Source organism: Magnolia sinica, chromosome 13 (genome assembly GCF_029962835.1).
Source record: "Magnolia sinica isolate HGM2019 chromosome 13, MsV1, whole genome shotgun sequence".
Classification (NCBI taxonomy): Eukaryota; Viridiplantae; Streptophyta; class Magnoliopsida; order Magnoliales; family Magnoliaceae; genus Magnolia; species Magnolia sinica.
Window position 1 is genome coordinate 28,212,555 of NC_080585.1, and position 72,089 is coordinate 28,284,643.

General features: G+C 38.5%; 3 protein-coding genes across 12 annotated transcripts; 2 read left to right on the forward strand and 1 right to left on the reverse strand.

Moving 5' to 3' along the window:
• The first annotated feature begins 7,016 nt into the window (after nucleotides 1-7,016).
• Nucleotides 7,017-24,595, forward strand: LOC131223368 (probable ADP-ribosylation factor GTPase-activating protein AGD14). Of its 6 annotated transcripts, none has more exons than XM_058218763.1 (14): nucleotides 7,017-7,134; nucleotides 7,296-7,397; nucleotides 11,835-11,896; nucleotides 12,208-12,295; nucleotides 12,396-12,457; nucleotides 12,536-12,626; nucleotides 12,779-13,267; nucleotides 14,845-15,399; nucleotides 15,804-15,968; nucleotides 16,044-16,148; nucleotides 16,265-16,348; nucleotides 21,664-21,805; nucleotides 21,886-21,931; nucleotides 23,985-24,595. In XM_058218763.1, exons 2-14 carry the CDS (start codon nucleotides 7,299-7,301, stop codon nucleotides 24,118-24,120), a joined length of 2,124 nt encoding a protein of 707 aa, XP_058074746.1. In that variant the 5' UTR covers nucleotides 7,017-7,134; nucleotides 7,296-7,298; the 3' UTR covers nucleotides 24,121-24,595. The 6 variants fall into 6 exon arrangements, 5 of the variants coding, with proteins under 5 accessions (XP_058074746.1, XP_058074747.1, XP_058074750.1 ...); XM_058218764.1 differs by having other exon boundaries at nucleotides 16,044-16,142; XR_009160399.1 differs by lacking the exon at nucleotides 23,985-24,595 and having other exon boundaries at nucleotides 16,084-16,142.
• Nucleotides 24,596-27,635: 3,040 nt separating this feature from the next.
• On the forward strand, nucleotides 27,636-36,811 carry LOC131223369 (pentatricopeptide repeat-containing protein At4g39530-like). 5 transcript variants are annotated; one of them, XM_058218770.1, is made up of 5 exons: nucleotides 27,636-31,130; nucleotides 31,764-31,823; nucleotides 31,954-32,068; nucleotides 32,151-32,313; nucleotides 36,671-36,807. In XM_058218770.1, the coding sequence occupies exon 1, from the start codon at nucleotides 27,826-27,828 to the stop codon at nucleotides 31,009-31,011; it is 3,186 nt and encodes a 1,061-aa protein (XP_058074753.1). In that variant the 5' UTR covers nucleotides 27,636-27,825; the 3' UTR covers nucleotides 31,012-31,130; nucleotides 31,764-31,823; nucleotides 31,954-32,068; nucleotides 32,151-32,313; nucleotides 36,671-36,807. The 5 variants fall into 5 exon arrangements, with proteins under 5 accessions (XP_058074753.1, XP_058074754.1, XP_058074752.1 ...); XM_058218771.1 differs by having other exon boundaries at nucleotides 31,954-32,055; XM_058218769.1 differs by having other exon boundaries at nucleotides 31,954-32,313; nucleotides 36,676-36,811.
• Nucleotides 36,812-41,280: 4,469 nt separating this feature from the next.
• Nucleotides 41,281-42,806, reverse strand: LOC131223371 (nuclear pore complex protein NUP50B-like). The gene has a single exon (XM_058218773.1). It carries the CDS (start codon nucleotides 42,723-42,725, stop codon nucleotides 41,478-41,480), a length of 1,248 nt encoding a protein of 415 aa, XP_058074756.1. The 5' UTR covers nucleotides 42,726-42,806; the 3' UTR covers nucleotides 41,281-41,477.
• Between the last annotated feature and the right edge of the window lie 29,283 nt (nucleotides 42,807-72,089).

Consider the following 72,089-nt stretch of genomic DNA (forward strand, 5'->3'; position numbering starts at 1 on the left):
TTCGAAGATAACCCAATGCAGAGCACTTTGATCTTTTTAGGAAAACCCAAGGCAGAACACATTTCATTTCATCCTCAATTCTCACTCTCCATGCTATGAATGCAATGTGCACAATTCACAATGTTTATCATCGATTCCACATAACTTAAGCATGTACACAATAATAATATCGGATCCAAACCTTAACTCACTATGATATATAAAACTCTAAAAAGTAAGGTATACATAAGGTTTAGTTATAATATTATCATACTAGCGTATCGTGAACGCTTGAACGAGGACGGCCATTGAAGGCGTTCATGCACATTCATAAACAAAATGATAAGAAAGGAGGCAAACCCGGCTTTTGAAAGCCTTTTTTTTTTTTGCAAAACCAAGCATTACACGACTTGTTTTTACAAAACCGGGTGAGTAGTTCAACATAAATCAATCAGCACATCACCAGTTTTGTACCTCCATTTATTAGACCCTTGCCGCATCAATTCTCTCCACCTCGCCGTTAAAGTGGATCATTTTTCAATGGTGGGGTGTCTACAAGTATAACCAAACTCTAATTAATCTTAACATTATATGAAAAATTGAAGATATATGTAATGTAATTGTGTAAACTTAGAATTTACGAAAATTAAGAGGATCGCCTCCTAATTTTGGTGAGATAGTTTGGTTACCGTTAAATCTTACGTCTACTTGAACTAGATTCAATTCACCCCCGAACTTGGTTTAACTCAGTTTGACTCGCTGTGACTCGATTGGGTTTCGACGAGATCTAGCAAGATTTTAGCATGAAATCACTCCCATTGGTTCCTCGACTCTTACTTCAGATTCTCTAATTTGTTGGACCAAAACCCGACTGAACACGACCCTCTGAGTCACTGAGTTGTCCCGGTTAGTTTATAAATTAAACTATAAAATAATACAATTCTAGGTTTATGAAAAAAGGTGAGATAGCATACCTTTTATAGTGTTACTGATTAGATCCAACTCAACACATATCTCGGTCTTAGCTTAACATAGCTCAGTGAGTTGACTCGACAAGTCAACTTAATTTGAGTTTCTTTCTTTTTCTCCTTCTCTTCCCTTCTCCTTTCCTTCTCTTCTTCTTCCTAGCCATGTCGAGTAAAGGCACTAGACTCGACAAGACCCAACAGTTAGTGACTCAACGACTCGTTTGCTCTCTCTCTTTCTATCTATGTTTCTCTCTTCCTCTATTTTCTCTCACTCGATCTCTCATTTGTTGTTATAGCCCTTCTCTCTGTCGAGGGAAGGTTTTTATAGTCTTTCATCCAGCTCTATAGCTCTTGACATCTAAGTTGAAGGAGGATTTTAGCATCGAATTTATGCACAAATTGTTTTAGCATAATATTTCTGCAAATGTTCGCTTCATGTATTGCAAATAAAGTTTGGTTTTAATCTTGGTTTTGAAAAATGGTATTGGACGCTAATCATGCGGTTTTAGACAATTTAGGTATATTATCACATTTCAGATAATTAATCTAAGTCGTACATTCAATGATCACTAATTATGTAAGTCTATGGTGGGGATCGAGGGTCAAATGAATGTTGATTGATCTCAGGCTTTACAGGTTCACTAAAGGTCTGGGTGACTCAAGATTGAATGGCTAGAATGAGTTAATTAGGTATCCAAGTGTGCAATCTTAATTGAGCAAATTTTTTATATAAGCATAATGTCATGATTAAATAGTTTTAGTATCACGGATCGTGATCGAATAGGTTTAAGGTAAGTTCAACGATTAGATTTAAGCTAGAGTAAGGGTGAACAGGTGGTCTTGTGAGTGTAGGTGGTTAGAGTGTCTGAGTATGCATGTGTGTGTGTGTGTGTACACATAATGATGGATGCATACATATATGTATGGATTATGCATATATGATTCAATGAATTCAAGTGTACACGCATGCATGTGTACGCATGCTCACTAAAATTATTCCACCCCCCCTCCCCCAAAGAGAATTTCTTCCTCAAAGTTAAAACGTACCTATCATTAAAATGAGTAAAGATATTCCTTTCTAGTCAATAGTGTGTTTAAGTGTCTTTTATGTTTTACGTGTGATAGGTTTGTGTGCGTACCATTGTGTATAATTTTCTACACAAATTCTACTTATTACACATTAATTATTAATATTTATTCTAATTCTATTGTATTAAATTACCTCATGCATGTAATTGAATGGAAGATGTGTGTATTTTGAGAAGATGAGAAGGAATGAGAAGAGCATTCCATGTATGTGAACACCAAACAACTCGAGGAATAAGATGGAAGGAGAGGTCTCAAGGGTGAGAATCCCTAGCCCTATTTGGTACAAATAGGGCCTCCGTCTCAGACTGTGGGTTGGGTGGAGAAGGAGTTTAACCAGCTTAGAATGAGTTATCCATTAATCGAGGTTAGGTGATTGCCCACCGTATGTGAGTGAGCTCCTATGCATGTTAGATATTGACTCGTGCAGGCCAAGTGTGTATTGGTAAGCCAAGGTGAAAGAGACTAGGCCCTAGTGGTTCAATATATTAATTGTACTGAAAATGCGGTGGAAGATTGCATGCATTCATCACAGCCATGCACCTATCTTTTTGTGTTACGTAATCTTAAAAAGTATACTTGATTCATGCCTGATTGTGATAGCATATACGTAAAGATTGTTTACTTAGCTTCATAGCTCTCCTTGTTAGGACTTAATATTTCAGCTTATAAGCAAAAGAAGCTACAGGAACATAACTTTTAATCTTTTTATTTTGTTTAAAAATAATTAGTTTAATTATTAGCTGAGGTTGGCTTAGAGAAAAAGCAAGAGAAAAAAAGAATAAATTCATTTCATATAATTTTTTTGTTAAATAATTGATTGAATAAATTAACATACCTAGAACCTCTCTACTTTTTTTTAAAATTTAGTGATATATATCTTTTTATTTTCTACACTTCGGTTGAATAGATGGAATAACTATTTGGATGGTAAGTAGTTCGTATGGTGAATCACACCACAACTGGGTGACTAAGCCGATCACAATCGAGTATCAAAATCTGGGATGTGATAGCTCAAGTGGATCACATAGTGTGGATAATGACGCCCACCATTGAAATCTTTCTAGGGCCCAATGTGATGTTAATTTGCTATCGAATTTGCTCATAAGGTCATACAAAACTAGATGAAGGGAAAACACCAAATAAGCTTGATCCAAAACTCCTACGGGACCAAGAAGTTTTCAATGACAGACATTCAATCCCCTTTGAAAAATGGATGAATGATGTAGATAAAATACATATATGAGATATTTTTAGCAAAATAACCCCAAGGTATAACCGATTTTAAGATAATAGCATCCATTTTCATTTCTTTTTTTATATAGTGTTTTTAGAATTACGGGACTGAAATGCCATTGCCTTTATGAGTTGTGCTTGTACCTGCTTATAGCCCTTATCCCAGTGCATCTTGTGGCCATCATGTGGTGATTAGGCCCACTTGAAGGGAGATCCAATCTGTTCGTTCTCTTCGTGGCCCATCATTTCGACCGAAATGTGAGCTAAGTGTGGCCTACAACAGCCAATAATGGTGGCATTTGCTCCCAATTATTTTCTTGTCGTGCGTTTCACCTTACCTGTGGATATGACTCATTATTTAGCCCATAATCTTAAATTAAATTCCGAATCTAATGAATTGAGTGGATTCGAAACATACACCACAGTAGGCTCCACAACCTTCAACATATGACAACCACAACTCTTAACACTTGACAACTGCTACCCTTAATGCATGAGGTTGTCATGCGTTAAGGGTCATGGTCATCATGTGTTAAGGGTTATAGGCCCATTGTGAGGTATGTGTCAAATACACTTCATTCATTTGATTTAGAATTTAATTTAAGGGCAGGGGCTAAAGAATTAGTTACATTTACAAATAAGGTGGATCCCACTATAATGAAACAGTTGGGAGTGAACAGTTACTGTTATGGGTTGTTATGGAATACACAAGGCTAATATCTAGCTAAATTTAGTGTTTTCCAACTGAAATGGTAAGCCACAAATAGAATAAATGAATTGGATCTCCCTCCAAGTGGGTTCAATTATCACATAATAGCCACATGATGCATTAGGATTGAGGTTACAAAGCTTCTCTGGCAACTAAAAGTAAGTACAAAGACAACTTATAAAAACAAGGACATTTTGGTCATCCAAAATTAAAAAGCTATTGGGAAGCCAAATAAAAAATAAAAAATACAAAATAAAAATGGAGACCATTCTCTTAAATGGGCATTCCTTGGGGCTATTTTAGTAGAAATCCCTAAAGTTAATAGGCTCGACCTATTATTTCCTCTAATGTGGTGCACTTGAATTTGGATTAGCCAGATTTTTAATCTCAAATCTTAGCATGAATTAAGGAAATGATGTACCCAAACTCGCGATGGGTCCCACAGAGCTTATTGTTGAATGGGCTCCCTACAATAAGGAAATTTTCGTACGTTCTAATCGGTCTATGATTTCGGGGCGTGGATTGCGTCCTACCCTGCACGAACGGTAATCCGTCCAAGCAGGGCTCTGGGAGGCCCAACGTGATGTAAGTATTTTATCCACACAGTTAATCATTTTTATATAATTATTTTAAGGTATGAGCCAAAAATTGAGGTAGTTACAGGGCTTAAGTGGACCACAAAGTGAGGATTGAACATCCACCATTAAAAACCTCTAGGGTGCTGGAGAAGTGTCCGATCAAGTTGAAATTTGTGTTTTCACTTCATCCCGGTCTGCATGACCTTATTAATAGGTTGGGTGGTAAAAAATACATCACGGTGGCCATTAGAAAGGTTTCAATGGTGGGTATCATCATCACTACAGCTTCCTTTGATGTGGTCCACTGGAGTTGTGTATCTACTTCATTTTTTTCATAATACCTTAAAATGATCTAGAAAAGCGAGGAACAGTGTGTATAAAATATTTACAGGGGTAGGACGCAATCCGCGTCTTGATTTCGGAAGCGGATGGCGTCCTACCCCCGCCCGTCTCCAGCTGGTAAGGGGCAGCGGCTTTGAGTGACCACCGTGATGTTTGAATGTTATCCACACTGCCTATACTTCTTCTTCTTCTTCTTCTTTTTTTTTTGTGTCATTTTAGGTTGTAAACTAAAAAATGAGGCAGATCCAAGGCTCAAGTGGACTACACAATGGGAATTAAACTCCTACTGTTGAAAACTTCTTGGGGGCCAAGGAAGTTTTGGATGGAGCTGATATTTGTGTTTTCTCTTCATCCTTAACTTTATTAATAGGTTGGATGGCAAATAAACATTACCCAGGGACCTAGAAAAGTTTCAACTGTGAAAATCATTATCATCGCTGCTTCCTTTGGTGTGGTCCACTTGAGATTTTGGATCTGCCTCATTTTTGGGCTTATCCTCTAAAATGATACAAAAAAAGTGGATAGACGGTGTGGATAAGACCATTACATCACGTGGCCACTCAAAGCTGCTGCCCGTTCCCAGCTGGAGAAGGGCGGGGTAGGACGCAATCCGCGTCCCATGATTCCGAGCAATTTCTATACTTTCTCCCCTAAAAAAGAGAAACGGATTGGCTACCCCACCATGATGTATGTGTGTCATCTATTCCGTTCATCCATTTTTAAGGATCATTTTAGATTTTAATTTAAAAAATGAGAGGGATATAAATCTCAGGTGGACCACACCACAGGAAAACAATAGCGATTGGATATCCACCATTAAAATCCTCCTAAGGCCACTGTACTATTTATTTAACATCCAATATGTTAATTAGGTCATACAGGCCCAGATGAAGGGAAATAATAAATATGAACTTGATCCAAAACTTTTATGGCCCAAAAAAGCTTTTAATTGTCGACGCTCATTAAACACTGTTTCTAGTAATGTGGTCCACTTGAGATCGGGATATACCTCATTTTTGGTATAATACCAGTAAATGATCTCTAAAAATAGATGGACAGTATGGACGAAACACATACATAATGGTGGGTCCCACAGATCACCGAGCTGGTGACAGGGGAGTAGCCAATCCGTTTCCCCTATAAACATTCCCATTTCCGTACCGGCAAAAAAAAAAACTGGTCGCCACCCGGCAAAACCGCCGAAGTTTACTGTGTTTGATGGACGCAGCTAAAAAGATAAAAACGAACCGAAAGAGGGCCCCTTTTTCCCGGACTCGAACTGCCTGTGCCACCGCGCCATCAGGAACTTCCCGTTCGTGGAAGCTACGTGGGGCCCACCACAACGGCCGCGAGAATCACCCCAGCCATTCATGTTAAGAGTATGGGCCCATCATAATGTTTATATACCATCCAAACCGTTCAGAAGGTTATTCCCATTTTGTGAACTGAAAACACAAATATTATTTTAATTCGAAATTTCTGTGGCGCCACGAAGGTTTCAGTGATGGACGGTCGATCCCATTGTTTCCCGTGGTGTGCCCCACCTGTATTTTGAATCTGCCTCATTTTTGGAAATATATCTTAACATGATCTACAAAAACTTATGGACGGAGTGGATTTCTCTCTGACTTCGCGGTGGGCACCACATAGCTTCCACCAACAGGAACTTAGTGTTGGCGGGGGCAACAAGCAATTCGCGTCCACTTTTACCTGCCGCGCTTGAGATCCATCGCAATTTGCCAATAAATCACGACCACGTAGCTACTCATTCAGATCATCCTGACCGTTCCTCTGGTTACCCTGCCAAGGATGTGTAACTTGTCAAAATCACACTGATAAGAATTTCTAACCTATCCTTATTTCCATTGAACTCAAGACCGTTGGCCATTTTCATTTCTAACCATTAGTTTTAAGACCACCTATCAGGCCAATAGAACTACTTGACAGACGCGAAATTTCTGCGGCCATCTATCCATATTGGGCGCACCAGATGGACCGTCTGGAACCCAGAATATCCGTCCAAGCAGACAATGCGACGGATTTCCACCGCGACGGACCAGACCAACCTTCAAATGAAAGATCCGTCTCTCCATTTTTAAGTAAAAAAGCGGAGCCTCCCCTATAACAGAAAAAGAATATCTTCATCTGCATTTGCAACCGCCATTGCACGATCTCTTCAGCTCCGGCCGAAATCTCAGCCGTACATTCCCTTCATCCGAATCTCAATCCCAATCAGGTCAGTCTCCTTTCTCCTCTCCTCAAAATTCCTCACAATTCGCCATTTCCGATCTCAATGCCTCACATCTAACTGTCGGATTTGAAATGAATGGCATGAAATTCATCGAATTTCTTCCCATGGTCGATGAACTTCATCCTAATTTCTGAATCGATGTCCAGAGAATGGCGAGCCGGATGAAGGAAGATGAGAAGAACGAGAAGATCATCCGTGGTCTTCTGAAGCTCTCTTCAAATAAGAGATGTATCAATTGCAATAGCCTGGTATGATACCGCCAACGATCGGAATTCTGTTTCCTTTTACAATATGATATCACCGGCATTCGTAATTCTGTTTCGTTTTAGAATGTGATCTCCAGCATTTGCAATTCTGTTTTTATTGAGAATGCATTTCATCGTTGAATTGTACAGACATATATTTTTGTTGTATTTTAGAGATAGAATTCAGTGCTGTGGAATTTGATTTTCAGAAAAAAAAAAAAAAAAACCCCCATTTTGAACAATGTGTTGGGATTCCCGCCCGCTGTCATTGGGAGGGAGGCATGTTTGGCAATATCTTTTCCATGAATTGTAAGCTTCGGTTGTATAATTGTGGATGAATTAATCTTCGGTTCAGACAATTGCTGATCAAAAGAGAGTTTGCACGTAACATCGTAACAAAATTCTCTGATGTATTTAAAAAATTCCCAAATCTGATATGGTAATTGTAAAAAGAATAAGGAAAAGTCTGAAAAAAAAAAAAAAAAAATCATTTGGTACAATGCTGGTTGCATGGCCATATTTTATATGAGTTCCGAAGGAAACATGTGGCAGACATGTATATGATCTGAACTGCTTGTCTGAAAGTTCCATTCATGGATGGGCCTTAAATCAGAGGTTATTGCTGCTTGGTGATAGCATGGATAGAAATGGCCTGCATCTTTATTTATTTTTTACATCTGTTTGAATATGAGAATTTATTATGTGTAAAGAAAGGAAGAAGAAACAAAATTACGAAGGAAGAAGAGATTGTGCCAGAAATAAAAACTCTGTATGAGCTTCCGCATTAGCCGACATTGCAGAACATTAGCTTCCCTCTTAATACAGACAAAGCAACATTTAACCCAAAAGCTATGTCCCGGATTTCATAAGAAATGAAAGCAAGCCTCCAGGTTCCTTCACAATTTTGAAGCCCAGGACATAGCCCTGGAAGGATCGCCTTCAATGACTATCCTTCCAAGGAATTGGCTAGGTATACAGAAACATAGTGACTGCCCTTTGTAATTTTGGATTATTTCCATGTACCATGAGACATGGTGACTTCGATTTGGGTGGCCACTGTCAATGGATTCAATCTTAAATTCTTCACCATTCTATCCCTCTATTCATTGTTCTACAGTTTTTGTTGTAGTAGTTCAACAAAAGAGACTATAAAACTGTTCCTTGTCAAACCTTCTAAAGTTTCACTTGTCTTAAAACTCAAGAGACTACATTGGGGAGATGTGAAAAGGAAGAAAAGAGAGGAGAATATTTTCTTCATTTCTGTCTCCCTCTATTAGCTCTTATTTATAGACTGTCTGTTGTAACTGATAAGGTCAAAATAAATGCAAATGAAATCTAAAAGATACCCCATTATCTCTAAGCATATGATGCACCACAAGACAAATAAATATCCGTACTCTCAAATTCATATACACTGCAAAGCATGTATATCGAAGACTATATGAAAGGATCTGATATTTGGTTTCTTGGCTTAGACTTGTTTGGATGTACCCCAAGTCATGCTTTGTTGCCCCATTTTCCACCCCAATCTTGGATGATTTTTGTGTAAATTGGGCGATCAATTACCATGTTACATGCAAAGTTATCCAAACAGGACCTCAACAGTTCATTATATCGTATAGATAAAAGGCTAATGAAATAGCTTCTAACATAGCCAAGGACGGAAATAATATTACTGGGAATATGTTTGCTTCATCCTTCCTGCATCTCTCTCCTCTGGGTACAGCTTCATTACCTATACAAAAAGAGGGGGGGGGGGGGGGGGGGGGGGGGTTGGAGAAAGAGAGAAAGAAAGTCTGCCAATCCATCTCCCATGTCGTGGGCTAAAACATATCGGTTAACATAACATGGTAGCATTTGCAATATATGTACTATATATGTATTGTTCCTATGACATTAGACTTCTTCATCCTGTCAGTTGCTAAATTATGACTAGTTTAGAAATGGGTGTTATTGTTTTGAAGCATTGAGGATTGCATGGGATTATTGGCTTGATGCTTGTTGGTTTTATAAGAATAAAGTAGACATATAGAATTGCAATAACTATCATGGGATTAAACTTATGAGCTATACTATGAAACTGTGGGAGATAATGATTGAGCAAAGAGTAAGGTATGAGACAAATGTATCAAAAAATCAATTTGGTTTCATGCCTAGGAGGTTCACCACTGAACCAATTTTCCTTCTTAGGCAATTGATGGAGATAAGGAGAGAAGGAAGGATCTCCACACAATCTTTATTGACTTATAGAAGATAGGGTCTCTAGAGATATAATTGTGTGTGTGTGTGTGTGTGTGTGTGTGTGTGTGTGTGTGTGTGGAGGGGGGTTGTAGGGGGTTGAGATGTTATATTAACATGATTAAGGATATGTGTGAGGTAGAAATGAAGAAAATGAAGGCTACTAATGGAGAGAAAAGTGAGTTCCCAATTAACGTATGCTTGCATTGGGAACCAGCATTGAGCCCGTACCTTTTCGCATTGGTTATAGACGAGTTAATCACAGGCATTTGGAGGAAGAGATCCCATGGTGTATGTTGTTTGCAAATGACATAGTTTTGATTGACAAGACAAGGGAGGGTATAAACACAAAGCTAGATTTATAGAGGTGTGCTCTTGAATCTAAAGGATTTAAAATTAATCAGACTAAAACAACGTATATTGAGTGCAATTTTAGTAACAATGCAAGTAAAAATGAGGAATTAGTTAAGATTGTTGGCCAAGAAATTTTGCAAAACAACCACTTTCTATACCTTGGGTTTCATGAGCGCAGGGAGATTGAGAATGATGTTGCCTATAGAATTCAAGCCGGGTGGAAGAAATGGAGATGTGCCTCTAAAGTTTTATGTGATTGTTGTGTACTGCTCAAACTAAAAGGGAAATTTTATAGGATAGCTATAAGACCATCCATGTTGTATGGGATAGAATGTTGGGTAGTTAAGCAACAAATTCATAGGATAAGCGTCGCTAAAATGAGGATGTTGAGATGGATGAGTCGCAAGACAAAGAATGACGGAGTTAGAAATGAATGCATTCAAGGGAACTTAGGAATAGCACCAATAGGTAATAAAATGAGGGGAAATAGAATTAGATGGTCCGGTCATGTGCAACGGAGACCAAGAACCACGCCAATTAGAAGTACTGAGTTGGTACAAGTTGAAGGCTCTAAAAGGGCAAGGGAAAGGCCCAAAAGGATATGGTTGGAGGCAGTGTTTGAAATATCGGTATCGCATTACATAGTGCATCATTGGGATACAGCCATACAAGTACATATCGGTTATCGCATGGGATATATCGTTTGTATCTAGTAATTTATTGCACTTTTTGGGAAACATGGGAAAACATTGGGAAAATGTTTGAATTTTTCAATGAAACTTGAGGGATTGTTAAAAAAGACCATAATACATACTTTTAAATCATAACATCTCCAAAAAGAAGTGCACATAATAGGTTTCTTTTGTATAGTGTCTTAAGCTATGCGTTGTCTGACTGAACTAATGCAACTATATTTGAATTAAATGCATAACATTTAGAGTGTATGTGATGATCATTTTATCAAAAACTCCTAAATACTTCAAAATTAGTCTCAATTGATAGTTGGTTGAAGGAAAATTTTGAAGAAAAAAACTTTTTATTATTTTTAATTAAAAATGATTTTTATTTTTGAAAATTGACAAGGACTTGATAAATCAGTAGATCAGCCCTCATACATGCTTGATTTCATGTTTGGAGTGCGACATTGCAAGCAATTTGAGAGAAATTGGGAAATTTTTTATTTTTTTCCCCAAATTTTCCCAAATCAGACCATCTACACTCAATCGAATTTCAAAATTAGAGCGTATTTGATGATCATTTCATCAAATACTCTTAAATACTTCGAAATTAGTCTCAATTGACAGCTGGTTGAAGGAAAATTTCGAAAAAATAAAACATGAAGAACCAATGGTTATCGAAATCAAAGCTCCAACTCCATGATTTTTCATACAAAACATAAAGAACTAATGGATTTGTAACCATTTGACACTGATTTAACATAATTTCAACAAAAAAAAAAATGAAAATGCTCACCGGATCAAACATGTAGGATACATCGGCACTACCGGTGCGTTTCGTATCGCACAGGCAAGACACAAGATATATCATGGGATATATCAGCCGAGATCGTCGATATGACCTATGCTCTAACTAAATGTATGGCCCTTGATAGAGTGGAATGGCCAAATAAGATTCATGCAGCCAACCTCAAGTAATTGGGATAAGGCTTAGATGATGATGAAGATGATCATGCTGGTTGGTTTTCTTTCAATGTTTCTTGTATCACATTGTGCTGTTGTTTTGAAGTGACCATAATCGATTGATGTGGAAAAGAGTTATTTAGATTTGGCACTCAAACAATGATTAACCAGACTAAGATTTTCTTTTCTTTTTCTTTCTCGCAAGCAGGGACCACAATATGTCTGCACGAACTTCTGGACATTTGTTTGCACGAACTGTGGTGGAATTCAGTAAGTGATAATGGGAGCCATTAATAACCTTCTGCTTCAGTGGGTTTTTTTTTCCTGTTTTCTTCACATATTAGTGGTCTTTCTGGCTTCCCCCATTCATTATACAATGCATGTAATGATATTTCATAGTGATGTTCTGTGCTGAAATTTTGAATGAGATTCCTGATTCTTTTGGATGACGTCCTCTAACAAAAAAGATCAATTTCATCACAATACCATCTCCTGGTGAATCGATATTGCACATTCTAATTTTTTATTGAAGATACTATCATTTGTGCTGACTTAAATTTCAACTATGAAATCATTTCTAGTCGGGAGTTCACCCACCGTGTGAAGTCAGTGTCCATGGCAAAATTTACTTCACAAGAAGTTAGTGCTCTTCAAGGAGGGGGAAACGAGGTATGCACGCGTGCACCTTTTTGGCATTGTTCTTTCTGCTAAATAACCATCTCGAACTTCTCTCTCACTTATTCAAGTGGTTCTTTACTCATTTTCAAAGTGTGCAAGGGAAATCTATTTCAAAGAATTAGACCCACAACGTCATTTTCTACCTGATAGAAGGTTATTACTGAACCTATGCCTTACTATGTCTTTGGAATCTTACAATGGCTGAAATTCAATGCACACGTTTGCTTCCAGTAATGTCGAGAAACTCAGGGACTTCATCAAGCATGTCTATGTGGAGAGAAGATATACCGGGGAGAGTACTGGGAGGCTTTCAAGGATGAAGGTTTGCTAAGCCGTTTTTAATTATGAACTTACAAAAGTTTTGCTACGCAGTTCTTTGCTAGTAATGCGCAAGCATTGTCTGAAGTTTCTTGGAACTTTTCCCAGCTGGAGCTAATTTCATTTATAAAACATGGTTCTTCTATGTAAATGCAGGGTGAGAGGGATGATGCAAGTGAAAACAGGAGGGTTGATACATTCCGTGGTAGTTCCCGGAGCCCACCATATGAGGATACATATGAAAGTCGTCGCCATGATTGGTCTAGTCCTGGTGGAAGGAACAGTGACAGAAATTTCAGATACAGCTATGATGAAAGAAAAAGTCCTCGATCCAATCTGGAAACTCGAAGGTATGGTAGTCAGAGGAGAAGTACTGCCCGGTTTGAAGTCGTAGATGATAGGGTTCGGGATGATAGATTTCGAAACAGAAACCAAAATAGGAAACCTGAAGACCGCAGTCTTTCTGAAGGAGCATCCAAGCCAGAAGGGAGGTCACCAAATCATCAGAAGGATGTGGATACGTCTAGTCCTCCAGTGGTGCGCCCTGTTAGAGATATCCTTGGAGAGGATGTTCCACCTCTTCAGATTGGTGACAGTCCCAAAGCAAATGGTAGCATGTCTGCTGATGCCTCTGCACGAACACAGGTGGAATTTCTTATGAACTATGAAATGAATTAGGGGTAGCAGTGGGCCAGGTGGCCCAGTCCTGTAGAGCCAAGGATTGGCCCCTAAACTTGGTCTGAGGGCCATGTTGGGGCCTGAAATTTAGCCCCAATGTTCGTGCTAGGTGAGGCCAGGGCCAATGATGAATGGGCTGGCCCAGTCTAATAGTCAAGTGGGTCACCATTATACAAAAGGAGTGGATGATTTAAAGATGCTAGTGAGCAGTTCCCATTTAACGAACATGTGGAGTTTAAAAGTACTCCTGGACAACGGCCATGTTTCTGCGATCATAATGAGACTCGTCGTGGATGGGGGTATATCTCAAAAAAAATCTTAAATTTTGACTATTTCAAACTTCCATAATTCACTCTTTTCCTAGAAGGACCGGCCAAGGAGTTTTTGGCCTAATTAGGGCCGGGGTCTTGGGCCGACCCCAGCCCAGCCCATTGCCATCCCTAAAATGAATTTTTTGTGCTTTTAATCAAATTCTTTAACAAAAAAAAAAATGTCTAAAGTGACCGAAATGTCAACAGTGAGGCAGTTGCATGGTTGGTGACAATATCAACATTATCATATAATCATTAATGTTAAAATCCCTTTTTGTTGAAAGGCTCATAGACAAACGGTAGAGTGATATGACGGGGCTATGCATGATTTCCATGTTCAATATAGCATTGGAACTTTTCAAATAAGATTAATGAAGACATTATTTTCTTTCAGTCATGCCAAGAGAAAAGTTCAGAGGTGCTACAAAAAGTATAATTACAGCAGAACTGTGTACTAATCTTCAGAAATAGGATTGTTGGTGCAAAGAGAAAAGAAGAGAAATGATGATAACAATAAGAGTGAAGAGATCGATGAATGTGGCCAACACAATTCACCTCACGTCTAGGCATGACGAAATTGAGTACACCTAGGTCTGCTGCTTATGCTTGGCTCCTGGGCTGTATAAATGAGATTGAATTTGGAAAGAAAAGGAAGAAATGGTATCCTTTATTAGAAGCATATATTATCCTCTAAGAAGCGTTTTCCAATTATTCAGATATATACCTTATCAATAAATTCTGTCACTATAAAAAATTAAGGCCTGTTCGGCAGATGCCTGAAAATGGGCTCATAGCATTTTCGTTAATCATAAATATGTATTGTGATCATTATCTATTATACATAATTCGTTTTGGCAATCATAATTATGCATGATCTCTAATGCATAATTACGATTAGCTAAAATGAGATTAACCAATTTTCAAGCGTCTGCCAAACAGGCCCTTAAAACTTCAAAATAATCATTTCTTTTAAATGGATGAGGAAACTTTATTAAATTGATAACATAACTTCAAGATAAGCTACTTCCTACATTCTAGTGTAATCCATCTACTGAAGTTTTAAAGTCACTAACCGGCCTTCCTAAACCTCTGTAGCTTAAAAGTCATAGTTTAATTTGGCTTTTGGAGCTCATCTTTTATCCTCCTCTTTTTTTTCTTTTTTTTTTGTGTGTGTGTTTTGTTTTTCGCTTCTAACGTTTGAAGTCCTTATTACTCAATGGGTTGCCATTGCAGAGGACTGCATCTTCCAATAACTTGGTATCCACTGATAGGGGTTCAGCAGAAATCAAGAGGGTAAATTCAGGAAGCTTGATTGATTTTAATCTGGATCCTGAACCTCCAGTTGCTGCAGCATCCAGTGACCCATTTACAGGTCAAATTCAAACTGTTCCACAACCAACAACAAGTCCATCTGTTGATGGCGGCAATTGGGCATCGTTTGGTTTTGCAGGACAGGAAAAGGCACCCCAGTCTCCTTCAAATGCTACCACACTGGAATCTGCATTGTCACAATTGTCAGCTCCTGAAACTGCAGCTGCACCTCAGGCTCCATCAAGTGCTACCACACTCGAATCAGCATTGTCACAATTGTCAACTCCTGAAACTGCACCTGCAGAAAATATGTTAGCTTTGCCTGTCCATTATGTTGAGTCCTACATAAAAACTAATGATGGAAGGCAGTTGCCAGCCATGCAGCAAAAACAACAGCCTTCTTTATTTTCAGCTGTTGATGGTCAGTCTACTGTTCAGCAGGTCACACCACCAGTTGGCGGAGCTCCAAACAATCAGGTAACTCATGCCAGGTGGTCCTCTCTAATTTTTGTTTTGTGATGCTACGTGGTTTTGGACTGTTTTTTGGTCCATGCAGCCTTTTGCCTATTCATTAATTGCAGAAAGTCAAGCCTGGCAATGCCTGTAATTCAGGCCTGATCATGACCCGTAATGGTCATAAAATGGGCCTGTAATGAGGATTTGTGGGTTCCTAAAAGGAAAGATCCATCAAACCTGGGCTCAGCCATGGCCCATTCATTAACCAGGCCTGAAATTCAGGTCAGTGTCAAACCCACACGCGTAAAAACTGGGCCAAAGCCTGGTCCATGGTCAGTCAGGCCTGGAAGCATGACAGGCTAGCCCAGCCCAAATGTTACATATGCAGAATGCGCTACATAATTCTGCAATGGAATTCTTCACAGCAATTAAATTCATTGCTAGCACCAAATGCCCAAGGACTTCTGACTGCTCCGCCCACACAACCATCTCAAGCTGGCTCAAAACTCCCACAAGCAATGGGTGCTGCAATTCCATCACAACCTCTCCCTGCAGAAGCAAAACCAAGTGGAAGAAAAGAACTTCCAGAGGTATTCATGTTCCCATTTATGTCATGGGGTTCTTATCCTATTTAGCATTCTTCACAAATAGTGAATGTTCTGCAGGACCTTTTCACTATAACTTATTCGCCTGCACCTGTACCAGTTCTGGGTTGGCAAGCTGCTACACCTCATGGCATGGGATTTGGCATGCAATATCCGAACGTGATGGTAATTCATATGCCAAGAAAATCACTATTGTTTCTATCACTATTGCAGCCCATATGTTTTGCATTTGGTCACGCAAGGTACCTGACAATAATGGAAAATATGGATTTTTCTTGCAGTCAATGCCTGCATTTCCCCAGCAATCAAAATCTACCAACCCGTTTGATCTTGGCACTGAACCAACTCCAGTTCATGCCTCAATGGTGAGTTTTTCTTTTCTTTTCTTTTTTTTTTTTTTACTTGTTTTTGCTTGAGTTACTGCTTTAGATTTTTCTTGCATTATGTTCTACCAGTATACTGAGGGAACTAGTAATGAATGGTTAGTGTTAGAGTACACAGCTTTTTGTGTACATGCAGAGCACCATACTGACGTAATCAAGAGATCATAGATCAAGGATCCTAGAGGAGGAGAAAACAAAATAATTCTTTCTTCTCTTCTTTTCCCTATTTCTATAATTAGGAAGTCATATCATATGTGACATGCTTGTACCGTCATCAATAGGAATTTTATAGTCGTTTCTTGGACCTTTTGGTTGCTGTTTTAACTTTTTCAAAAGGTAGGTCAAGTAGACAGAATCGAGTTATAGAGAAGAGGTCAAGCTATGAGGCCCAGGAATTCAGTTGACTACCTTTTGGTAGAAATATTATATGCTTTTATTTGAGAAATATTTTGATTCAATTAATGCGAAATTGTGCATTGAAGGATCAAACTACATGTCAAAGCTGCTCAGTGCTTTAGAAATAAAAGCTGTTACCTTTTATCCTTTTTGAGAAAAAAGGAAAAAGAAAAAAAGTATCTTTTTTTTTTCGTTTAAAGATATGACAAGTTAAAGTTTGGCTTGATTTTTCTAGTTAATTTATAGGAATTAAATGATGTATCGAGAATTGCTTCAAATTTGATTCTGTTCAACTGATGACTGCATGTTGCTTCAAAAAGCTCAAAGAGGTGAGGCACAATATGTGAGGACTAAAGGGACACTGAAACATGATTCGAGGAAGAAAATCAATTTGCTTTGCTTGGTAAGGGATTAAAACTATTTTTCCAAAAAGTTAAATGGTGGGAAAAGCAGTTTCCCTTTGATGTGATGTTTTGAGTGGAAAACTTGGAGGGAAAAGAGGTTTCCCTTTAAAAATTGCTACCCAAACAACTGAAAATGCAAACGGAAAGCACTTCCTTCCCAGTTTCTCTAGCAGAACAAACAGATGCCTTCCCTAGCGCTAATGTCAGTTTACCATCCATTTATCACAATTTCACTTTCCCTTGCATTCCCCTAGTTTGGCCCCAATCCAATTTTTCCGTTAGTCCAAACATTATTTCTTTTCTTTTCTATTTTCTGGACATCAGGCCATGTTTTTTTTTCACATGAGATTGAAATGATGTTGGATATGCAGAAGAGCCATGAATCAGTCCCCAGATATGCACAGTTTCATTTTCCTTTCATTCAGAAGCTGCAAGTTGTTGAGTGTGCCAGGGAGCCTAGAGTTACTTTCCAATCATGTATTTTACCCTGAACTTGACCTTTTGACATGAACAGAATGAAGGCTAATTTGGGTTGGATCAGTCTGATGTGATGTTCTGGGAAGTTGCTTTTTCTCTGCGGGTTCCTCTTGTATCTTGGATCATGTGGACCTTTTCTGATTTGTACCTCTATTTCTGAAGAAGGCGATGAGGATGGCATGGAGGGGAGACTCCCTCACCCTTCTATTGCTATCCTATGAATTTCAACTTAAGATCACTTGTTAGTGCTCCATTGATTGCTTGTTTTGAGCTCATGCTCCTTGTAGCTCTCTAGGGGAAACAACTTGGTTTCCACAACAATCCAAACAGAGATGTAAGTCGATGCTATTAACAAATTTCAACACCGTTGATAACTAACACTATTTTGAGGGAATTAACAATGTGGATAAAGTGTATAACCCAACCACACAGAAGATCAAAATCGAAAAATTCTGTAAGCAACCTAATATGATTTCCAATGGAGCCACACAAATTTGAGAAGAACCGGGAAGATAAAAGATACATAATCAGCCATGATCAACCACTGTTCAAATCTGATTAACAACTGGTCAACATCATTGAAGGTTGGAAGCTTGGTTCATCAATGTCATGGAAGGGCGCAGAAGATGAGTGAACAAAAAATATTTTTCTTTTTGCACAACGGATAATTTATTGGAACTAAAAAGGATCTGAAGATCCAACGTACAAAAGCTACACATACAAAGGCCACAAATCAGATTGGAGGGAAAAGATTGGGCTCCCGCATTTTAATGAACTGTTTAACTGAAGGGAAACAGCCAAAATACCTCACAAGGTCGGATCAGTCATTCCCAATCTCAAGAACTGACAGCCCACTGAATTTTGAGGTCACAGATTATCACTCAATAATCGCTCCTTTGACCTTGTCAATCAGGGGCTTGGACCATGGGCTCTAATGCTAGTGTGGATGTCATCCATTGGGTGCAAGCACCCAAAGGCTTTGATGAAGCATAACTTTCTGCCAATTAGTCATTTGGAGTGATTAATAGCTCATTTCAATGCTCTGTTCAATATATACGACAGCTATTTCTACCATTCAAAAAATGATTGATGGCTATTTCTACACTTATTAATAGATTTGAGAGTTTTGCACCTTAAAATTGACTCGGAAAATTAGTGAGGAATTTGTAGCTTTAATATATCTATTTTTTGCATAGTCAGGTTTATTGACATCATTGTGGAGATTAGTTTTAAGGTTAGGTTTTAACACAATAGCTTCTTTTCAGATATTGTAACAAAGTTCTTTGGATTATGTTAATAGAAAATTTGGATTGGTTTTGCTCCAAAGTGGAGACACCCCCTTTGTTGTTGCTAGTGACTAAAACATCAGCAGTATTATTGATGATATTACTTATATTATCAGTATCGCTACCTTGGTGATACCGAAACATCTGGAAGACGCGATATTTTTCCTAGTATTAGCGATAATATCTCCGACATCGCCGAAATAATGTCTATGTATCAATATCACAATAATATCATCATTTCCCTTAGTGTATTAATGCCTGGTGTTGGCTATACTAGTGATGTTATCTCTGACACAAGGCAGGCTCCCAGAAACATGTGTAATTGCTGAAAATTAGAGCAAAAACAATAGAACATAGAAAATACATTTTTCGAGTGTTTTTTTAGTTTTTGAGAAATCTCTTATGAGTTGAAAATCATATCTATTGGATTCTTTTGAGAAGAAGCTCCAATTCAAGGGATATTGGGGCAGCTAAAGCAATGGTGGGCTGGATCTTCGAAGGTGATCTTTTGCCACACAAAAAAAAAAAAAAAAAAAAAAAAAAATACACAATTTTTTTCTTAAGATTTGAGTATCAATTTCGACCCAGATCCATATCCATACATAATTCTCATGCATTGACATGGATTTGAGTGGAAATTTTCAAGATTTGGGAGTAAAAATTAGGTGAGATTAGGGAAATCCTATTTCCCTCATTTTCTCCCCTAGAATTACTAATTGAAGACCCAAATTATAGTATGTTGATGATAGTTGGATGATCCATCGATTCATGTAAACTTTTGATTTTTTAGAAAATATTTATTAAATTATTTAAATTTTCAAAAATTAATTAAAAAGCTATTTTATTTAGAAAATTAATTATCTATTTTATTTATATGGATGGATGTTGACGAATGATGTCTTCCAATTTTCGAGGAAAATATTACATTTTCATAGATTTGAAAATTATGATAAATAAAAAATCTTTTTATTTATATAAAAAATATTTTTCCATTTCAATTTGTTTCCGTAGATGTCTAGTTGTATGATGTATTTATGTCAGGATGGGTGCATTTTTAAGGGATGGATGCATGTACGCATGTATGTGTGTGTGCGAGGATGGATGGGTGGATGGTGGATCATGTATGACGTATCCAAGTGTGTATGCATGGATATGGTTGGATGGGTGGATGATGGATCATGTATGAAGTATCTAAGTGTTTATGCATGCATGGATGGATGGATGGATGGATGAGTGGATCATATGTGTATACACGCATGTACGTATGTGTGCATGCATGGATGACGTATTTAAGTGTGTATGCATGGATATGGTTGGATGGGTGGATGATGGATCATGTATGAAGTATCTAAGTGTGTATGCATGTATGTATGGATGTATGGATGTGTTAATGTATCATGTATGCATGCATGCATGATGGATATAGTAATGCATGCATGTATGTATAGATGGATGGATGGATGGATAGACATGTATGGATGTATGTATGTTTGCATGTATGTATCGATGTCTGCATGAATGGATGGATGGATCATGTATGTATGCATGGATGGATGGATGTAAGTTTGTACGTACGCATAGATGGATGGATGTATTATGTGTGGTTCTTTTCTGCATTTTTTATTCCTAAATACATACATAAACATGTGTCTTTTAGCATCTAACGGATAACACGGTTATTTTTATTTTTATTTTTAAAATGTCTTTTAGCATCTCCTAAAGTTTTACTAAAAAATCCCACCTCTTTCTCTATGTTTCCCTCAGTCAGTGATACTTTTCCAAGTATCGGCAATGTCGATACATGTTTCTGCATCCCCGGTCAGCAAAACATGTAATGATATTGATACTACGAACACTGGTTGTTGCTTCGCCTCTTTCTATTCAATGTGATTTCTTTGAACAATCATCTTTGTCTTTCACCCTGTTATTGGATTGTTGGAATCAGATTTCTTGCTTCATTGAAGATAGCTTTGGCTTGTTAGCAGGTGAGGCCATTGTTACCTAAATCATCAAACCCCCTACATGTGCAATCCGGATTATGGATCATTTGCAATCTGGGTCGCTATTTTTAGAAACCCGAAATTATGGTTTTATACTTTTACTATTGATTAAGTTTTAATCCAAATGTATATCTACAATGCAGAGATTTAGACTTCAGCAGCACGCATATAATACTATGCATGTGGTACCTCTAATAATGACATCCATGATTTCATAAATAAATTGCAATATGAATTCAAAAACATAAGTATATTGCATACACTTGGTGTATGTATTTGAGTGATCCACATAATCCTATGCCTAGTGACCATGTTAGAGGAAGTAGCGTACTGCATACCCATTCCCTTACCACGTACCGTAGCAACCCACAATCCAAGTAACATTGTAAGGCCTTGAAGTCAATGACAAAGAAAAATTACATTTATGCCCTCATAAGTCATGCATCTTTTAAAACAACTAAGAAAACAAAAGGTTAATTGCATTAGTCCATTGGAATGAGACACGTTACAGAAAGGTCCTGAAGTAGATAAAAATATGGTTAGTCTCTTAACACGACCAATGGTAGTTTCTTCAGATAAGCTGTGATGATCATGTCCAATGCTGTGTTTGCACGTGCCACCATCATGAAAATCTCGTTTACATTATTTCTTCTTTATTGATTTCTTCAAGCTTTTTATGAGAGCTTCCAGTTTCCACCTTGAAGTGCTTCCAATCTGTGTTTTCTGCTATGCAGTTCCCATCTATGGCATCTTTGCAACCAGTGCTACTAAACGTGTCTCTTTCTTCACCCCTATCGCGTAATTCTAGCTTTGGTGCCTCTTCCCCACAATGGGTTCCTCCCCAAATGACATCTTATCCATCGGCGATACCTCCAGGTAAACCACATTGAGATCATCTTGTATTATTTGTTTTATCACTTCTTCCATTTTTCTGATGTGAAGATTTGTGGCCTTAGGTGCATACATGATGCAACAAGCACCAAGTAATATGTCACCTATGCGGTAAGTCTCTTGGTATTTTTGTCATTATTTTTATGTATTTTTCTTCCCCAGCAGTCCAATAAGAAGGTAATTCTGTGACCTCTGAAGTTTTGTTATAAAATTAACAAAACTCTCCTATAACTCAAAATGGGATGCAAACTGCCCGTAACTGGCTGTTACAGGGGATAACTATAACCCCTAGTATGTCCAAATGAAAAGTGCCACATGTGCCTGTCAGAGGCAGGGATCGTACTGAAAAGAGCAAAATCATCCTTTAACTGCAGGACACAATCTGACAAGCACACGTGGCACTTTTCTTTGGGACACATCAGGGGTTACAAGAATCCCTTTTAACCCCCGGTTACTGATAATTGCACCCCTCAAAATGTGATGGTTGAAGTAGAAATCCACTGTTTTATTTGATGAATGACCAAAAAATACTTCCCAATGGCATCCTATGTTGTGTGTGATGACATGTTCTTAAGGCTTCCAAATGCCTTTTCCCTAGCAACAATGGGTGCAATTTGATGGAAGATTATTTGGATACTTCACCAAATTCAGTGGACGTGTTGATCTTTGTAACACTAGTTTTTAAGTTCTGTACTGCATTTTTAATGGAGGTTTTGGGGGAAAAAAGTTCTGACAAATTTCCCTTTTTCCTTTTTTCCTCTGATCGTCGATATCAGCTATCCACATCTCCCCCGTTCCAATGAAATCATGGCTGATGACCCATTCCAATGAACTCATGCCTGGTACTGCATCAGTTTGGTGAATCCAACAGTTACTTCTGCTGCAGCTTCTTCCTTCAGGAGAATCATATGACCTTCAACCAGGATATGCACGGTATTCAGTTAGCACAACTGGGGCCCATGGTTAGGTAATCCATCTGTAGTCTGCTAGGCCTTGGCATCGATGGACCGTGCCTCAAGAATCTCCTTGATTGGATGATCCTGACCACCAATCTTGGGTCTTTTCAGCTGATTGTGGGCCACTGTTATATCTCTTCGACTGTCTATTTGCAGGCCACACGTTGGAAGGTGAGAATGGTCCAATGTAAGAGAATTTTGGAGAATGGCCACAATGGGGCCCAACAAACCAATAGTCTGGATCATTGAACCATGACTCCCACTGGGTGGGAATACCGTGCATATGCTTGGATCGAGGATCATACAATTCTTCCAATCTCAAAATTACCTACTTTATTGCAAATGTTGAGCATGTATTGTTGATTACGCAGGCTCAATCACCTATATCTGATTCAATTGTTGGAATAGAGCTATGTAATAGGGAAAATGTACGTTAGTAGATTTCATGAACACCAAGACTGCCCACTGAATATTGAAAAGAAAGGGAATGATGCATTATATCTAAAAATAGATACAGATTTTGGATATGCTTCGACATGGTCTATTTTTGAGGAGATTCATGTTGGAGACACCAATGCTCAATCAGTGCTTGGAACAAAGGTAGGAAAATCTCATTTAGCATTCTCACATGACATGGGCATATGGGATTCCCTCCCCATGATATAAATAAAATTCCAATGTTCAACTAGCTGAAACCCTGAATACCATGGTTAAAAGACCTGGTGACTTGGATCAACTGGTTGTTCCAGAGATGAGTTGGGACCCACCCAAGTCAGGGCTGAATCAGCCTCATGGTATTGAACTGGCTCGGGTCTGAATACCAGAACCTCATAGAAAATGTAGGTACTAACTAAAATACAATAATCAACATTTGGAGCCAATTACTGCTTTGGGCCTGTTTGGATTAACCTGATTTTCTGCCCAAAATCAAGGGCAAGATTCCACATAGGACATCAATTATGCCAATGAGTGATTTGAATGTGCTGTTTATTTATGTATTCTACATTGCTAAACAATTTTCTGTAACAAAAAAAAAAAAAAAAAGCCAAAAAAAGAGGCTTGAACAGAGCCATTGGACTGGCTGGTTACATCCGAACTGGTCAAGCCTGCTAGCCTGGTTAGATTGTGTAGAATGGTGCATGCATGTATGAACTCATACGACTCACTAAACATTCTAACCTCTTTTTTTATGGGTGGAAACATTGCAGTCACCAAGATATTGGAGGCTTTGGAAGCGCAGGAGCTGCTTTTGGAATGTTAGGTGCCGACCAACAGTTCCCCAGATACCCCCAACCAACCACCCCGAATTCTATCTCCTCCCCTGGAGGAAACCCTTTTGGATAAAGATTGAAAAGAACAACATTTTGGATGCTGTTTTACGATCAGAATCTTGCATTGCCTGTTTATGTCCAAAGCAAAAGTTTGATCAGTATCTGTATCATTAAGGATAGAGCAGAATGTTATCTTAACAAATGAAGGATTTTCCAGCAATATTCAGCATTCATAAGGCCTATACTTCCATTTGACCATTTAAAATTAGTGAAGAGAAAAGAGGAAAAACAGCATATGATTGATTGAGAGAGACAGAGATGGCATGGAGTGAAGCTGTTCAAGGGGACCGAACCAATTTTTGTGGTTTTGGTTTTTGTGTAAATCTATCTTATTCTTTCATTGGTATTGTATATGTTTTGCCTTCTACCTAATGATTTATACCTTCTGTATCATCATCTTGTTGTTTGTGTTCTCTTTATGGTATGTAATTTTCTAAGGCTGCTGTTTGCTTTCCTTCCACAATAATAATGGATATTGTTTTGGGGTATGTGAAAGACCAGTGCAAAATAATACCGGTTAAGCAGACCTTGTATTAATGAGTGTTTATGAGGTTTTGCATATATTTTCTTTTTCTTTTTCTTGTTTTTCTTCTTGGTTTAGAGATTTCTTGGGTTCCAGGATCCTATTTGTTGTTTTGGTGAGGGATTCTGTTGAATTTTCCTTCTTTTTTATTTTCATTTCTTTCTATTCAGAAGAAATTTTTTAGCTCAGCTTCTATCATTCTGCTTTAGTCAACCTAATTTTACCATCTTCTAAAACCTTTCTGGAGATGCATTTGGATGCACGGTTGAATTAAATTACAATTATTGGTATGCTAAAGTGGAAAATGAATCACCAAACAAAAGTGGTAAAAACCAACTGGTTATTTCCATCCCCGTATGCACTCCAAATTGCAATTGCATTACATTCAAGTTGGACTTAAAAAGGGATTCAGGGCTACTTCATATGAATATTGGAAATCGTTACTAATTTTTTCATTTCCTCTTGACTGAACTGAGGGTGTGTTTGGATACAATCCATGTGGAAATGGAAATTGTTTTTCTACTGACAAAATAGTCAAGCTGTTGAATTGGAAGATCCCACTTCCTATCCAAGCAGGCACTTCAATTTTAGAGAGTTCTGCTCAAATACATCGCAACGAATTACAATAAGATACGTTGGGACTCTAGCCACTCTTTATTTTTGATGACACAAACCATTTATTTGATGGGGCTCCTCTTGGATGGGTGAAAAAAAAACAGGAAAGAAAAAAAGAGAAACTCCTCCATGATTGAATATTTTAGCCCTTTGATTATACAAAGGGTTGAGATCATCCAATTGATAGCTTTAATTTGTTGACTTCTCACCAAACATGATGGAGCTCATCGTATAAAGGCTAGGGTCATTGGAAGATGGCCTAGATTCAAAGGCTAAAGTCACAACATATCATTTTATATATTGGAGAAAACCTCATTTTTGGAATCCTATTTTCTATATGACCATGGAAATTATCATTGTTTAATCATTGCGTGTCCACAGTATCCTTTGGAAGTGGTGAATGTTCATGTTTCAATTCACTTGTGCATCCAAACGCAGTCAAAATGAAGGTCTGAAGTAGGACCGATGCATGAACTAAGTAGCATGTGAGATCAAATAATCGAATTAAAATATTTAATAAATAAATAAATAACACAAACATCGCTATATTCATCACAATTATCATGAAAATCAAAAGAGAGTCATGCATAATCTTGACTAATCTATCAACATCATAACATAAGATTATTAAATAAAAAGAAATTATAATCAAATGGATATAGGGACATTCAATTAGTATAGGGTATAGTTTATTTTAAAATATGAAACCTAATACAACATAGGGTGAAAATTAGAATTTAGGTAATTTGGGAAAGTAGGAAAATTATGAATTTTAAGTTTAGAGTTAGGATTTCGGGAATGGAAGAAAGGAATTTTGATAATGATGGTGGAAAACCAAAATGGGCAAGTAGGATTCACACGTGTGACGTGAGAGGATGGGTTTAAGTCAATTAAGATTCGGATTGTAGATGAGTATGGGAAAGTTGGATTTGGGAGAAGACGAAGATTTGGGATTGAATAATTAATAACCTGGAGAAAATACCTGGATAAGGGAGAAAAGAGAAGATAGTGTAAAGATAAATGGAAACCTCGCACCTCTATTTATGAAGATTAGAATATGGGAAAAGAAAGCAAAAGTTCTTCACTTTTTTTTTTAATCACAAAATCCAATAATGTCGCCCCCCTTTTTTATAGATTCAAAAAGTTTCAAAAATTATAATAATCTCCATATCTTGTGAATTTTAACAAAAATAGCCCTAGTCTAAATAAAATCAACTAAAACACTTAATGTGTTTAAATATAAAATAATCAAAACTAAATCCTAAAATATGATAAAAGATGGCCCGATCGTCACGTCCCTCCGATCTAACGGTCTGGATCACTCCATAAAGCAGCCCATGTGCATTTTCCCAGTATAGAGTCTTTCATATACTCACACATGCACATGGGGTCTTCGACATGATCACGGGTACTCGCCTAGCCATAGGAAAATACAGTGCGGCCTGTCTCCCCCTCTAACACATGTAAGGGTGCTCGTGACCTGATTTCCTCTCAGGGTCTTATCTTATGTTGTAATCCAAAATGCAATAAAAAGGGATGCTTGGTTTTGTGATTTGCGATTAACAAAATGTTGCAAAAAAAGATACTAGTTTTATGATTAGCAATTAATCAGCAATGAGCAGACTGTTGTGAGGTCAGGGATAGAGTGGTCCGTTTGGGATGACCATTTGTCAATTACTGTTGAGATTACCCCCAGCGGCTTGGGATGGTTTAGTGGCACTCCAACAGCCATCCAATCTTGGGCCATTAAAAAGGAACCCAATCCAACGGTTAAATTTCCGATGTATGCTATTGCGATTGGATCTGCGTGTAGTCTAGCCTGCCTTGTAATCCAAACACTCCACAGAACGTAGCCTCTGCCCTAGATTGAGCCTTTCCCTTCATAAGATTCATCTGCAGAACCGAACCACATGTTTATATGGACTGTTGCCTGTTTTTTATCTCAACCGTCAATTTTTTACATTTACTTGTTGAATATAGACTGTTGATCATTTCCCATCTCAACCATGATTTCAACGGCATTTTTGTCCTACATATCACCTACGTTGAGTCCCACTTTTTGAACGGTTGCGATTTCTCTACATGCATGCCACGTGTACCCGGGCCGCGTGCATGCCTACGGATGTTCATATTATCAAGATGCATTTCTCCTTTGAAGGATGTTACTTCCCTCCGTATTGACAAATATCGTTCTCGGCTATTTCTCGGACACAATTTCTCGGGATATTTTCAAATTTTGGGGTTTTTCGGAATATCATGGGGAAAATATCGATGAAATAAAATATTTATTGTGAATTATTAAATAATTTAAAATTTAAATAAATGTTTATATTGAAAATTCCTTAATGTTTGTACTATTTTTCGAGTTAATATCGCGATAATATATTATGGTGATTTTTTGTTATATTATCGAGATATTTTTAAAATCTCGGCGATATTTGTTGCACGCTCCCCTCACAACGTTCCACGCTAAATTCCATGGGGCTTTGAATTTGAATCCCTCTCCCTACCTCCCAAACATGCCCATCTCCTGCCAAAATCACATCAAACTTCCATTAAATTACCATTATTGCCATTGTTATGTTGAGAAGATCTCTCTCTCTTTCTTCGATACCATCCTTTTCTTTTCTCAAATCCACCCAAAAAATCCCCAAATGGATTCACAATCTCTCTCTCCTCAATCCCCAAAAGCAGCATCACTGCAAAAATACCACTTGTTATAAAGAGGCAAGAGTATCTGATATCTTAGAAATAGTAGGCCCTTTGGACAATCTTACCCCTCCTAAGTACCCCTATTTCCACGTGGGTCTTTTGAGAAAATGCATCAAATCCAATGATTTTTTTACGGGTAGGTTGGTCCATGTTCATTTGATGAAATTGGGATATGATTCAGATTGTATGATTTCAAATTTGTTGTTGGATATGTATGTTAAAGTGGGGTCTTTGGGTGATTCCATCCAACTGTTTGATGAAATGCCTGAGAGAGATTTGGTATCTTGGTGTACTTTAATTTCTGGACATGTTAGCTATGGTTTTGATTTCGAAGCACTCGGGTGGTTCAAGAGTATGCAGGAGGATGGGTTGAAGCCGAACGAGTTTGTTATTGCATCCATTCTGAAGGCATGTTCAGGCTCTGGGGTTGTAGAACTTGGCATCCAAATTCATGGATCGAGTATGAAAAATGGGTTCTGTTTTGATGAGTTTGTAGAGATTGGGATGCTCGATATGTATGCGAAATGTGGGTTTTTATCTGAAGCGCATAAACTGTTTAATGAAATGGTGGTAAAGAATTCCATCTCTTGGAATGTATTGATTTCAGGGTATTCACGAAATGGGTCTTTTCGGGAGGCGGTGGGGCTTTGCCGAGTGATGTGTCGGACAGGTTTGGTGATGGATTTGGTGACAATGAGACTAGTCATGAGTGCAGGAACTGCTCTAGAGTCTTTAGACTTTTGTAAAAATCTTCATGTTTATTCAATTAAAATTGGGTTGGATGTTGATAATGTTGTGTTGGCGGAGCTGCTACGAACAGTGGCTAAGCTTGGGGATGTAATCTATATGCACAAGCTTTTCAATACCTTTAGAAAACCCAATGCAGCTTTGTTTTCTATAATTATATCCGGATGTCATCTACATGGTCAGAGAGAAGAAGCTTTGAAACTTGTGGAACAACTTCTAGTTTCCGGTTTGGGGTTGAGTCAAGGAGCTCTAGTCGGTATCCTCAATTTGTGTTTATATGAAGAAGAGGGTGCACAAATCCATGCCTGTATCCTGAAAAATGGTTTTGAGCCGCATCTTTCTATCGGCAATGCTTTGATGTCCATGTACATACGATGTGGAAAAATGGAGGATGCAAATGTAACATTTCTTAAGATGTCAGTACATGATCTAGTTTCTTGGACTACTATTATGGCCGGCCATGTTCAGAACTTGCAATACGGAGAAGCACTTGAGCTGTTCCGTGTTTTTAGAAAAACAGGAATGGTTTTTGATCGGTATACTGTGGCCACTGTGATCAATGCCTGCACAGGTCTTCAGGCTATTGATCAAGGCAAGCAGATCCATGCTTTGGCTTTGAAACTCGGGATTGAATTCTGTGACTTTCTGATGACATCTCTTCTTCATATGTATTCAAAATGCAGGTGGATTGAAGACGCAGCTGTATTGTTCTCCTCCATGTCAGCCCCTCATAGTTTGGTTTCAATAAATGTCATGCTTGCCGGGTATTGCTGGAATTTGCATGCTGGGAAGGCTCTGGAGCTCTTTGGTAAGGAGTACCAAATGGGGCTAGTGCCTGATCAGTTCAGCTTTTGTACTGTGCTTGGTGCATGTGCTGATCTGAGGTCCATTGAGGTGGGTGAGCAGATCCATTCTTGTATCACCAAGAGTGGTTTTGGATTTTCTGACATTGTTGTCGGAAATGCAATTACAAAACTCTATGTTAAATGTGGAAGCTTAGATAGTGCTAAGAGATCTTTTTCCATCTTGAAAAGACGGGATGCGAATTCATATGCTATATTAATATCGGGTTATCTGCTGAATAAAAATAGCCAAGAGGCTTTGAGATTGTTCTGTCAGATGCATCGAAGTGGGGTGCATTCAAATCCAGTTGTTTTTGCTGTTATTCTTAGAGGCTGTGCTGATTTAGCAGCTATCAGTCCAGGGAAACAGATACATGCCTTGGTTTTAAAGATGGGTATGATTTTGAATATTTATATAGGCAACACAATGGTAAGCATGTATGCTAAATCTTCATACATGGATGAAGCAAGGAAAATTTTTGATGAGATGTTAATACGAGATGATGTATTGTGGAATGCCATGATCACCGGGTATTCACAGGTTGGAAGCAGAGATGGGGCATTCGAGCTGTTTGAATTGATGAAGCAGGAGGAAGTGAATCGAGATTATTTCAGTTATGTGGGTATTTTAAGCGCCTGTGCAGGTTCTGCCGCTCTGATGCAGGGGATGTGCATTCATGCCCATATAGTTCGGAGTGGACTTGAATCTGATGTCTCTGTAGGAAATTCTCTGGTAGATATGTATGCCAAATGTGGGAGCATAAGAGACTCTTCGAAAGTTTTTGACACAATGGTGATACGAGATGTGGTGTCATGGAATGCCATGGTGTCTGGCTATGCACAACATGGATGTGCAAACAAGGCATTGGAATTGTTTGAGCAGATGCAGAGAGAAGGAATACAGCCAGACCATATCACATACATTGCTGTTCTTTCAGCTTGTAGTCATGTTGGTTTGGTTGACAAAGGGATTCTCCATTTCAAGTCAATGACAGAAGATCATGGAGTGGTGGCAATGGAAGAGCATTATGCCTGCATGGTTGATATACTTGGCCGTGCTGGGCGATTGGATGAAGCTAACGGATTTATTAATAAAATGCCAGTTGAGCCCAGTGGGTTGATGTGGAGAACTTTGTTGGCTGCTTGCAAAAGCCATGGAAATGTGGAGTTGGGAGCAAAGGCAGCATGGAAGATTCTTGACGGGGAGACAAATGATTCTGCAGCCCATGTTTTGCTGTCAAATATATATGCTATGTATGGGAGATGGGTCGATGTAGAGATGGTTAGGAATGGGATGCGAGGTAAGGGAGTGAAGAAAGACCCTGGTTGTAGCTGGATAGAGATAAAAGATGGAATGGAGGTTTTTCTTGTTGGGGGAGGGAGAAGTGGAAATCCTTCCCAAATTTTGATGCAATCTAAGAAGCCTCTGCTTTCTTTTGATTCACATTCTGGAGACTGGGGATAGGGCTGTTTGGGCTGTTGTATCAGTCAGAAGTTCAGATGGTTCCTGCAAGACTAATTGCTTGCAATTGCAAATTGGCCATTACATTGCAAGTCCAACAGAATACACGAATGGAAAAACAGGTTAGTAACTATTGGTCTGAGTCAATGTTACAAGGATAATACATTTGTGAAAAAAGAAAAGAAAAAAGATGCAATGTCCAACACACCCCAATCACTATTAGTGGAACTAAAACTATTCTAGCATTTTAGCAACATTTATATACAAGAATTTGTAATATCCTCAGCTGAAGGATATGCTTTGTTCCTTAGCCTTGTCTCCCATTGATCCACACCGTAGTTCTGATTGGGCCCACATTGATGGTCCATGCCTCAAAAATCTCCTTGATTGGAAGATTCTAGCTATTTAATCTTTGGCTTTCTCCAAGTAATATATGAACCACTTCTGTCATCTTTTTTAGTCACCTATTTGCAGACCAACAATCAAAAGGTTATGATTTCCGAAGGAGATCTTTGAGGCATGGTCCGTCCATGTTGGGGGCCATTAGATCAATAGTTTGGATGACAGACCTGTGTGTCCCCCGACTCGTAGGATTTGAGGGTTTGAGAATACAGACCTTACTGCTGAGGATCATACATGTTCTTGTCATATGTTATAATTCTAATATTTCTAGTTGAGTGGATACGTTTTATGTATCTTATGCATTTACCGAAAAAAAAAAAAACCTTCATAACATAGATCCTTTTATTATTCAGGGGGTCGTGCTTTTGAGGACCTCCGGTGTTTGACACTTCCAATCTGTCTGTCCAAATTATGTAAGTTTGATTAAATTGATTGGAATTCCTTCTCAATTTTGTGACTAAGACTATGGCGTCTCTTCAGTGCTTATTCCATTATTTGTAAATAATTCATACCAATTATTTTTAATTTTATTGTCAAATGCAGGTCATCTACAATGTTTTCTCACTGTACATATTTCATTGGATGAGTTTACTACACCTAAACATGGGAATGATTTATTGTACTACTAGAAGTCTTGGACTAGAAGTTTGTCAGAGCTGTAAACTTTACATTCCTTTATGTCCAAGGAATAAAGGAACTAATTAGCAAGGTACTAATATTCTTGCCTGTGGATATTACAGGGCAAAGAAGCAAATGATAGAAGCAAATGTATTTGTTAGATGAAGCCAACTGGCTATGCTTGAAATGATGTATCTTCAGCTAGAAAATTTCACAGCCAGTTCCTAAAGATGTCAAACAACTCATTCATGAGGATGGACTGCCAATATAGAATTTACGGCCCAGGTAAGACAAATGTAGCGATGAAGGCGTAGGCTTTGTGTGTTCATCTAACTGTTGCTAATAGCATGATCATCTTCACTAACTAATCAAAGTGCTGTTTTATCATATGCATTTATATGCATCTTTTTCTTACGATGAATTATATTCTCTCCATATTTTTTCGCCAAACATAATTACCCATTTTAAACTGTGGTGCAAAATGACATTGTTGTAGTACTTATACTCATAGCATGTGTCTTTAGCAAAGATTTTCTGAGCCCAAGTGCCTGTAGATCCCTGCCAATCTACAGGCAAGCACACTTGCCAACATGAGACACGTGTGCAAGATCGAGCCTTCCATCAGGTGGACCACACTGATTAGATCTTCTTGGTAAAAACACGGGTGGTTTCACTCAGATGGCCCAGAATGTACAAAACAAATGGACTGGTAAAATAATTTTCTTGGCCCTCCCAAGAAGTGAAATAGCCTGACCTCTGGGCCAGAACATCTCAAAAGTGTAGCCCTCCCGATGGAAAGATGAGATTGCACACGTGCACTGTATTGGCACATTTGCTTGCATTTGGAGATAGGCAAGGCTCCACATGTGTGGCTTAGCAAACTCCCTTTCCCACAAGTGTTTTTTTCTTTTTTAAGAAATATTTGTTAAGAACTTGTACGTATGAAAGTTATCAATGTAATTTTTACCAATGTATGGAAATGATTCTAAAGCACATTTTCTCACAGTAGAAAAATCTTTAATTTCTTTTAATTCCTGCGCATGCACCTGCACCACTATAACCCACCAATTCTTCCAAGTACGTAACTTTGTGCTGTATGCATGTATAGCGTGTGTGTGTGTGCGCGCGCGCGCGGGCAGGTGGGCGTGTGTCCCACACCTTAACTTTGATCCAAACAGCTCTGTCTCCCCCACCTTAACTTTGATCCATACACCTGCACCACTGTAACCCACCAATTCTTCCAAGTACGTAACTTGTGCGTGTGTGCGCAACGACCACAGTTTGTGGATAGTTAGAAATTAGAATCCCTTAAACACATGAAGGCTTTCCGCACATGCATAAGCCTTTGAATATTCTCCTCCCCCACCTTAACTTTGATCCATTCACACCTTCCTTGCACCCAATGCAGCGACCACATTTTCCCCAACAAGCATTCAGTTGAAACCACCATCCTATTTATAAAACCTTACTGTTGGCTTCCATACTATAGTTGCACGAAGCATGAAGCAAAGCGGCAACAGGTTCGGGTGTGGGAGCAGGGAAGCGTCTATTTCAAAATGTAACCATGTCTAAATTAGTAGAAGTGGGACCAGAGTGAGAGTCCGAAGCATGATTCGAAGGAGCAATACCTATTTAGAAGGATTGTGCAGCTGAGTTCCATCTAAAATTCTTTTGGTCATCCACGGTACATCACTTTATAGATGCTTGGGAATATTGAGAAGAGCCCATGTTTGGACAATATTAGAAAATTCTCACCAACTTTGAATTTTCTAGTGGGTATTTCCCTTCTAAAGATATCCATGAGTAACTATCTCATGTTAATCCAATGGCCAGAACTTGTCACGTACTCCTATTCACATTCAGTCCACAAGCCATCTATACAGATTCCAGACCGACCAATCAACGGGCAACTTTTAGGATCAGTCTTCATGTAAAAGTCATGTTGATCTGATGTTCTAAGTTTGAACCCTTCTCTCGTATGTTAGCAAATGCTTCTATCAAGTGTCCACAAAATTACATTTCTAGCACAGCAGGATCATTTTGTTGAAGAAGGATGTGAAATATCCCATCCTTTTAAAGGTTCAGGATGATAACATGTGCATTGATGGGACTATTTGAGTGGCTTTTAAACCGAGTCTCAGTGTATGATTTATGCACAGGATAGTACTTACACAACTAATGGTCAAGGGTTCTCCGCTTTTGTTTCTTTCCTCAATTTCATCAGTTGATATTCTATTTTTGTTCTCATGCGAGCACTCAATGCATGTATACTGATGATTCATGTATGCAGGGTCTTGTGCCATGTGGAGGTTTATTTTGGGATCTCGGTGTAATATTAGGGGAAGCATCCAATGGATGGGTTAGATGGAACTCACACATTACAGTGGACCCCACATAGATGGAACACAGAGTAATCACCATTGGTTCAAACGTACGTGATCGTTTTCCCCATGTATGTATACATACCTAGAGATACATGCATGTATTGTTAGAAGCCTTCAAACATATGTAACTCCTCACATGCACAAGCCTTTGAAATATGGGATAATTGTAAATGTCTCCCCTCTAGTTTCCGACAATTGTAATCACTTCCACTCTGGTTTGGATTATTGCAGGTACCACTTCTCTACTAGATAGGTTAGAAAATTTCCACCAAATGACAAAAATAACCTTGTCTTAGAAGTTTTCTGCCTGCATGTGGGGCCCACCGTTGAGTATAAATTGTATCCAACCCATCCGACAGGGTCCCTTCACCATAAATATTGGACACCAAAGAAATCAAGCTAATTCAATAATTGGATGGGCCACACCCTCCAAATAACATCCAAATTTGACATGGTGGAGCAGCCAATGGTTGGATCAGCCTGATTTTGGGGAGTTTCCTATTTTCATGGTAGAGTGACCACGTTAAACATGGATTACACAGTTATATTAGACACACACGCCTACAACTAGTTTCCTTTGAGAGACGTAAAATGGTCAATTTTTTCAACGATAACAATGCTAATAGACCGCGCATGGGGAATCTGTAAACCAGGGGGGAGAGGTATTTGCAATGATCCAAACTAGAGTGGAGGTGTTTGCAATTGTCAAAAACCAGAGGGGAGGTGCTTAAAGTTATCCCTTGAATTATTCTGTCCCCCCAACACAACTTCCAATCTATCCACACCGTCCATGCCTTCCTTTCCTTGCAACTTATTTGGGTATTTGACACGTGTCGTACATGTGACCCACGTGTGAAATACGCAAATACAACGCTAACCAACCACCTCATTTACTCCAACAAGTATTAGGTGAAACCACCGTCCTATTTATAAAACCTTACTGATGTCTTCTATGCAAAATTCTTTTGGTCATCCAAGGCTCATGATTTCAAAGATGCTTGGGAATATTGAAAAAGCCCCTGTTTGGATAATATTAGAAGATTCTGGTATCTCTGAGTAGAGTAATGATCACATGTTAATCTATACACCCCCAATTCACATTAGGTTTGCAAGACCATCTATCCAGACTGACCAATTGATGGGCCACCTGTAGGGTCTGTAGGGTCAGCCATGGTGTAAAATTTAGGCTGCGTTGATGTTGTTACCCATCCAGTCAATTGAATCCTCTTGGATGGTAGCAAAAGATGCAAGCAAGGGTGCACAAAATTCCATTTTTAGGACAATTTGGATCATTTAATTAGAAAGGGTAGGGGGTATCACACCATTTGAATGATTCTGGATGATTGCACGGGGACCCACGGGACTGTTTGGATGACTTTTACCCGGGGTTTCAGTGTATGGTTTGTGCACGTGGGACAGGAATTGTCTACAACACATTTTACACAGGCACATACAACATGCAATTTTGTGGGCCCACCATGTTGTATGTGTGACATCCACTCCATCCATAAGGTGACAGCCCTAAAAGTTCACTAGAAATCCAAAATCAGCCCAATAGAAAACCTAAATGGACGACATTACTGGGAACAGTGTAAAACTATGCCTAAAACCTCTAATTTCAGGTGGTGGCACCTGCTTGAGTTTTGTATCAGGTTGGTTTTTATACTTATCCTTCATCCTGATGGTTCACAGCTAATGAATGGGTTTGATGAAAAATACACCATGGTGGACCCACACACGAACTTGCAGTTAACATCCCATACCCATTGTTCCCAGTGTAGCCCACCTGAGTTGTGGATCTGGATTTTTTTCTGGCCTCAGGATCTAGCATCAATGGGCGAACTTGATGAACGGAGTGGATGTCCCACAGAAAACACGGTGACCCACATAGCTTTACTGTTGCACGCAGGCCACCTAAACCAGCTGTTGCAGAGGATACCATTCCATATGATCATAGTCGCACAACGAAATGATCAAGTCATGTACCATGTGGATCACACGTGGCATCGGAGTCCACGCATGGGATCATCTATGGGTGCATGCATATGTTTGGGTGCATGTACAATGAACATGTGAATAACTGCATGTATTCTCTCTTTTTTTTCCTTTTATAGCATGTGATTTGGCTCTTCTATTGTATAAATTGGCGATGAGGCTTTCTCTTGCTGTCCAAGTGAGAGAGTTGTGGGGTATGAAGATGGAGGGAAATGGTGTGAAGATTGCAGTGGTTGTGAGTCTAATGTTGGTGCTGATGGCAGGGCAGGCAATGGCCTCAGCTAAGAGCTGTTATAAGCAATGCTATCACGACTGCAGGGCCGGTGGTGGGTCGAAGTTTGTGTGTGGCTTGCGTTGTTTTCTTAAGTGCTATGATCAATCTGAATCAAAAGACCATTTCTACTGTCGCCTTGGGTGTGCTTCATCCTCATGCAGCCATCTTGATCCTGGTTACTTCCTCTCTCCCTCCCTCCCTCTCAATATGCTTTTTATAGCCTTCAATAATTTCTCTAATATAAATTATGAGGTATTATACACTGCCCTTGTGGAGAGCATGTATAGTACTGCTGTTTTCAGTTTGTACAAGTGGGCTCCATGGTTTTATGATTCAGTGATCTGCAACATTGATATGGTGGAAGATCCTATCCACAGAATATTTTTCCTTTTATTGGTTGAATGGGAATTGTTGTTGCATTTTCTTTTTTGGCCACCTATGGAAAAGTTGACTTTTGTATCACAAACCTCTCAAAGTGGGACCCATAACATCAACAGTTCTGGATCAATGAATAATGGGGGATTCTCTACGCGTGGTCCATCCAGATTGTTGATTCCCAGCATATCAATGCCTTGGCTCGCTAAATCATGGGCCTCATTACAAAACTGAAATCCCTATGTATATTATATGACTTTCTCATGAATTATTTAGGCACGGCGAAGGTTGAGTTTCCATGCTCACATGTGGAATTAGTAAATCTCTAATGAATAATGGGTGGGCCAGTGCCCAAATTTTGTGGCAGTCAGGCAGTTTCTTACCATTCAATCTATAGACTTCTCCTAACCATTGCTCTAAACCATTTTAGACCCATTCAAAAACTGGCATTTAAAGAAAATAATCACTGCCATATAAAATGATCTTGACTTAATTTATAGTATCATGCTATTTTATATTCTCCAGCGAATACAATTTTTTTCCCGGCATCATCTGACGGTTTTCAAGCGATGTTCATTGCAGATAAGGCTGATATGGAAGGCTGCTTGGAATCATGCTCTGAGACTTGCAGCAAGAAGACCTGATAATCCATGCTAGTGGAATTTGGATATTGTAAGCTTGTTGAATAAAGAAGAAATGGGCCTGAATCTTTGTATTTTATAGTTATATATAATAAAAACAAGCTTCTTTTGTGTGCCTTTGAAGCATTAGGCCATGCACATCAGCAAATGTACTGTTTGTGGACAAGAAAATTCAGTGGACCATGGTTCAATGATCAACTTGTTGATCCAGTAATCCTCACACCATAGATTAGCTGTACCCTAATAGTTTCAGGGACAGAGAATCCCAACCCTACGTTGGCAGTGAAGAGAAAAAGGGGGAAATGCCAAATATCCAAGTAGGGTTGTGAATGGGTGGGTAGGGTTTGGGTCTTAACTGGGTCCAGGTCTAGCACTTGAAGACCCGGACCCATATACGATCGTGTTCAGGTGCCCGTTGGGTACCCATCAGGTCTTGGGATCTAGTTTTCGAGTTAGGTTAGGGACAAATAAGAGAATTTACGTGGTTGGGCCCACCGAATGGATGGATTAGATTGCACAAGCATGTACCACTTTGACGTGTGATTGTGTGTAAATGGGCTCTCTTGCATGCATGTGGCCTTAGAAACCTCGTCTTATTGCTAGAATCATTAATATGTATTAAATATATAAAATTGTACTAATAAAAGCAACTGGACCCGACTAGACCAGACCTGGCCTGACTAAACCGGTTCTGTCACTTGAACACGACCTAAACCCGACCAGATCCAATTTTTACCTCGATCCACAAGGTAAGACCTGAAACCAACCTGATTTCTTAACGGGTCCAACTATGAGATCCAGAGCCGTTAAATCGGGTCAGGTCAATTAGGTACATGTGGGTCTGGATATCAATTGACAGCCCTGTATCTAAGGCTTTATATCTTCCAAATCTGGGGGATTTCAAGGCCATCCATTATCCATTGTGGAAGCCATCATATCAACCGTTTGGATCATGAAACCATGAGATCCATACGTGGGGAATCCTTGGGGAGAGATGTTACTGTATAATAAGTATACCCAATCACCACCGTTCGATCATGACTTGGCACTGATAATTAGTGGAGCCAACCGCCCTGCCTTTACCTCGATGAAGAGGTGGCCCACCCTCAAAACTCCACCCACCTGATCTTGATCGAACATCAGTGAATATAACATGGGGGTGAATGCTCACCATAATATGATCTAGTTAATGCAAATGAGAGAGAGGTTTGCAAGATCCAAACCGTTTATATGATTGGTTTCCGCCCTATCTACAGTGGGTCCCACAAATTTAACCGTTTAATTTGAGTTGCTTGTGTGTGCACCCTAGTAAAGCCCGTTTCTTGGATTTCAACCATTCCCCATTAGATATCGAGACCGATGGTCCAGATCACACCATCCACCTGTCACTATTATTCCCAGGGAAACCGATGTTGCCCCGACCTTGCGCCATTCTACTCTAGAAGAAGCATAATCCTGCAATCTTGTCGTCTTGTTTGGTGGATCCATTTTGAATAGGCTATGATACAAAAATCATAGAAACTACCCTACTCATTCCCTTCAAAATATTCTACTACTATTGATTTATGACAACCGCACTTGATCCACCACTGCAGATCGTATTTGATCGACCCACGTCCAGATCTCAGCCCAATTTACAATTAGATCGGAATCGGATCCAATTAGAAGCCCCGACGGGTCAGCTACCCAAATATAAGAATCTTACAAAAGGCATGTTTCCGGTATGGATCGAAATGCAGCAGAACATATCTAAGCCGTTCATCAGGTTGGCCAGCCAGCTCAGTTTATTTCCCGGGAACGTCAAGCAACTGTTTGGTCTGGAGTAATACTACCATGGACTAACGACCACTTCCAAGTCAGATGACGTGACTCCAACCCAGCTCGGCACCACAAGTCAGCATTGAGAAAGGAGAAAATTCAAATAAGCCTGCCTAAGTTAAAATCTTTAATCAACAAATACTCTATTTTTTAATGCTTCGAGTACCGGCCAACAACGCACCAAAAGTTCCACAGCTGTTGAAGAAGCAATGAAATATCCCTTTATCTGAGCTCTCTCGGACAAACCAACCAAGATCTCACTGTGAGCTACCCCGCATCTCATGGGTACTACAGTGGGACCCACCCGTAGCCATTCTGCATCTCACAAACCCCACCCTCGGGGGCCACCACACCATTGTGGAGATGCGCCTGCATCATACAGTGGTGTGGGGGTGTGTGAGATGCGGAATGGCTAAAAGGTGCGTCCAACTGTGGGACTTGTGAGATACGTAGCTCGCAGGGAGATCTTGGTCGGTTTGCCTAGGAGAGCCTAGATAAAGGGATATTCCAGTGCTTCCCCAACTGCTCTAGAGCTTTCGATATGCATTGGCCGGTACTCACTGCATCAGTTTTCCATAGTATTTTTCCTCATACAATCAAAATAAAAAAGAAAAATAAAAAATCGTAGGCCCATTTGGATGCAACATCTCAATAGGCTTTTGGGGGATGCAATGCCAATTTGATCCAAACAGCAGTTGCTGTGGTGCGTTTGGATGCACTTCGCAAACCCCTCAACTCCTCTCCCACTGAACAAAATGGGTGCCACCACAAAAACTAATCCCGAGACAGAAATTGCAGGCTTGAAATCCCCCCTTTCAGAAACCCCTTTTGAGTAAATGTGTCCAAATGGTCCCTTAGTCAAAGGTGTGTATTTTCTCATTGCAGTTTATGGACGGGAAGCAACAGAACTGATCACCTACAACCCATTGCAAGCAAGATCACCCTTCACAAGAAATACTGCAGCATTCACCCTTTTGGCCCAAACAGCCACTTTAGGTGAAGTTCAATTCTCAAAAACAAAAAATTGTACCAATATAAAGGGAGACTAACTTTTAGCTATTCATACCGAACTTCCCCTGTTCTCGACTTAGTTTGTATGTGGAGCCCATGGTGTTCTATACAAGCTATTGACTAGACAGTCCCCATCATGGATGGACCATTCCTAGAATATCCTCTCAATTGGTCAAAGCCCTAACCTTCCCACTACTTGCATGCAAATACATGGCTAACACACAAACAAACCACATTCAATGGAGGAATGACCAGAGATTTGATGGCTAGGAACTTTCAATTTGGGAAAATTTCGGGGAATGGTCCATCCATGATGGACGTTGTCAGATCAATGGCTTGGATAGAGCAACTATCGGCCCCACATCTACAAACTAAGTTCTTCCCTGTTCGGAACCAATAGAGAATTGAATAGAGAACTAGCCCTCATATAAAGGTTATATCATCCACTGAATGCTTACTCAAAAAAAAAAAAAAAAAGGAATATTTCAAAATTCAAATCTGCAAGTGTATTCCACAATCTTACAATAGCAAGGTGTCCGGGTACAGACATCCATGAAAACGTATTACACTCACTAATTCTCTGCCATTTTGCAGCTGCGAACAAACAATGTAGTTCAAGCCCCCAACAGATTTTAAAAACAAAAAAAGAAGAAAAAAAAAAAGAAGACGAAAGAACAAAAAAAACAAAAAAAAAAGTGGATGAACGATTAGGTGCATTAGGATCTTGCATATCTAAGATGCTTGCTATGGCTAATGAACTTGAAAAGACGAACATTCTATCAAAGACTAGATATAAAAAGAGGTGTTACATATATTATCTAAAGCTCAGCTATCGAGTAATGAGCAATGAGACAAGGACAAATGACAATAAAAAGACAAGTTAACAGCAAGTACCCGATTTGAGACTTCCAATCAAACTGTTCTTTTTTCAAATCTGCACTCTCCATTGTTTCAGTCATCATGGGCCTTTGGAGAATTCTCAGGTGTCTTCAAACCATCATCCTTTTTCCCCTTGTGTGCCGTGACAGCCCCCCGGAACTCATCTGCGATCGATCCATCCCTAAATTTCAAGGCGAACGTGGTGAGCCCATGCTTTCCTTCGCCACTGGCGCTATTCACACAAGCAAACGTGATGCCCTTTTTGTCCATATTTGTCAGTTTCATGTCCGGGTAAAGGCTCGCATTCAAGATCAGCCGATAGTTACCCCGGGCCCTCATCACGAGCCTGGCTTTTTCTGCACCTGCTGTAGAAATATTCACTTTCAGCTCACCCTTCCCACGCTCCTTCCACCCTCCATCAAGATACTCAAACAATATGGCATCCGCAGTAAAAACCGCTTTTTCATTCTCTTCGCCCGTCTCAACAGGCACTTCCTGCATGGACGGCAGGCTGCTTCCTTCACTCTTCGTTTTATCTGATCCCATAGAGGAGCCAAAGAGTTGCAAGGACGAACTTCCATTGTTGGAGCTCCCAATACCAAATGAAGGGAAAGAGGTGTTATCATTCTTTAGCCCAAACGCAGACCCGTCTTTTGGAATTGACCCAAATGAAAATGACGAACTGGAGAACCCAGTTCCTGCAAGACCTGTGAAGGCATTCTGGCTGCTAGACAGCTGTTGGAACGAACTCAATGGAGCAGATGCCACAGGTGTATCGTCTTCCTTACCTTCATTCTCATTTTCTTCTTTTGTGTCGCCTTCCTCAGCTTTGGTAGGCTCGTTGCCAGAGAGGTTTTTCTCTTTATCGGCCACATTTCCATCCAGCTGTCCATTAGTTTCGTTTTTCTTAGCATTCTCATCTGTACCATTTGCTTCATTTAGAGCGGCTCCCTCTTTGGTTTCTTTGTCCACATCATTTTTTTCTGACGTCGCAGTGCTATCTACCTCTTCCGAAGTGGCTTTGTCACCATCACCATCGGATTGAGGTGGTGCAGTGGTTGTGGTAGTTGGTTTTGCAGCCAGTTCAGTTGAAGGAACCAAACGGATCCCAGCAAAAGGATTAGAGGAGGTGGTTGAGGGGGGCTGGGTTCGACGCACCTTAACAATCCTTCTAGTTGCCAACACGTCCTCACTAGCTCTCTGGAAAGTCCCGGTCTCTTCTTCGGGAGCATCATCATCAAGGCCAGGGTTGTCCCGACTGAGTTCCCTCCCAGCAACCCTCTTTTTCGAAGATGGGACAGCATTTTCTGCATCCCCCATTGAGAACTGAATTGCAGGTATCGCAGCTGAAATCTACTGCACTCTTAACAGGCTGATGCAACCAGAATAAGATCCCTGTGCCTGCATTAGAAATCATCCCTGAATCACATGACTGTGATATAAATACGAAACAGAAACAAACAACCAAGCAATCAACGAGGATATGTTGCGGTTCAAGAGGAAGGTAACAAAAAGACATGGTGGTACTATATAGAGTATCCACAAAGGTGGCAGCAGCAGGATAGACAACCTTACATTTTAACATGGCACTTCAAGAATGGGATGAAGACAGTACTTATTGAAAAAGGGAAAAGCCCAGAGAACAGCCCAAGAAAGATTTAGATGACCGATGAAGATTACAATCAGTGGGGTAATATTCATCTGACACAACACTGATGTTTACAATGAGACTTGACAGCCTGACTTTTTTTAATGGATAGATGTAAGCATTAAAAAAAGAAGAAAAAAAATGAGGGCATGCTCAGTTACAGATATAACCCAACCTTGAAGGATCTAAAAGGGCAAGGGAAGGGGAACGCCCAAAATAATGTTTTTTGTATTGTTATCGCGTATGTACCACACCCTTGGGATATGGATACATATCGGTTATCGCATGGGATATATCGGTTGTATCGTGTAATGTATCACTATTGTTGGGAAACATTGGGAAATTGATTGAATTTTTCATTGAAACTTCAAGATTTGTTAAAAAAGACACCAACACTGATGGGGACATCACGCGCACTCACGCCGCCCCCCTACGCACGTACGTTCGTAGAAGGAGGACCCCACCATCGATCTGGCTCGATGACGACGTCCAGGGAGGGCCTCCTATCTAGAAGTCAAGTTTTGGTTTAGAAAAGTGGCCCGATAGTCAAGAAAAGCCCACCATGGGATCTCATGATCGTGGCCCACTCGTCGGATTGGTTTTATATTTTAGGTTTTGCTGATTGTTATTATTTAGAACATCGTGAACGCTTTAGATTTCCTTGTTTGGTTTTTATTTTAGTTTACTTCATCGCCAAGTAATAGGTGTCGCACATGGTGCGAGTTTTTGGGTATAGGGTTCTCCCTATAAATAGGCACACCTTGTAGTTTTTTTAATTCATTGAAGTTAATAAAAAATTCCTGCTTTATTTTTCTGTTCTCTTCGTGAGTTGTGGAAGAATTCAAAAGTGGGTGCGAAGCCCTCCCTTTTCAAAGGGCTAACTACCGTGGTACGAAGCCACATCGATCCTAATTCACCCCCATCTTCCATCATCTTTTTTTCCATCTTCCCCCACCATCCGTACTTCGAATTTGTCCTTTTGTTGCATCAGATTTCTTCATTACAGCAGGTTTCCGGATTTCGGCCCGCAGGCGAGCTGAAACTTCAGCGAAGCATCACGCACAAACCGTACATCGGATCGAGCTGAGATTTGAAGGTTTTGGAGTCCATCCCTGGCCGATCAGGGCCAAGGTGACCTTTTTCTGAATAGTGGGCCCCACACACGCACGGCCGGCCATTGTTGTTGTCCACACGTGGGATCATCTTTTGACTTAGGTTTTTATCCTCTTTTATCCTCTCATAGCCGTTTTTCCTGAATCCTAACTATAGATTACATGATCCCTAATTGATTTGCCCCTTTTTATTACCTTAGGGTTCCTTAAATTGAAATTAGGGAATCCCTTGGATTAGGGACTGATTTTTATGCATGAGTAGTTGATTTTATTTCCCTTTGACATCGTTTGGTTTATAATTTTTATTGGTCCACTCCTAAGCCTGTGTCAGCTTGGACCCGCATAGATTCCCCTTTTTAATTGAATGTTTGGATTTTCATGTGGGACGTGGAATTTGTGTGATTGTTTCTGAATTGGTAGGATCTAAGCCTGAAATCTTGCATATCATATTTAATTTTCCATGTCCTGCATCACCTGCTTTCCACTGTTTATCTTTTATGGGGACTACTCCTAGGCTGCTTCAGATAAGATCACACTCAATTCCATCCTTCATACTCTTCCTACACATCCATCGCAACTTTCTAATCTCTGTAAGGCTTATCCTCTGGTCACGTTTACTTCTAACTGATCAACAGTGCACTATAAAGCATAACTGGTTGAATAGCTGTCTTATAAAAATTCTCTAAGTTTTACAGATGTGGAGATTAGACAACACTTTAGTCACACATCACCATTTCACATCCAATTTCTAATCTTTCTATCCTTTTGAATAAATAATAAAGCAAAGGTAACAAAACAAATTGTTTGAGGAATATCCGGCCATCAATTTTAACTAAAGCCTTGCCTTTGTAAGTATTCCTACTAAAGTAGAATTCCAAATACTCTCTGTTTTGGTTCTGTTAAGTTTTAAGCCTCTAGATGCTAGAGCCTTCCTCCAAACCTCCAATAGCATTTGCCTCCTCTTTAGTCTTGGCAAATAACACACCAACATGTTATCACCAAAAAAACTTACATCATGGGACATCATTGACAGACGGCAGTAGTTGTTAACTTATCTCTGATGAGTACAAAAAGGTAATGACTGAATGAACCTGATAAAGACATGTTGCTATTGAGAACTCATCAGTTAAGCTGTTCCCACTCTTGTAACAACATCCTCATGCAGATATTTAATGACATCCATATTATATACATATATATATATATATATATATGTATATATATATATATATATGTATGTATGTATGTATGTATGTATGTATGTATGTATCTCTTCCTAGGACCATGGTTTTAAATATACGTTATGATATGACCACATCTTATCTGTATCAGCCCACCTTGATACGCGATACAGGGTAAACTAGGCTGTTTAAGAAAAAAGCGCCGTATTGGCCCATATCAGCTGATACAAAGCTGTATTGGTGCCAATACGGGGCTGATACAGACTGATATGGCCATATTTGCTGCATTTCAAAAAAGGAAAAAAAAAAAAAAAAAAAAAAAAAAGGAAAGAAAAGAAAAGAAAGAGGAAAAATCCAACTTATCTCTAATCTTTTTTGTTTTTCACTTGTTTCTTCATTTCAACCATAGAGCTCATAAACTCAATTTATACTAAATCTAGGCCTTAAAAAAAATAAAGAATAATAATAATAAAATAATAATAAATAATTAAAAAAAAAATCAAAACTCAAGATTTGAGTGATATTTTGTTGAATCAAAGAAGAATGAAACATTATGCAAAAAAATAGGATGGTAAATCTGTCATTTTTTTCTTCCTTTTGTTGTATTTCAATATAAGGGGCTCTAATCTATCCATTCATGCTTGATGTGTATTTAACTAGGGTCTATTTGGTTGACTTTTTGTAAATCAAGCCGACAAACAACATTCTTATCATTGGAGTGGTGTGATACACCACTGAATACATGCTTGAAACATGAAAATGTTAGATTCTAGTGTTAAAAAAAAAAACTGGCATACGCGGTCAATATGGTATTGTATAATCGAATGGTCCAATACACTCCAATATGCCCGCTTATCTTATTGTTTTTCAGGCGCAACCGATATGGCTCCCCAATACCGATATTCAAAACCTTGCCTAGGGAGGGCCCCTTCTTATCCACCTACCACATAATATCCCCATGTACTCTATCGTTTACTTTTTCCATAATTAGTAAAACCACATGTGGATTATTCCTCTTCCCTTGAACTTTTCCGTCAATTCTCAAGTAGAATAGCTTTGATTCTTGCGTTGCCTCGGAACTTTATATTTTAATCTTGGTTATTTGTCTTCCTATATTTAATATGTCTATCATATTGTTCTATAGTCTTTCATTTGTCCTTAGGGGAAACTTAGCTTTCTGTTCTTCATCAGTTAGGGTATATAGGGTTGTCAAAGTTTGTACTTGGAGCAGATGCTTGTGTGCCCGTTTACAGATCTGACAAAGGGAACCGGAATTGAGTCCATTCATATTTCAATACGGTACCATATATGAGGTATCCAAATCCAATCATATTTGGGTATTGCATTTGGTCTTGTCGGGTCTCTTATTTCAAGCATGAATTGGGATTTGGAATGGGGTTTGGTTGCAGAATTGGGCCTAGAAAATGGTTCCAGACTCAGGTCGGGGTTGGTTCCGGAGTTGTCTATACCAGAAACATGGTTTTTAAATAGTAAATTTAATTAAACAAAGGATAAAACTTCAAAAAACCTTATATTTGGGTGCCACACCCAATCCAATTTCTATTTGGGTCCAAGTATGTGGGACCTTAATCCACCTGATCATTTATCAGGCCTGACATATGGATCCAAATCAGATTAAATGATATTGGACCCCACGGATCCAAATACTCATTGACAATCCTCAGGGATTATATCCATCAAGTCTGGTTGTAATATCAGTCTTCTTACTCAAGAGGCAATTGATTGTAATATCAGTCTTCTCACACACACACATACACACACACTTTTGCATTAATTGTCTGAGTAGGAAAGTAGCTACCAATGTTGTCTTAGACACTTTACATTCTAGTTTTGGTTACCATTCAGTGTTGGATACTTTGATTGTATTCTTAATTTTTTATTTGTTCTTAGGGGTAATTTAGTCTCTTATTCTCCATTAATTGGGTTGTGTCGTCGTCGTCGTCATCATCATCATCATAAAGCCTTACGCCAACTATTTGGGGTCAGTTACACGAATCCTGTTATGTATGCCATCCCACTTTTGTGGACCATATCCTCAGTTAAATCATTGGTTCTGTGGTCTTTTCTTGCTACCTCCGCCAGGTACTTTTGGGCCAATGTTTTCAGTATTGACGATATCGGCCAATACATCTTGTATCCCACCTATGCAATACGAAACATATAGGTAGTACCGATATATCCTACTTGTTTGATCCAGTGAGTATTTTTATCATTTTTTTGTTGTAAATCATGCTAAATTAGTGTCAAATGGTTGCAAATCCACAATTCTTCATGTTTTGTATGAAAAATCATTGATTTGAAGCTTCAATTTCAAGATTTTGGGGAGATGGGTAGAGTTGCGGAAAATTGGGAAAAATCGGAACTTCCCAATTTCTCGCAAATCGGTCGCAATCTGTGTTACACAAAATCAAACATGTATGTAACTTGATCTAGTGATTCCTCTTTTGCTTTTAAATGTATTGCTTGTGTTTCCATATATGTCTTCTTAGTTCTTACATTTAGTAATTATATGAATAGACTTTGAATATGCTTGCATCAGTTCAGTCAGACAGCGCATAGATTAGGACCCCATACGAAGGAAATCTATTGTGTGCACGTCTTTTGTTATGTTATGATTTCTAAGTGTGTATTTGATGCAGGACAATTAACCACTTGCTCTAAAAGCTCGAACTGTTAGAGTATGGCGAATTAATCCCTTTATCTCATATCTCAGGCCCCACATCTCATGGGTTTTAGGACCTCGACCGAACCCCCTTCGTGGGCCTCAAATCACATGGGTCACCCACCCCGAGTGTATCCCCGCATCCCACGGGCTACCCCACTCGAGCCCGGTGTGCTTTGGATATTACTCATTTGATCTAAAATGAAATGCGCATTAATCACCCTGGTGAGGTGCCAGGTGAGGAGTCTCGAACACGAGAAATCTTATCCGTTCTCCTCTGGATCAAGCTCATATTTGTGATTTCATTTCATCCCTGTTGGAATGAAGTTATTAATGGTATGGATGTAATATATCATCAAGGTCTTCCTTTACTACGGCCCACTCAAGCTTGGTTCATTTTTGGCATATTATCCTACATGCGTGGGGTGGGAACGACGTAGTGAGTAAACTTTGTGGGGCCACTATAATGGCCGTTCATCCATTTTCATATAATTTTATGATTTTAGCCCAAAAAGTCATATGCAACAAAGAACTATGATATGGGAGATCTACTTAATTTTTGCAAAATCTCCTAAAATGATATAGAAAAATAGGCTCGTCTTAGTTGAGGGGAACCTTGAAACCTATTAGCTTTTTGAGATTTTATGGTTGAAGGTCTTTTTTAACAATCCCCAAAGTTTCATTAAAAATTCAACCATTTTCCCGATATTTTCGTATGTTTGGAAACAACAAAACTTGGATCGAGGTGGTGAGAGGGATATGAAGACTTCTTTACTGAGGCAGGGCCTTGGGAGTAATTGGAGAAATAGGATTGGTACAATGGACCCAAATAGCTTAGATAAGGCTATTATGATGATGCTGAATGCTTTTTTTTTCCTTTTTTTTTTCCCTGTTAATCCAGTGAACTTCAATCCATTAGCATCTCAACAAAAGAAAATAAAATAAAATCAATCCATCCATTCGATGACTTACTCTCCCTGCTTCTTGTGGGTGCAAAATAGCATCACAAAGTCAAGTGGAGTGATTAATGCCCACCAAAATAATATATGATATCCAGGCCCTCTATTATGTGATGAGGTTCCATGGCTGGAAAGTGGGTTGAAAGTTATAAACAATTTGAGAATACAATGGGTGCGCTCTTATGTCCAATTGTTGTAAAAACTAAACTAAGGCCTATACTGATTGGGAGTAAACTAGGAGAATGCAAGCAAAGCAAAATTGTGACAGAAACGGATGGCGAACTGCCCTCAGGATCAGGGGAAGCAAAGCCCTTACACTTCTCTGTTTTGCTAAAGAAAAATGCTTTGCCTTTGCATTTGAAAGTGTTTGGGTTGCAATTCCACAAAGGGAAACATCTTTTCCCTCAAATTTTTCCATTTAAACATCATGTCAGAGGCAAACTCTTCTCTCCATTTGACTTTTTGAAGGGAAAAAAAAAAAGTCTCACTCAATTGTTGAGGTGGGCAAGACAAAAGCAGACAGCTTGCTGCGGCATCCACCACTTCCCAAGAGAGATTAAACATCATGTCAACACAAACTGAATGCTTCCCCTAGTTTATCCTCAATCCAAACAGACCCTAAAAGAATGACCATAATAAACTTGCTTGTTTCCCTAGATAACAAACTTTTATAGGCATTTGACACAACCAAGAGCAAATAAAGTTCGGCCATAGACAAATTCAGAACAGAAAAATAAGAATTGTAGTTCAAGTCGGACAATAACATTCTAGGCATTTGACACTTCCAGGTGCAAATAAGCGAAGAATCTTTGCTAGACACTGAGCAGCAGCTTAATCGAATTTATGTTAGAGCACATCACAGCCCTCAATACTGTCAAATAGGCGATAAATAAAACCAATGGAATAACCAAAATCGTTTGAAATCATGCATGCATTTTGAAACTTATTAGAAAACAAATGAAATCCAAAAACTGAACTGATACCCAATTGCATGGTTTGCAAATGCCGAATTGTGGCCGTAGAATCACTTGCAGACAACTAGATTGTTCACAACTCATTAATGGACCAATTCAAGATTCTCTAAGCGAGGGTTGAGAGAATCGTGACAGATGGAGGCAATTCAAGATTTCTCCAAGTAAAATTAAAGTGAGGGTTGAGAGGATCATGATAGGTGGAGGATTTCAGATTTACAAGCAATGTCACCCTGGGTCCAAATGGAGAAGCAAGAAGCTCCAAATAAACCATCGGGCACATCCAAATTAGCAGTCCAGGCCAAGCTATTCAAAAACGGTTACACAACAGCTGTCCGCTGTTACGTAACGTAATGGTGGGAACCATCATGTGTTACAGCTCCGTAACAGCCCCCAAAAAAAAAAAAAAAAAAAAAAAAATCATAACAATAACAGTGGTGTGCCATTACCCGTAATTGAATACCCTGGCCCAGAGAAAGTGTCACTCAAATAAATGCTAGAGGATTATTAATGAGGTGTAAGTGACAATGTTTTAAAATGGTAAGTTGTGAAACGAGTCGTCCAAGTCTCCTAAGAAGTGAGACATCACGAATGAAGCACAAGCCATCCCAAAACAGACTATCCAACAAAAATGCATCACCAGAACATGAATAACAAACAAAATAAAAGATTATGGAAACCTTAAGATACAAACGCGAAACAATTAGGAAAAGATAATAAAAATCTATATGGCCATACATCCATTATATAAGAAAGAGGTAGAAGAAATTGGGAGAATGCTCTAATGGATTAAAAATGCCCCTAAATATGTTTTATTTACTCAACTACTGCTTTCATGGTGGTAGAGGGAGAAAAGGATTGAAGCAAAATATATATATATATATATATATAGAGAGAGAGAGAGAGAGAGAGAGACATCTTCTTCAATGATGTCTCCACCCTTGAAAAAAGAAACTGAGAGACATGCCTCTCAACAGAAAGCTTAAAGCATACCACAATGGGTACACCTCCCATATGCATCACAATGGAGGCATGAGCTTCATTCACATACATTAAGCATCAAGGTCTATGCCTGCCATTTAAGGAGAGAGCCTCACCTCGAGGTGAGCCTCAACACATAAGCCTTCAACAACAAAACATAGCATACTGATTAGAAGCTACTACTATTGGGATGCAAGTAAAAGATTTTTTTATTTACTAGGTCCCAGGTTCGAAGAAATTCATTCCAGATAGGGAGAAATTGTCGTTTGAAGTGTGAACCATAAATTGGACATAACTTTTTATCCAGGTATCATTACGAGACGCGTGACCTACAAGGTGTCCCGTATCGGTTCCGAAACCGACACGGATACGGGCGTAACGGTGATACGGGGTGTAACGGCCCGTAACGGTGCAATTTTTTTTTTTGCCAAAAATATGAAAAATATGGATTTACTTTGCATTCATTTATAAATTGGAACATGTTTTTGGTGGTGTACAGATAACGTGAATTTGACTACAAAATTCATACATTTAATTTTCTAACTATCTGCCAATTTATTGTCATTATCCCCCTTATAAATTGGTGGACATTTATTGGGTGAATCATAAAAAAATAAAAATCAAGATGTTCACAAATTAATAATTAAAACTATTCAAGCAAGAAATGCCCTTTAGGTGGCTTGAATTATGAGGGACATAAAGTGCAAGACACATGTCAAAGTTTTTGGCTAACGGATTTTAGGGCATGAGCATGAGGCACATCCAAAGGCATAGAAACAACAATAATTAAAATAAGGCCATGTGTGTTTTCCTTCATCCACGACCACAAGTAAGAACGTTTTAAATTTAATTCATCAAAATGGATGGGCGATATGGGTAAAATATATACATTACGGGGCCAATAAACATTACCGTGCGCCCTACGAATTAATTGTGAAAATCATTATCTCTACTGCTATTTTTGGCGTGGTCCACATGATCTCTGGATATAATTTATTTTTTGGCTGGTGCTCTAAAATGATCTCTGAAAATAGATGAACGGTGTAGATGTGATAAATACATCACTGTGGAGCCCATATAAGTTTGATCTCCTTTGAACCGTTCGTACAACTCGGAGCTCAAGGAGTGTCAGCGAGGGAAACGAAAAGAAAAAAAGAGGGTAAGGGGGAAAGAAGAGATTGAGAGAGAGAGAGGAAGAAGAAGAAGAACAGGAAGGAGAGAGAGTGAGAGAGAGAGAGGAAGAAGAAGAAGAAGACCAGGAAGAAGTCGCGAGAAGCCGGCCGATACGTAACCGATTTGGGATACCCTGGTGACCTATCAAATCTTTATGTAGCAAGCCATACGAGGCTAACCAACCCATGTAGTGGGTCACATCCGTCCATTTTGTGAGAAAATGCACGCTTCCAGTTCAAATTGGGATTTTAGAGAAAATTTACTGTTTTTAGTAATTTCAATTTTTATTGTATTTCCTTACTTTTAGAGTTCTAAATTTCCGTCTTTTTTAGAGATTGATTGTAATCATGCTGGGAATCCTCCGGTAAGGTTAATTTAGGGCTTTCTATTTTTAGCAAAACGTATTTCAAGTTCTATTCTAGTTGAATTAGGACTTCTATTAGGGTTAGAATTTTGATATTTTGAGTAATTTCGAATTAGGGTTTTATTTTTTCTTTATTAATGGTGTAATCGAGAAATCATTCACATTAGACATTATTCAATAAAATATTCAATTTTTTTCTCATTTTTCTTGTGGATTCAAGGTTTTGCCTACTCGAGGATGACGGTAATCTTTCTCATTATCTCTTCATGCTCTTCCCTAAGTCCTTGGGCCATAAAATTAGGTGTGTCAAGTGTGCCTGCATGCGCACTCAACATCGTGCATAGTGCCCACAACAACAACAACAACAACAACAAAAAACCAAGTTTACCCCAGGATGGGTTTGTTTGGTCATTTTTCACCTTTTTCGGGCTTGGTGAAGTTGGGTGGAGAAAATACTCCATAAAAAAATAAAAAATAAAAAATAAAAAAAGGATCAAATCCTATCTGCTTCTTCTTTTTTTTAAATGACAATATATATTCATTGATGATAGATGCTTTAGAATCCAAAGGATTTAAAATTAGCCGGACTAAAACAAAGCATATGGAGTACAATTTTACTAACCATAGGAGTGAAAACCAGGAATTAATTAAGATTGATGACCAAGAAGTTTCCCAAAATGACCACTTTCAATACCTTGGGTCAATAATTCATGGGAGTGAAAAGATTGAGAAGGATGTGACCCATAGAACTCAAGCTAGGTGGAAGAAATGAAGTTGTGTACCACTTAAACTGAAGAAATTTTATAGCATAGCTATAAGACTAGCCATGCTTTATGGGCAGAATGTTGGGCAATTAAAGAACAACATTTCATAGGATGGATGGAGTTGAAATGAGGATGTTGAGACAGATGAGTGGCAGGACAAGGAAGGATAGAATTAAAAATGAATGCATTCGAGGGAACCTAGAAGAAGTACCAAAGGTTATTTGGCTTCTTTCAAAAAAAAAAAGTACCAAGAGGTCACGAGGTGAGGGAGTGGTTTGGTCATGTGCAATAGAGACTAAGAACCGCACTAGTTAGAAGTAGTAGGTACATGTTGAAGGCACAAAAAGGGCTAGGGAAAGGCCCAAAAGAACATGGATGGAGGTAGTAAGAAAATATTTGATAACCTATAGTCTAATTGAAGGCATGGCCCTTGATAGAGTGGAATGGCATAACAAGATTCACGTAACCGACCCAATTAATTGGGATGATGCTTAGATGACGATGTTGATGATATATTCATTAACGAAAAATATATTACATAAGAACAAGCCTGCATTAGAAGTGACATCTCATCACTCACAAGGCCCCGACTGAAGTCTAAAAACATAAAAATAACAAAAATAAAAAATAAAACCAGACCCTTTCCAGCTCTTATTTACTGAGTAATCATAGTTGACTTGACTCCAAATTACAGGCATTCCCAACTTCCCATAAAGGTATCCTTTGAGCATCCACGAAATTCACCATTAGCCAATGCCCATTAGATCAGAAGGTGGAGCGGTCTTCTACATATTGCTGCTAAGGATAAGCATTTATTCTCAAAAATTCTTAAATTTCTCTCCTTCCACAAACTCAAAAGGACTGCGTAAAAAAAGACATCCTCCACAATAGCTTTTTCCGCTTTTGAAAAGGCATGCCCAACCATTCCACCACTGTATTTCCCATTGAGATGTTAAAAGACCGTCTCACCCTAAATCAAAGAAGAAAATAGGCCCACATCTCTCTCCCTATTTGGGAGATGTATAAATAAGTGATCGACTGCCTCTTCTTTTCTGCACATCACACACATGTTGGGGATTGTCGTATTCCTCTTATTTAATTTATCAATTATGAGTATTTTATTTGTCGTAGCCAACCATGCAAAAGCTTTAATCCCTGACGGGGCAGGGGCATTCCATACTTTTGTGTTAGGTGCAAGGTATTCAAAATTGATTACGTAAAGGTAACGGTCATAACCGTTATGCGTTACGGGGTCGAAACGGCCGTAACAGCCGTTACAAAAAAACGGACCATGACGACCCCATAACGGTCCAGTAACAGTTTTTTCAAAAAAAAAAAAAACGTAACGGTGGTGGCCGTTACGGCCACCGTTACCATTTTGGAATACCTTGGTTAGGTGGTAGTGTCCCATTTCTCATCAATAGAACTAAGAAAAACGATTTTGTTGAATAGGCCCCATTTGTTATCCATCTCCACTTCTTTTTGTCTTTATCCATCTCCACATCTTTCTATCTTTAGATGATAAGTTATCCTATCTTGTATTGAAAACACTAGTTCTCATCAATAAAACTATTTCTTAGATCTTTCTCTACCTTGTCTTCTTTCTTCAACAAGGCTTTCAGGGAAACTTTGATTGAAGTGGGTTGTTCAATGATATTAGTGTTCCCAAGATCAATTGAGTATTCCTTGTGAATCATGAAGGCGGCCATGATAAAAAGAAAAAAAGAAAAAAGAAAAAAGGAAGAGGTGTGGAAGCTTGCTCTCTCAGAAGGAAGCAAAATGACAGTTTTTCATAACCTGAGTAGGTCGTAGATCAATTTTTTTTCACAAGGGAAAAGATGGATATGTTGGAAAGGACTTCTATTACTAAGCCCTTTTGAAGTTATGATTATCTTTCCTCTCTTTCTTGAGTTGTGCATGGCTTTTTTTGCACATAGATATCTCATCTGTGTACTTTTAATAAATATCAATATCCCTCAAAAAGAAAAAGGTTGGATATACAACATGCTTAGTGTTGTTTGCTCGAATTTATAATGAAGTGCTATTATTACTAAATATTATACATTACTCACTTGTGTGCTTATGTATCTTTTCCACAAGTTACCCCTTTTTGGATATATTGTTATTAGTGTAATCACGTTAAATAAGGTAGGAAACCTCAAGGATAAATGGTTCAATCTTTACCAAGTTATATTCTTCTCTTAAAGCCACCATCAGGTCACTCATGTTTTAACAACTTCATCTTCTCGTGCTCACACCAATAGTTTTTCTTCCCTTTTGTAATGGTGTATAAAGGCCCTATTTGCAATGCTATTATTCAATTTTATTCTAATCTTATGTCAGATGAGGGTCGAGAAAGACCATCCCTGGATAATATGGATTTTCATAGTCTTTGTGGGGAGGAGACTCGGAGCCTTGATATGCCTTTTCAGCTCGAGGAGCTAAAGGTAGCGGTTTGGGATTTGGGTAGGGACAAAGCCCCGAGACATGATGGTTTTCCATCAGTTTTTTTCCAACTTTTTTGGGATCTAGTGAAATCTGACCTTCTTGCTTTTGCAAAGGATTTCTTCGCCTCAGCTTATGTTCAAAAAGAATTGGAATGCACTTTCCTAGCACTCATCCCGAAGAAGGATGGGGTGGATTGCCTTACAAATTTTAGGCCTATTAGTCTCTCGGGATCCCCATATAAAATTTTAGCAAAAGTGTTGAGTTGGAAGTTTTTGGCAGTTCTCCCCAATGTCATTTCACCTTTTCAGAGTCCTTTATCTCAGGCAGACAGATCACTGATAGTGACATGATTGATAATGAGGGTGTGGACTCATGCCACAGGTCAAGTAATCAAGGAGTGGTCAGTAAATTAGATTTAGAGAAAGCATATGATCATGTCAATTGGGTCTTTTTGGATAATTTGTTGGGTCAAATGGGCTTTGGGAAGAAATGGAAACTTTGGATGCGCCATTGTATAGCTACTTCCTTAGTTCTCATTAACGGGTCCCCGTTTGGTTCCTTTAGAGCTTCCCGAGGCGGCAAGGCCTTGGGTAAGGGACTCCCTATCCCCCTTTCTTTTTGTGGTGGTTATTGAAGCTCTCAGTAAGATATTGACCGGAGGGCAATCAGAGGGCTCTTCAGGGGTTTTGATATTCATCTTTCTCATCAAATTGACCATTTGCAATTCGTGGATGATATTATTCTATTTTGTAAGGCTAAGGATACAATGGTGTCCAATCTACGGATTGTAGTCTCACTTGGTTTGAGGTGGTTTTAGATATCAATATTAATCTTTCCAAAAGTGGTTTCGGATATCAATATTAATCTTTCCAAAAGTGAGATTCTTCGGATTCATACCCCTGGAGAAGTCCTTTCCCAATTAGTTGATATTTTTTGTTGTCGTATGGGATCCTTTCCCTCAACCTATCTTGGCCTCCCCTGTGTGGCAAAAAGAATGGAGAGAAACCTAAGCCCCTAGAAGAGCAAGTTGCTCTCTCTTGGGGGCAAGTTGACTCTAATTCAATCCTTCCTACCAAATCTTCTTCTCTATTATATGTCCCTATTCCGGTGCTAAGTTGATAAGGAACTTTCCTTGGCAAGGTGGAGTCTCGAAAGGTAAGTTCCACCTCTTGAATAGGGAAGAGGTGTGTTCGCCCTATCGAGGGGGATTATGATGCAGAACAATTAACCACTTGTTCTAAAAGCCCGAACTGATAGAGCATGGCGAATTAATCCTTTTTTTCTCATAGCCCAAGCCCCACATCCATGGTTAGGTCCTCGGCCGAACCCTCCTCGTGGGCCCCAAATTCATAGGTTCCGCCCCCTCGTGGGCCCCAAATCACATGGGTTCCGTGGGTCGCCCACCCCGAGTGTACCCTCGCATCCCACAGGCCATCCCACTCGAGCCCAGTGTGAAAATACCCATGCATTAGATTCTCACAATGGATAATCTTTGAAAGCATGTGATGGTCTACCACTATTACCTTTACAATACGGGTTGTAGAGGTCATTACAGCCCCTGTAACGGTTGTTACGTTCTCTTTTTTTAATTGCCAAAAAAATAACCAACGAATAACTTGTATTGGCCCCATTACGACCTTTACGGGGGCAGTAACGGCCGTTACGGTCACCTTTTACGTTACGACATGTTAACGTGTAATGGTTGCCGCCATTACCTGTACGTAACGGCCGTTACGGCACATCATGGTTAGTTGACCATCTTTTCATACATTGCTCATTCTCTAAAATCATATGGTCTGCCATTTTCTAATTGGCGATTGTTTGTTGGGTGATGCCAAGCTCGATCGACTATCTTTTCATCGTTTTTTACAAGTGTTTATCTCAGCCCATCCAAGGGGAAGCTCTTCACTTAACCTCCTTTGTTTGGTAGTATGGGTACTCCAAAAATCTCAGTTTTTGCTTGGCTAGCGAGGAGAAATAAGATTATCTATGAGATAATCTTCGAAAGCGCGCAATTGTCCTCCCTAGCATGTTTGCTATTGTCGAGTGTTTATTGGGTGATGCGAAGCTTGACTATCTTTTCATAATTTGTGTTTATTGGATGATGCAAAGCTAGCAAGGCCAGCCTCCACGATAGATGGAGGCTGGCCTTGCTAGCTTTGCTTTGGGCAATATGGTTAAAAAGAAATAATTGCTTCTTCCATAACCAGAGCACCCCAATGGGAAGGGTTCTCAACCAGGTCCAGTTGTATATTTATTATTTAAGGGTAAGCAACCTGAGGTCCTCTTGGGTTTTGTTTCAAGGGGGTTTGGTTTGCATTTTTCTTTTCTTTGTTTCGTTGTGTTTGTTGTTTTTGTTTGTTGTTTCATTCTTTTTAGGTTGTTTAGCCCTAATAAGATTGATTCATCCTTCAAAGAAAAAACCCACCTGTTTTTCTAACATGAGTCCTTTTTTTTTCTTTTGTTGTTTTTTTCTTCTTTCACAGCAACTAATACCTCCTTTTGAGTTAGTGATGAAAGGCTCAATACTGCCTCGCCTTGATTCTTGTATATCTTTTTTGGTTTGATGTTTTTTTTTTTTTTTTTTTTTTTTTTGTGAGAAGTGGTTTAATGAATTTTTTTCTCCGTTAAATAAATAAATTTAAAAAAACTGTTTTATTCAAGTAGATTTTTTTATGTGAAATGCAATGATTATATGATACTTACAAATTTTGCATGATTATGAATCATGACAAGACCAAACAGTGTGGTTTTGTAGAATTGGAGACTTATCGAGTATTCCAAGTAAAGCATGGACATTCTAGACTTCTCAAATGCATATAAGTGAAATATTAAAAATAATAGAAATCGTGAAATATTAAAAATAATAGAAATCATGACGAACAAAATCAGGAGCGTAACTTGCCCTACCTACAGCCTTTAGTCAACAACTACTTGAGAGTGCCTAAACACCTGACTACCTTGGCTGCATGACAAAATTGTGGTGCCCTATACCTTTTTGGGTTGTTGCCCATTGCTATGCATGATGCTAACCAAACTTGCAGTCATAAAGCTTCAAGAGTAATTAGTGAGCTCCTAACACAGTTCATAAAAGGAGTGCACAAGCTGCCAGTCTACCACAGCCAAGGTATCCCGTATCGGTATCGGTTGGCATAACGATGTCCTCCGATACCGATACCGATACGGGGGTATAATGGCGATACAGGGGCATAAGGGCCCGTAACGGTGCAATTATTATTTTTTTTTGCCAAAAAATTATGAAAAAATATGGATTAAATCCGGAATATTCTAAACATTCCAAATATGCAGTCATTTATAAATTGGAACATGTTTATGGTGGTGTAACGGTCCGCTCTTTGGTGAGAAGTTGTATCGGACTGTCTGATGAATTTATGAACCAGATAACCTGAATTTGACTACAAAATTCATATATTTAATTTTCTAAATATCTAATTTATATACTTAACAATTTGATATCATTTCTCCCAATAGTTCTTTTTAAAAATGAAATTAAATTCAGGTAGATCGTGTTGCCAATTTGGGGTTGACTTGGACCAATCCATGCCCCAAATCAGCATCAAATTCATGCAATGTATTGGCATTATCCCACTTGTGAATTGGTGGACATTTATTGGATAGTGAATCATGAAAAAAATCAAAAGGCCCTATTTTTAAAAATAAGCGTCCACAAATTAACAATTAAAACTATTCAAACAATTTAATTTTGGCATTTTGAGTTAGCAATTATAGTCAATAATTTAATTGGTAAATTTTAAGTTAATACATGCCTCATGTACAATTTTTTAAGGGCCCGAATTAGGTAGGACTCGGATTGTGAAGTGCAGCACACAAGTGTCAAAGTTTTTTGGACCCCACTCATGATGAATGTGTTATATCCACACCGTCCATCCATTTTGCCAAATAATTTTAGGGCATGAGCCAAAAAATGAGGCAGATCCAAAGCTTAGGTGGACCGCACCATAAGAAACAACAATAATTAAACGACTATCATTAAAAATTTATTGGGGCTACAAAAGTTTTAGATCAAGCTGACATGTGTGTTTTCCCTTCATCCACATCAGTGTGACCTTATTAACAAGTTAGATGGAAAATAAACATTACAGTGGACCCTAAGAAATTTTTAATGGTGAGCATTCTATAACCACTGTTTCCTATGTTGTGGTCCACCTGAGATTTGGATCTTACTAATTTTTTGAATCATAAACTAAAATGATGTGGCAAAATGGATGGACGGCATGGATAAAATACATACATCATGGTGGGGCCCATGTGGCACATGTACATTTTATTAACTTGTGCACGTGCTGCGTAACTCGTACGCAGTCCATTCATTTGACACAAGCAAGTCCTGTGGGTCTAATCATGAGGTATGTGTTATATCTAAACCGTCCATTCATTTGAAGAGCTCGTATTAAGGCTTGACACGAAAAATAATACAGATCTAATTATCAAGTGGACCACACTACAAAAAGCAGTGGGGGATTGAACGTCTACCATTGAAACCCTTTTTGGGATCACAGAACTTTTGGATCAATATGAAATTTGTTTTTCCTCTTCATTCAGGTCTTTTTGACCTTTTGAATAGATTGGATGGAAAATAAACGTTATGGTGGGCCTACGAATTTTTTAACGGTGAAAATCATCATCTCCGCTGCTATTTTTGGTGTGGTCCATACGATCTTTGATTCGATTCATTTTTTGGCTAATGCTCTAAAATGATATTTAAAAATAGATGAATGGTGTAGATATAATAAATACATCACAGTGGAGCCCATATAACTTTGATCTCCTTTGAACCGTTCATACAACTAGGAGCTCGAGGAGTGTCAACACTCATCTTAGCATGACACGTACCTACAGCAGCTATACTGGTGTGTGGTACACCAGTCAATCCGCTTCTGATTTCAAAAGAAAAAAACGGGAGAGGGAAACCGAAAAGAAAAAAGAGGGAGAGAGAGAGAGAGAGAGAGAGAGAGAGAGAGAGAAGAGGGAGAGAGGAGGAGGAGGAGGAGGAGGAGGGGCCGCAGCCGCAGCCGCAACCTCAGCAAGGCGAGAAGAAGAAGAAGAAGAACAGAGAAAAAATAGGTATTTTTTTCCCTATTTTCTAGGCCCTAAACAGCCATTACGGGACCGTAACGGCCGTTATGGCCCGTAACGTGCGTAACGGCCGTTACGGTCACAGAATAGGGGGGGTGCCCGTTTCGACACCGTATCGCGTAATGGTGTCAGCCGTTACCGTTACGTATTGGCCGATACGGCCGTATCATAACGGATACGGGACACCCTGGCCACAGCACTTGAAAAACTAACATACGTACATTCAAAGCATGAAGCCCAAGGGGAGATTGACCAGAGTTGAATTAGCATTTCAATTTTGTAGGTGTGGATTTGATTTCTTGAGAAGGTCCAAACAATTATTGGTTATTGTGGCATGCTGCTTCAATACAATCCAAGGTTGGAAATTTAGATACAGGTGAAGGATCAAATTGGGATGAGAGTGAAGATCGGATAGAGACGATTGTGGTGGAAATGGAATAAGGAAATGAAGTTCATTAATGAGACAGGAAAACCAGGAAAGGCATCAGTGCCTTTAACAAGATAGAGACGAAAAGGATGGTAGCAAGGATGTTGAGATGGTAGAGGCGCAAGAAATGTAGTATTGATGGTGAAAAAATGATCACGAAGATGGACGCAACAATGATAATGTTGTTGGGTTGGGCTCAGATTTGAGGATACACGGGCCTAGGGTACTTTCATTTTGACCCCCTGCCATGTCCCATTCAAAAACCAGGCAACCAAGATGGCAACAAAGATGTTGAGATGGTAGAGGTGCCGGAAATGCAATAGTAGTGGTGAAAAGATGGTCGCGAAGATGGGGGTGGCGATGATACTCTTGTTGGGTTTGAGGATACGTCCCTGCCATGTCCGATTCCAAAGCCAAGGTAAATGAGGAAGGTTGATGTCCATTGGGCAGCAAAACATAGAAGTTTTGCCAATCTACCGTTTAAAAGCTGACTCCAAATTAACGGGAGAGAGGCTAAGAAGATGATGATGATGGTTGGCTTCATAGCTGTGTTGCTAGTCAAAGCCAATGCTGCCCTCAATCATGACAACAATGATAGCTAATAAATTACGAGAACTCTCAGTCTCTCACACTCAAGGCCATTGGGTCTTTTTTACTATTGTGTCACATTATCGTTTCAAGCCCTAGGAAAAGCCAATACTACTGGCGCACCCCCAGTCATGACAACAATCAAGACAGCTATAAATTAAATCTATGGTACCTATCATTACAGGAACCCACGATCAAGCCCATTGGGTCTTTTTTTGCTATTGTCAATCACCATTATCATTTCATGTTATGATTAGGTAGTGGTTAATACTTTATGCATTCTTGTTTAGTTAGCTCTTATGCAATGTTGTAGCCTTGTAGGTATGATTCATTGATAGATTTAACGGTCATGACTCTTAACCATTTGAAAGTAGCTTGGTCTGGCCAGGAAACAGGGAATTTCTTTTTCTTTTTCTTTTATTTTTTCTTTTCTCGTACTTTGTGGTTTTACAAAGGCCAATGAGAATAGCAGGTTTGTCTTTACTCTTGCTGGCTAGTAACAGATTTCAGTAGGGAGCTCTATATCGTCCATCAGAAATGCCATAGAAATCACCGTGATTGGAAAAGGGGAAAAATCCAATTTTATTAGGGACAAGAATATGAGAAGATGCAACCGATGTATAAATGCAGTCATCAAATGTGAGGCAAAACATCATAAGAAATAGCAACAAAGAGCCTACATAGGAGTAGAAAAGGAGATGTGAACAGCTGATTCTCCAAAGTAAAACAGAACTATGTCTACGACAATATAAAAATGAAAGATAAGCTAGTAATTTTGGCGTCACCAGTGTTTCGAAGCATTAGCAAAGAGCATAAATCCCCTGTAACATAAGCTACAGGGGTCATAGTGTATGTAGCGTTCATGTAGCATATGTAGCATTATAGCATACACGTACCGTTTGTAGCATACGCTACTTTTTTTATAAATGAAATTGTATTTTGTATTTTGTATTTTGTACTAAATACTCTCAACCTGTGGGATTTTAATTTCTTGTCATACTTGTGACTTGTGGTTTTAATTAGACATTATTAATTAAAGTGGTTTGCTTAACAAGCCGTTGATGTGATAATGATTTGATTGGATAATATATGTGGATTGGCTTTTGATAGATGATAATTAATAACTTGTTTGAATATGCTTATGCTTGAAAAAATAAATCATCTTTTAAGCATTCTTATTTTTTTTTTTTTGTTTTTTCTTACTATTTATCATATTTTTCCTATTTTTAAATTAAAAAAGAGAAGTATCGTGTAGCTTAAGCTACACGCTACCAAGGAACGTTGTGCAACACGTTACCGCTATTTAAAACATTGGATGTTACTTGTGAGATTCTCATGAAATCATGATATGGGTAGATATTCTAGTTTTACAGCCTTCACCCATTAGTGAAAGGTGTTTCGCTTTTATTTTCCTGATATGTAATAAAATTCTCAATTTATGAAAACCAAATATGATGAAAAAATTGCATTGGCCACTGAAACATTGTAACACCTGATACACATTTCCCTTCAGTTCTTTTTCTCTTTTATAACAACCACAATAATGGTTGTTTTCTTTTTTAATATTTCCCTAATAATGATCAATACCAGTAGATAGCAGTAAGAAGCCCTTGACTTAATGTTTTGGTAAAAGTGGACTTAAAAACCTTGCTTATTAAAATAGTATAAGAGAGATGCTACAGCAATTTGTGTGTGTGTGTGTGTGTGTGTGTGTGGGGGGGGGGGGGGATAATCAAGGGCCCAAGGCACATGATCCAGAAGATTCATTACATGGGACCCAGCATGAAAATGCCCTTGCTCAAAAACTAGGTCAGAGCACTCATCTGGTGGCTGCAGAGGTCCATTGATAAAGACCATTGGTCGTTCTTTTCGTAACCATTCATTTTTCTCATACACATGTCAGGCATGTTGTATATTTCTCTAGAGGAACATGTGTGCATGCTCTAGAAGATTCATTACATGGGACCCAACATGAAAATGCCCTTGCTCAAAATGATTTGGCGCCGGGGGAGGGGGGGGGGGGGGAGAACTCATCTGGTGGCCGCAGATGTCCATTGATAAAGACCAGTGGTCATTCTTTCGTAACCATTCATTTTTCTCATACACAGGTCAGGCATGTTGTATATTTTTCTAGAGAACAGATCGCCTAAAACCAGTTATACACTACAACCTGTTATGCCTTCGGAAATTTTGATTCCACTTTTGCCCTTTAAAAATATCACCATGTTTTGAATGCAAATGCCTATGGAAACAGGTTATAGGTGACAAACTGCTTTTCTTCAAGATATAGCAGACCCTCTAATATGTTCATGATATAAAAATACATAGGTTGTAGGTGACAGTCCTCTTTTATCCTAGCTGCTTTTGTACTCCTTATATACCGTGTTTACCTCGGGGTGTATTTTATCCTAGCTGCTCTCATACTTACCATTGTATGGAAGTCCACAATACTGATTACAGAATAACTCCAAAAAATTATTAGTTATTAGACATTAGAAATTATTAGTTATAATCAGTGGAACAAAGTTGGTTCCTAGAAAATTTATTGTATATTAGATGTTATTAGTTTTAAGAAAACTAGTTAGAAGGCCACTGCGGAGCCTTATTTTCAGGAAAGTGGAAAACAGCTACTCAATGCATGCAAATAACAATATTCAAATTATTATATATATAACAACTATTTAATACAATCTGTCTAGTGTCTACCACAGTATAAAAACGTGGATTGAAAAAATCTACACAGTTACCATAAGCTAGCCCCAAAGATACAAGTAAACACAGACAAAGATAGAACTGTTTGCAAGAACCACGAAAATCCCACACGACAAAATGAACCCCTCTATTTTTTCCACACATGCATACATATACACATGTAAATATATTTCTATAGGAAATACCAGAAAAATGCCTTAGACACATACATTTTCAGTAGCATTTATATTAAATCGTCGATGAATAAAAGAAGCTGTTAAAAGCCAAAAAATTAAAAACCCAACTCTAGGTCGTTACAAAAATTGGCAAAATTGTTTCTTCTCGGTCTAAAATCAACATATTCTATGACAAGGCCAGATCAAGCCCACCATGCATTGAGCCAGTTGATGGTCCAAATTTCTGATTTGGGACCGTCCATGTAGCAGCCCTGCAGATGCTCCAGATTCAAAAGGAATAAATCTATGACTATATTTCATCGATCAAAGTAGTTTGCGCATCATGGGGCACAAATAGAAGGGCCCACCAGATTCATGGCCTGGATTCACCAACTGTACAACCATGCGTTCTGGAGAGATGCAATGAACCAACAATGGCTCATTGTGCAGGGATCCTGAAAGCTAATCATTCTCTGAAATATTGAAAAGTAAGAAATAAACATATCATTTCTCAATAATTCATAATGGAGAAAAATATGAAAAAGAAGGGGGGGAACCATTTCCACCAAATAAAAATATGGGTATTTCACCAATCAACATATCAGACATTTTCCTGAGATGGGTTTCTTCTATTATCATCCAGAACCTCAAGCCCCAAATTTTAAAAATAAAAGAAACTTAAAAAACAAACAAACAAACAAAAAAAAAAAAACCAGTGGTTATATCAGAATCCCCTTAAACCTGTCCTAGACAAATCAAGAACCTGGGTTATGAAAATCAATAGAACATCAACATGGATTTTGTGATAACCCTCAAACATTCCATGGAAATGAAAAGAAAAATGGAGAAAAATAGGAAAGACCCAAGAACAAGAAGGTAACAGATATTTGAAAGGAAACCTAAAATAGCAATGAAAAAGAGATGAGAAAGATCACTTACACTCAGAGAGAGAGAGGGAGAGGGAGGCTTTGAAGTGGGTCTCCGTTTCTCCTCTTTTTTTGTCTGTGGGTGTGGGGGCTCGATTACACGCTTGTGTTGAGAAAAGTGGAGGGTTTTTTAGGAATTGTCTCGATGCATTTATTTTGTACAGGTCGAGCCCATGCTTAAGTGATCCAGACCGTTGATATGATTCGTGTCACTGTGGATGGAGAGAGTTCCAATTTTTTTCTAGATTGGATTATTCAACCCATCCAATCTAAGACTGTTATCTTTTATCCCTAACATTTTATTCTTAGGCCACCTATCCAAGGGTCAAAATCAGATGAATCACGTTATGTATTGTAGATCCTTCTGTTCAACGGTCTGGATCACTTGACCAAAATGGCGCGTCGGGACCACACAATTCCCCTTTTCTCTTCATCACATGTGAAATGAAGAGGAGGTTGCGTTGCCTACACGCGTGTACATGGATCCCATTCGCACGCCGCCTCATGTGCAAGGATGGGAATATGTTTGAGATCCGACCCATCCATCTGGTGGGTCCCACTTTTTAGATGCATCTTCCAATAATCACACCAGTCAAATCATCAAGGATTTGATGATGCTAGAAACAAAACGATGGTCCCACTGGCAAGTCATCAGATCAGTAAAAATACCATCTGTTAAAAGCATTTGCATGGTGGGACCCATTATGGACGGATCAGATCTCATACATGTGTTCAAATGTAGCACATTAGTAGCGTATAAATGAGCTCCCATGTACACGCGCGTGGACTTGGCAAAGCCACAAAGAAATGTGGTAAAGAGTAAATATATGAGCGGGAGCTTTGCTTAGCTCACACGCATGTGCAACAAACTCATGTAGACGCCACACATGTGCCAGCATGGCATTTATTTCCGAGATCCAATCCATCCATCAGAAGCACACCACTAATCTGTATGTTAAATCAGGATCATTAATTTTAGTAACTCGTCAGGTGGACCACAGTTTCCAACACAAATATACGGCTGGAAAAAACTTGTCTGAAATTGTCTAACTCGTCCACCCGTTTCAGAATTCTTGCCACCTGCTGAGTGCATGAGATATAATAAAATGTCTAGAAAGTCAAACCAACCTGATGGATGGATTGGATCTTTAGGCGTACTTACCAGGTTGGCACGTATGTGGCATGTACATGAGCTGTATTGCACACGCGTGTGGGAACTCTGTTGCGCAGTGACTGCATATTGCACATTATCCACGAGTTCATGTTTCTTCCCTTTTGCTGTGTCCCATCAGGGGTGTCGTGTGACTACAAAACCTCCTTGATAAAATAATATTACCCTTACAGTCCGTGATCTAAGGATAGACGGTCTATATTCCACTGTAAAAAATTCCTGTGATATGAGGATCTTTTACTTGTGAAAATTTTTGGATATCCTCCTTCCAGTACGGGACTTAGCAAACAACGGTCTGGATCACTGAATTATGGGACCCATGTGTACCATGCAACCATGGGGACCACGACTCATACAAGTTCTCATGTGTAAAATTCAGAGTTAGATGACTATAATTATTCTCATAATCAAAGTTGCTTCTTTTTGTTGCAATTAAATGGAAACCAGAAAAATTGCTGACAAAAAAAATCCAATGGCTCATCAAGATTGGGTTATATAAGAAAAACTCAGATCATTGATCTGGACCATCCACTGTTTGGGCCCCGACTTTTATTGCCTATTTTTGCAAGAAATCACTTAGATGATCCAACAATCTAATTATCTACAGAGGAACTTGGATTATCCATATAGCTCTACCTGAAATGGTATGATTATTTATCTGGATCATCCATCACTTGGGTTTTACCTTTGATTATCCTTACCACTCCAGCTCTCAAAGTTATGATGGCCAATGACATAAAAAGCTGAGGCTATTTCATAGGAAATAATGCGGCAGCACATTCTTGCTGCATACTACTCATCTTGCAGGAGTCATTATGACCATGCCATGCCCAAATCATGCAAAGTGGTCCAGTTATCAATAGGTTATATGCATATTTTAATTATATAAACATATGTGTGTAGGTTTCACATCTTTTCTATAATTAGAGATGGGCATTGAGTCGAGTTGGACCAAGTTAGGGTGACTCGACTCGATTTGGTTTTGAAATAAGTTTGACCCGAACTCGATCCGACTCGATACCGAGTCCAACATGCCTGACTCAATCCGAGTTCGGTCTAGCCTGGACTGATCCAAACCAAGTCTGATCCGGTTAGAAGTACCAAGTCAGGTCGAGTTGGCAACGAGTCGGATTGAAAGATGAGGGAGGGAGGGAGTGGAGAGGAGAGAGAGGAGGAGGTGATGGTAGTGGGTCGTTGCCAGGCTTGGAAGAGGAGGAAGATGAGGGAGGTAGGGAGTGGAGAGGAGAGAGAGGAGGAGGAGGAGGGTGATGGCGGTGGTTGGTTGTCGGGCTTGGAAGAGGAGAAGGATGAGGGAGGGAGGGAGAGAGTTTGAGATTGAGTCGGGGTAGGGTGCGGTGGATAGGGTTAGAGAGTCAAGTCGAGTTGGGTTTCAGATCAAGTCGAGTCTAACCAGATCGAGTTTCGGGTCGAGTTACTGGGTAACTCGAACTCGAGTCGGTTTGAGTTCAACTTGGGCGAAACTTACTCGGTTCGGACCGACTCACCCATTTGGTTTGGGTCGAGTCAGATTTAAACGAGTCGGACGAGTCGAGTTAGTTAGATCAAGTCATCCCGTGCCCACCTCTAGTTATAACCTTCCTATCAACTTCCCTTACGCAGTAATTGCCCTCATTTTTTTTGTTTTGTTTTTTTTTGCTGGTACAATTGGGATATGGTATTAACTCACATCTAGAAATATATTTGATTTGGAGTCGTCATTAGTCAAATGAAATTTAGAATATATGATTGGTTAAAAACTACAGATTACTTAAAAATAGAAAAATCATAAGATTTTTTGACTCGAATGAATTATGCAATTAGTCTGTAATCAGAGATTCTGAGTAAGAGTCTCGATGATTAAATAATAATAATAATAATAATAATAATAATAATAATAATAATAATAAATGGAAGGATTTAGACAACATTTCCTGTCCACACTAAGTGGAACTTTTCACTTTAGGGGATTTAATGGTTTTTTAGATGATTTATTGGAACTTCAATAATATTACATCTAACCTTACTTTAAAATAATTTACGATACTAAGTAGATAAAAAAAGAAATAAATAGCATATAGCCTTGTTTCACGAGGTTTAAGCCTCAGGTAAGAAAAAAGAGAAATATGCAAAGTCTGGTAGTACTTCATAGGGTTTAAGACCCCGGGTAGGTAAAATAAAATAAAAAGAAAATGAAGTTACAGGAGACGAGGATTGTAGAAATAAATAAAAAATAATGAGTATGTGTTACTAACATTCTTGAAATGTGTGGAGTGGGATGCAAATTAATTTAAGATATGAAAAGTAAAAAATGAAAAATCATATATCATTTTTCTGCAAATGGGATGGTCTAATATCCTTAATTTCAACAATTATCTTATTTTTTAGTGGCTTATTTAATAACTGTTTCATAAATTTGCATGTGCATCATGCACACCCAAAACTCCAATAAACCCTTTATGCAGTATTTTTGCTCCCCTCACAGCCCCTACACGTCTATTTATCACTATTATTAGTTAGCCGGATGCCTGCTGCTTTGCGGTCTATATACACCTAGGGCTTGTTTGTTAAATTTGAAGTTTGAACCTCGAATATGAAATTTGAATCTGAAGTCTTAAAACCTAACTGGTAGCTATTACTTAAGTCTGAAAATTAAGTACTAAATTTGAAATAATTTGTTTGTTAACAAATGTTTAAAATGTCTAAAATTTATTAACTTGACACATTTGTTCATGTTTGTTGTTTAGTCAATCCCATAAAGTCCTTGACAAGACTGCCTGTTTTTAGCTAGGTCCTAGTGCAGGTAGTAGCCAATCTCAACCCATTTAACAGCTAACAAAATAGGACACGGATTGGGTATTACTCCTCTAGGATCTAGTTAGAAACAGACAGTCACATTAGATTTGCACTTTATAGTCATGTGTAATATCTCGTTTTCATCAATATTCTAAAGAATCAACCCAATTATCACAAGACGTGGCCTCACTTCCAGATATATTCAAATAATGTCAATCCATATATATTCCCATTAATGTTATTATGAATTTTTATATATATAATTCCTACTTATTTCAAATAAAAAAAATATTAGGCATAACAAAGTACTACTATGCATAAATGAATGTGATAAATTGTCTTGAATCCTGCTTAATGGAAAATATTTGGATTATATAAAGTAGTGTCGTGAGTTAAATTTCTTTAATATACACTATACACGAGACATACATAATAGTTAAGAGTTGTAAAGGTGTTTAGAGTTGCACTTTATAGGCATGTGTAATACATTATTTTCATTGGCGCTCTAAAGAATAAATCAAATTCTCCCAAAAGGCGGCCTCACTTCCATAGATATATAAGTGAGTTCATCGAGAATGTCTTTGCAACAACTATCACCATACTATATAGGTTACAAACTCATTATGGTCGTATTTAGTTGGCAAAATTAAATGGTATGAAATTATAGTATATGGAATTAACATCATTATTACATAATGATTGCATGCTTGAGCATCTAATCTCCACATTTAGGATTAAATTCTTCATTTAGGAAAAATATTGTATTAAGTGAAATTGCATTTGGTGGAACATGGAATTGTAATCAACAGACTAGATTTACAACCGATGGCGATCACCTGTACACATATGCATCTCAAATGTTATGTGTAAACGACGCATATGGATGGACATTGTGAATAGAACAATGCATCAATGTGAGGCTCATAGATTTAGTGGATTTCAAAATCTGTAAGAAATCACATAGTATCTACAGTTGGGGCTAGATAATATCGTACATATATTAATCCAATCATTATTGTCATTTCCAAACGTTACATGGAATTTACATGGGACCCAATGCCATTTCATCCCATTTAATCCCACATTCCAAACAGGCCTTAAGTGTTAAACCGAACCTTAACTCATTACAAAGAATATCATTACCTACTTCATAGAAAGGAACCTTTATAAGTAATTTATCCTTAATTTTATAATGCATTTAAATAAGGAATTACATGATTTTTTTTTCCATTGAAACTAATTCTTGGGAATCTCTAGTTCTTATGTTAGGTCACTATTTTCAGTGACTTATTTTTTGTATGACTTAAGTCCTATCTCCTTATATGTTTTTAAGACTTTTTATCTAACTAAGCATTTTGTTGAAGGATCTATTATATTCTCATCAGATCTTAAAAAGTCTAGAATTATAGCATAAATTTTTAATAGTTGTCTCACACAACCATGCTTTAGATGTATTTGTTTAAATTTTTCATTATAGCACTTGTTATTAGTTTTTCCTAAAATTGTTAAGCTATCATAGTAAATAAATAACGGTGAAATTAATTTTACACAAAATGATATTTCGATCAACAAATTTTTAATCCATTTACTTATTCAGCAGCAGCTGTCAAAGTAATTAGTTTAAATTTCATAGTGGAATGAGCTATATAGATTCTTTCTTAATTTTTTCATAAAATAATATCCCTGACACAGTAAAGACAAAGTAACCAGAAGACTTGGAATTATAAGTTATTGACCTTCAGTCTGCATCACTATAGCCTTCTACTACTGCTGAGAATATTTGGTAATGAATTTTGAAATCCCAAGTCCCTTTAAGATACCTTAAAATTCAGTAAACTACACTCCAATACATGTAACTCGGATTACTGTAGTAGTTTTGTTGTACTAGTTATTTAGCTTACTTACTGCAAAAGCAATGTTCAGTCTAATACAGTTTATAATATACGCTAGACTATCAATAACACTGACATATTCAATTCAAGATACTTTTCACACATTTTTTTTCTAGTTTTATGATATGGTTGAAATGTGTACACACAAGTTTATAATAATAATAATTATATTTTCTTAAAATATTTTTTATGCAATAGGATTGGGTTATTATACCACTCTCCTTCTAAATTATTTTAATACCTAAAATTACATCGGGCTATCCAAGAATTTTCATATCAAAATAAAAAATATATATATATTTTTTTATATCATTGATGATTTGTGGGTTATTACCAAATATCAATAGGTCTTCTACATATAAGCATATCATAATTGTGAAATCCTCAAATACCATTGAATGAAGATTACAATAACTTAAATATAAATTCATTAGTTATAATGACTTAATTGAAATTTTCATGCCACTGTTTATGAACTTGTTCAAGTTTATATAAGAACTTAAAAAGCCTACACATGTTTTTTTTTTACCTAATTAAACAAACTGATCTTTTAGTTGTTCAATATGTATTTCTTCTACTTCATTTTAAAAGATAATTTTTAATGAAAATAGGATTCAG

Coding starts and splice junctions, on each gene's coding strand:
- LOC131223369 (XM_058218769.1), top strand. CDS start 27,826: ATGTTGAGAAGATCTCTCTCTCTTTCTTCGATACCATCCTTTTCTTTT.
- LOC131223371 (XM_058218773.1), bottom strand. CDS start 42,725: ATGGGGGATGCAGAAAATGCTGTCCCATCTTCGAAAAAGAGGGTTGCT.
- LOC131223368 (XM_058218763.1), top strand. CDS start 7,299: ATGGCGAGCCGGATGAAGGAAGATGAGAAGAACGAGAAGATCATCCGT. Junction 15,969..16,043: donor GAAGAAAAGAACTTCCAGAG/GTATTCATGTTC, acceptor AATGTTCTGCAG/GACCTTTTCACTATAACTTA. Junction 21,932..23,984: donor AGTAATATGTCACCTATGCG/GTAAGTCTCTTG, acceptor GAAACATTGCAG/TCACCAAGATATTGGAGGCT.